This window comes from Prosopis cineraria, unplaced genomic scaffold, assembly GCF_029017545.1.
Source record: "Prosopis cineraria cultivar Desert tree isolate PC_DT_omini unplaced genomic scaffold, ASM2901754v1 PC5, whole genome shotgun sequence".
Taxonomy (NCBI): domain Eukaryota; kingdom Viridiplantae; phylum Streptophyta; class Magnoliopsida; order Fabales; family Fabaceae; genus Prosopis; species Prosopis cineraria.
In genome coordinates, this window is record NW_026555336.1 from 36,711,564 (window position 1) to 36,783,652 (window position 72,089).

General features: G+C 32.1%; 5 protein-coding genes and 1 long non-coding RNA gene across 7 annotated transcripts; 2 read left to right on the forward strand and 4 right to left on the reverse strand.

Annotated features, from left to right (window-relative positions):
- Positions 1–1,547: 1,547 nt before the first annotated feature.
- Positions 1,548–2,649, reverse strand: LOC129312113 (uncharacterized). Its single transcript, XM_054954705.1, has 2 exons — positions 2,228–2,649; positions 1,548–2,044 (listed from the first exon to the last, which is right to left on the reverse strand). Exons 1-2 carry the CDS (start codon positions 2,536–2,538, stop codon positions 2,011–2,013), a joined length of 345 nt encoding a protein of 114 aa, XP_054810680.1. The 5' UTR covers positions 2,539–2,649; the 3' UTR covers positions 1,548–2,010.
- Positions 2,650–6,713: 4,064 nt separating this feature from the next.
- On the reverse strand, positions 6,714–15,247 carry LOC129311567 (nodulation receptor kinase-like). 2 transcript variants are annotated; one of them, XM_054953911.1, is made up of 16 exons: positions 14,815–15,247; positions 14,124–14,649; positions 13,084–13,553; positions 12,834–12,984; positions 12,649–12,720; positions 12,482–12,550; positions 9,896–9,967; positions 9,724–9,792; positions 9,426–9,607; positions 8,786–8,828; positions 8,602–8,686; positions 8,313–8,439; positions 8,170–8,238; positions 7,735–7,924; positions 7,351–7,483; positions 6,714–7,208 (listed from the first exon to the last, which is right to left on the reverse strand). In XM_054953911.1, the coding sequence occupies exons 1-16, from the start codon at positions 14,903–14,905 to the stop codon at positions 6,870–6,872; spliced, it is 2,688 nt and encodes an 895-aa protein (XP_054809886.1). In that variant the 5' UTR covers positions 14,906–15,247; the 3' UTR covers positions 6,714–6,869. The 2 variants fall into 2 exon arrangements, with proteins under 2 accessions (XP_054809886.1, XP_054809885.1); XM_054953910.1 differs by having other exon boundaries at positions 8,602–8,828; positions 14,815–15,246.
- Positions 15,248–25,008: 9,761 nt separating this feature from the next.
- On the forward strand, positions 25,009–32,029 carry LOC129310997 (glycine-rich domain-containing protein 1-like). Its single transcript, XM_054952921.1, has 9 exons — positions 25,009–25,122; positions 25,575–25,751; positions 26,664–26,781; positions 26,867–27,112; positions 27,577–28,029; positions 28,511–29,043; positions 29,707–29,899; positions 30,573–30,728; positions 30,825–32,029. The coding sequence occupies exons 2-9, from the start codon at positions 25,588–25,590 to the stop codon at positions 31,446–31,448; spliced, it is 2,487 nt and encodes an 828-aa protein (XP_054808896.1). The 5' UTR covers positions 25,009–25,122; positions 25,575–25,587; the 3' UTR covers positions 31,449–32,029.
- A 275-nt stretch (positions 32,030–32,304) lies between these two features.
- On the reverse strand, positions 32,305–33,257 carry LOC129310998 (uncharacterized). Its single transcript, XR_008593206.1, has 3 exons — positions 32,974–33,257; positions 32,777–32,870; positions 32,305–32,622 (listed from the first exon to the last, which is right to left on the reverse strand). It is a non-coding gene; the product is annotated as an uncharacterized LOC129310998 (long non-coding RNA).
- A 3,828-nt stretch (positions 33,258–37,085) lies between these two features.
- On the reverse strand, positions 37,086–40,785 carry LOC129311883 (probable beta-D-xylosidase 6). Its single transcript, XM_054954364.1, is given in 6 exon segments — positions 37,086–37,752; positions 37,899–38,315; positions 38,820–39,167; positions 39,289–39,386; positions 39,490–39,656; positions 39,744–40,785. Coding segments are annotated over 6 exon segments (2,439 nt in total). The 5' UTR covers positions 40,545–40,785; the 3' UTR covers positions 37,086–37,144.
- Positions 40,786–69,374: 28,589 nt separating this feature from the next.
- LOC129311872 (transcription factor bHLH93-like) lies at positions 69,375–70,952 on the forward strand. The gene is given in 5 exon segments (XM_054954341.1): positions 69,375–69,614; positions 69,617–69,942; positions 70,033–70,206; positions 70,287–70,454; positions 70,537–70,952. Coding segments are annotated over 5 exon segments (972 nt in total). The 5' UTR covers positions 69,375–69,397; the 3' UTR covers positions 70,624–70,952.
- Positions 70,953–72,089: the final 1,137 nt, after the last annotated feature.

The following is a 72,089-nucleotide window of genomic DNA, read 5'->3' on the forward strand; positions in this document are numbered from 1 at the left end:
TCCTTCTATTCAAAGAAATTCTGATGCTTAGATCAACAGGTGGTATCCTATTGAGAAAGCCAGTAAAGAATTGGTCCACTAGGCTAATATGGGCTTTAATAAATTTCAAGCCCCATCATCCCAACATGGTTGTTGAACTATTAAGCATCTTAAAAAGAATCAAACTTTGTTGGGATACTAAACTAACCAAAGTGAACATTTATTTGAACTCTCTTAAAGCTTTGTCCTTGATTCAATACAACTTCTTCAAAAACCATTCTTATTTAAATTATATCGAGAAGATCAAGGAATTTATTGTAAGAGATTGGACAATTACTTTCGACCATGTGCCAAGAGAAGTAAATAGATATATCGATTTTCTTGCTCACCAAGCATCCAACAATAATTTTGAGTTAATGATCTTTCATGAACAAAATTCTAGGTATAGAAATATAATGCATTTTGATATGATTGAATAGTTTTTTTTCTTCTTGCACAGGTTTTTCCTATGGCCATGTATTAAAAAAAATTGAGCCCCTTAGGAGATCACTATTTTCATTGAGAGAACCCTTCAGAAAAGAAAATCAATGGATTTTGAGTCTAGTAAAAAAAGTTAATCTTTTATAATATGGCCAACTAAAGTTTAAATATCTATTGAGAAAGGTACTCACATTTAATACTTAACAGTACCTCAAATATGATTGCTTTCAATAATAGAATACATGTGAGTAACTAAAAAAAAGGAAAAAAGTGTACATTATTGATTAATAATTTTAAAGTTAAATTACTTTCTCTTCTTTTAAAACTTGGCTTCATTTGTCTTCTGTTTTGAAAAATTGTGCTCTCTTCTTTAGAACTCAAACGTGAACTGTATTTGCCAATATTGATGAGGATATCCTCAAATATTTAAAATATAACTTAATTTAAAAAAAATGCAACATAACGTACCCACTTTCGTGAGGAAGAAACAGAGTCATTTTTCCTTTTTCTTTTTCGTCAAAAAGGTGAGTTACCGAACTAAATCATTTTGTCCAAAGACGATGCTTCTAAAGACATCTACTTGTGTCGCCCTCTGGCGGGAATCCACCGTCATTTAATTTCTGATCTTTTCATTTATTTTAGTTTAGTTAGCTTTTTGTATTATTTCATTCACTTTAGTACTCCATGATGATGTGATATGAATTGTTGACTTTAAGAAACAAAGTTATGAGAAGGATGCTATTAAACCAAAATTTATTTGAAAATGAACTTTTTTTGAAGCTAAATATTACAGCATTTATTGTGGCAAAAAATAATAATAGTACATCATTTGTATTTGACTTGAATTTTTCTTCTAGTTCGCAGGGGTCATTGTTCTAATTGTAAATAAACTGCGATAGCATCAGTAGTTGCAAATAATTTAACCATTGATTAATTTAAAATTTTATTTAATTTTTACAAGGGTCTATAACTCTTTATTTTTTTTTAACTGGTTGGCAGTGTCAGTTTCTTCTGGCTGACTCGGTCTGCCTTATTGTAGTTATGAAAAAGATATATTGTAGGTGAAATAATAATTAGTAAGCACAATATTGTGAATTTTGAAAATACAAGAATACCTCAAAATTGAACATTTACATGGATTGCTTCCAATTTGATGCAACAGAATCTGATTCATGAAATGGCTGTTGCTTTGCAGGAAGGGAATTCATATAGCACACACATGAACAAATTTTCCTTATTTATGTATGAACCATAACACACACACACAACATGAACACAATTTTCCTCATTTATGTATGAACCATAAACACACACACACACACACAACACAGACAGTTACAGACCATTCTTCAGAATTCAGACCACCTTCATTGCCAGATTCTGCATTCCTCGTTGTCATCAACGGTTATTTCCAATACATGTATATAGCTTGAAAAAGCATGCAGCTCTTTTCTGCTCCATTTTCTGGGAATCTGGGAAAAAGCCAGAGCAGCTCTCAGTCTCCTAGCTTACGGTCCCTCACATATGAGCATTACGGAGACGATCCCATATTCATACTTTGAGCCGACAATCAAGCGCAGCATCCCTGTTTACGCAGTAACTAGGAATCAAAGCATATATATCTATATGTGCACGTATGAAAACGAACAAAGATAGCAATCTTAGATCTATGCAGTTTATCTGCAAATGAAGTATATAGATATGCTTGCAGTGACACTCATCAAACAGTCAAGAATGAAGGCAATAGCTAGGAATTATATATGCATACCGAAAATCGTGAAAGACGAAGGAAAGGCGTTGTGGTTGATCATCGAGATGAGAGCCGTCGTCGAAATTCTGGGAGTAGCTAACAGGATCGTATTGAAAGGAAGGAGGCTTGGATCCGTGGGAAGGCCTGGTTTCTCTGATGAACTTTCTGAGGAGATTTCTCCAGCCGCGGTTCCTCTTGGCGGCGCAATTCTGGGGGATGCGAGAGTACTCAAATTCATCGTGGACCACCGGCAAGCACGACGGCGACGCCATGCAGCCGCCGCCGGAGAAGTAGGAAGATCGATGCCCTGCCCTCAGATTTTTATCCATTGGAACTGGGATGGATGGGATGGGAATGTGTGTGCGATATGGAGGGCTGTTCTGTGCTTAAGCTCCTGATTGATGAAAGATATGATGAGTCGGATGAGGTCACAGTTGTTATTGTCCATAGCTAGCTCCAGTAGTGGTAGTAGATTTCATACCAGCCTAGCATTTAATTTACTTTTACATCTTCTCTTTTTGAGATCTCCATGCTACATAATCTATTTTTATTTTTTATATGTCTATTTTAACTGAAAATATAATTCTGATTACAATCCAATAAAATTACATTATAATATATATTACTATTGCAATTATACATACACATATGCCCTTGTTAAATAAAAAAAAAAAAATTTCACATTTAGTTATCCTAATAATAGTGCCATCTTCTTATTTGAAAAAAGGCCTATGATTGAATTTAACGTTGACAAGTTGGTGTTTTTCTTATGAGAAAAATGCTAGGTTATGAATAAAAATTAAAAATAAAAATTTCATTTTTTGAATATGTTTTTGTTTTTACTATTTATCAGCTAAATTATACTCGTAGTCCTCTAATTTTATATAAAATTTTAATTTAATTTTTTAATTTTATAAAATATTTTTTTAGTCCTTCAACCTTAATACTATTAGTTTTTAAATGACTATTTTTTGTGTCAATTATTATTATTTTTAAAAAAATTAAATTTAATATGTTAAAATTTGAGAGGTATTTTCAATATTTAAAAGTTTAATATAAAAATTTATTAAGACTAAAAATAAGTTAAGGAACTAAAGTGAAACCCTATCTAAAACTAAAAGACTAAATGTATATTTTAATCTTTTTTATCTGATAGTCCGATAAATATGATAGCTTAAAATTAAAATATTGATGATTTTATATTGATCAGTGTTTATTATATTGTCATTAATAATTTTTATTTAGATAGATGTAATTTTAACTTTCTATTATAAAAAAATATCATAAATATTTTAAAAAATATGTATTGTAAAAAAATCATTTAAACGTTTATTCTGTGCTTTCCAAATTTTCTTTATTTATGATGCTATATAAAATTTAAAAAAATTACAAAGATAAAATTTGTTATCATATTCTAATTGAAAATTAATAGAACAAAGAAACACTCATAAAATATGATAAATGATATTCCCTCCATTAAAAATATAATATATTTGTATATCAAACTCATGGCTTGTTGGTTATAAAGCCATTCATGTTGGCTTCACTTTGCAAGTCATGATTCAATTCTACATTTTTCACTAAAAAATGTAAAACATTTTTAAATAAACCTCACTTCTAATAAAGTAATTATTTTTTTAAACTAATATCATCTTTTCATATTTAACCTTATTTAATAGGTGTTTCAATTTAAAATAAATATAAAATAATTTATTTATTATGGATATTTTAAAAAGTATATTAAATATACCTTAAAATGTTAAAAATGTTGTATATTTTTAAATATTTATTTAAAAAATGTTTTATATTTTTAAATGAAAGATGTTTTATATTTTTAAATGAAAGATGTAAGAAAACATTACTTAATTAAGTAGTGCATAATAAAAGAAGCAGGACAGCTCCATCAGCCTTCATTCCATAGACCCATATGCAAGAGTACCGTTGGGGAGCTACTGATAGCCTGAACCTCCATAATTCAATTCAAAATCAATATGTATTTTTTTAAATAATTAAAGTTATAAAGACTGAGTTATCAAAGTTAAAGGTTAAAAATTGAGTTATAATTAAATTAAAATTATAAAGATCAAGTTAAAGATTAAGAATTGAGTAACAATTAGGGTATGAAATACAAGGATCAAATCATTAATTTTTCAAAACAAAATCAATATGTATCTGAAAATAAACTGATCATGTTATAATTTTTTATTTATTTTCTCATTAATATATACATGTATGCCTGTTTCATACCATCATATGCCATATGTTAATATATAAATTTACGTTTCTTGGAATTTTTATATTATATATGTTAGATTTTTAATTTACTATAATTAATAAATATCCATTACACAAAGTTAGCTTAAGCCACGTAGCCAGTAGAAATCACCTACAACTTTAATATTATTCATTTAGATTCTAACCATCACATGTACAACTTTGATAAATTGCCTAATAATATAATTAAGGAGTTAAAGCCTTTCTCATAACCGATAGATCATGGCATGATGTTCTTAAGATGAGTAACTTATTTGTTAGGTATTTTAAAATATAAAATTTAAGAGAATTTTTAAATTGAGAATGATAGAAACAAAAGAAATATTTATACAAAAGTTGCGTCTCCGCGGGGTTGAATTATTAATACAATTCTATTTATTGAGTTTTACATTCACAGTGAAATCTGGTAATGGGATTGAAAACATGCATCCACCTCTGTGGTGTACGGCAATAATTGAAAGTAAAAGGACCATAGGAATTATGAACCTATCTAGCACGCCTTTTTTTTTCTTCTCTTACAACCAAGCAATAGCAGTAGCCAGACCCATTATTTCTCACCAATATTCTGAAAAAATAATGACAAAGGAAAAAAAAAACATTCTGAACAACCCGTAAATTGAACGATGTCATCCACTTGAAAGAGCAATAAATTGAATTGGAAAATTGAGGCATGTGATTTTGGTACAAAAACGAAGCTCCGCTGGCCGCTGAAGTCACTCGCTGCGCGCATGTGGGGACTTGAAATCTTGTCGTTTAGCCAAAACTCACGAAGTGGGTAGCACTGTAGCAGATGACAGTGTCGTTTGCATGAACATTTCAGTCCCTAGGTTCTGGTGCTGTCTCTATCTTGGATTCCTTTTTATTTTCCAAACATTTTGCTCATATTGCATTCTCCATTCATTGCAACGACTTTATTATCCATAAACTACTCTCTGTTTTTCAATACAAAAGAAATTATTATATTTTATTTTTATTTATAAGTAAAATTATAAATTTTAAAAATATTTATTATTATTTTTCTTAAATTGTTCCTCACACAGTCAATATTTATTTTTACTAAATAAATTTGCTTTATTAATTGTAAGGATAATTTAGTCCAATTTTTTAGTTTTAGATATAATTATTATAGTTAACTAATTTTTTAAAACTGTAAAATTAGTTATTTTTTATATTTAAAAAAGGAGGGAATATGACTCAATTTTTCTTCATTTCCAATATCAAGTCCTTTAGTTCAACAAAAGATAAAAAAAATTATCAATTTGCAACGAATTAACAAAATTTCGGTTGCAAAATCCATCATAAAAGTTTCTTATATATATATATATATATATATATGTATATTTGAATTTGAGTGGGAAAATGTAACTTGTAGACTGGGGATTGCATATATAGTTGATTATGGGGAAGTGTATGTAGTTTGTCGTGAATGAGATGGACAACGCAAGAGCTATCTATCATAAGGGCACAAGAATCTTAGGCACATGTTGGGTTTTCAAGAAAGGATCAGAATGAGTCTTCGGCCACATGCATCACCAACCTTTGTCTTCGTATTTTTTTTTTTCTTAATTTGATCAAACTAGCTTTACATTTAGAGCTGAATCCCTCATTAATTCTTACAGATTTTAATCTCTGTTCCATCATTTGATTATTTTTTTTCTGCCCCTTGCTGGGATTGAAGAATTCATTACAAATGATTATGATTATTAACAAGGACATGCAACAAAATTACATTTATGGACTGAATTTTTTAAAGAAAAATAGAGTTAAATTGTAAGACTTGATAATGTTGGAGCTAGGTTGAAGCCTATGTTGGAGCCATTTGTTTAGTTTACTGACCAGTCATGGAAGAAAGGACTAATCAGGTGACGTGGCTGCCGGGAGATGTGGCAACATTGGAAGCTGATATTGCGAATGATGGCCCTTTCAAGGTTTTGAAAAAGGCAAACATATAGTATATTGAGACTTTTCTTCCAGTAAATTCTCATTCATTTTACAGATAAATTTTAGGTGTCCAAAACGAAATTCATTTCACGTCTCGCTAAGTCTTGCTCGTGTATTCCAATTCCAAATAGTTACTATTTATGAACCATGCGGGGGATATATACTAACTATTTAAGAGTTAAAATCAACTACAACCAAATGTACCAAGTATTTACTAATCGTTTCAGGCATTATAAAGGAGTCTGGCATTCAATTCACTCACACGCACCCCCCATATAATGCATTTGCATTTTGAGGCACAAATGTGCTATTTTCATCCTTCAAAAAGCAGCTTGATCGGAGAGATTGTAGCTCAGGCTATCATTTTCTCGTTCATCATTTAGAATTGTGACAAAACTACAAGACATTATGAGTAAGAAATCAAAAGTGGTCTTTCACCCATATGCTATCTGGGCTGTGGGAAGGACAAGGTTTGGTTTATGATTGTTGATTCTGTTGTAGAGGAAGATGGGGGTACCACCCTTTTCTCTATTACAATGGAGTAGCGATTGGACCCTCCTAGGCTCTCTATGGACCTCATGTATTCCGATGCATTGTTTTCTATAATCAGAGCATCCTCCAATTCTCTTACAACGTCCTCCATCTCAGGTCTAAATCTTGAGAAGGTTTCAACACATGAGTGTGCTACTTCCACCACTCTCCACATTGCCTCTGCATGATATCCTCCTTTTATGCCAGGATCCACAATTTCATCAATTTTTGCTGCTCTTATATATGGTTTAGCCTGCATGCAAAGTTGATATGGAAGAAGTTTATGATGAACCCAGTTCAGATAGGTACAGTGTGGTGAAATCGTTATCCTAATACTAGGTGCTTCATCAGTGCTCAATTTTCTGAAAAAGATTGGGACTTAGATCATATCATACCCATTCGACTAGGCTCCACTCATTGCGTGGCCTGTGGATGTTGAGAGGTTCCCGACCACTCACAATTTCAAGTAGAACCACGCCAAAGCTGAAGACATCACTTTTTGCAGATAACTGCTGGGTAGTATAGTACCTGCATATTCATAAGTATGAGCTCTTGTGGATACTTCTTATTCAGGTTTTAGTTTCACTCTTAGTACATGATACAAATTTGGCTGTTTTGAATTGCTACAGTAGAGTATGAGCAGTCATTTTGGCACATGTTTGTGCAAAATATTTAACTTTCAGGATGAAGACTAATGAACTGGTTTCTCCAAAAAAGTGGAAGAAGAAAGCAATGCAAGAAAGTTTTGAGATGAAATCCTCAAAGTAAAATGTATTTACTCGGGATCCAGATATCCTGCAGTTCCTCTTAGTTCAAGAGAAGCACCGATGTCTCCTTCCTGGGGAGCATATTTTGAGAAACCAAAATCTGCTACTTTAGCTGTCATGCTATGATCCAGAAGTATATTGCTCGATTTTACATCCCTATGTATAATGGAACGCCCCGGGAATGTATGAAGATATGCCAAACCTGCTCAGTTTTTTGAAAATAAAAAGAGTAAAAATTCTGGCTTTGTCTTGTCCTCTGTTCTTGTAAATTAGTTTCATGAATTCCAGCTTTCCATGTGAGTGTATTCTCCTCCCACTGGGATTTCAAATTCATGTCATTTTTTTAACATTACACTATGCTAACTTCATGTCTGAATGAAACATATTCGTTAGTTTTTTTTTTTTTTTTTGTGTGTGGGTGTGGGGGGGGGGGGGATTGTTACTTGCCTCGAGCTGCACCCAGAGCAACAGAAAGTCTGGTTGGCCAGTCTAATACTTTTCTCTTCGCTGGTTCTCCTGTTGTCAAGCTGACTTTCAGAAAACAAAGGGTATCAAAATACATAAGCAGGAAAGATTTTAGGGACACTTACCATAAAGTCTATCCTGTAAAGAGCCATTGGACATAAACGGATATACCAGAATTTGTTGATCATTTTCACTACAGTAACCAAGAAGAGGCACCAGGTTTTCATGCTGTATCTCAGAAAGTAGATTTAGCTGCAAGATGCATATTAAACCAGTCATACAGAATGACTTTTAAATATTACTGACAGCCATCTCATCCTTCCTTCTCATTTGGTAGGTATTGGAAATATCAGTTTTAGCATTATTATCTTGGGATTTTTGATAGCTAAAAAGTAGTAATAAGCCTCTTGTTACCTCATTGTCAAATTCTTTAGTTCCCTGAGTTGATGTGGCTGACCGAACTTTCACTGCCACTTCTTGACCATCATCTAGAATGCCCCTGTAAACACAGCCAAATCCTCCTTCACCTATCAAAGTTTTGTACTTCTCGGTGGCTGCCTCTATATAATCCAGGGTAAACTTTTGTATACATACTGACTTTAAGAAGAAATCGTCTTTACTGGGCAAAGAGAAGATTATATCTGCATTTTTGTTTAGAACTGTTATATACTTGTAATCCAATATATGCATGAAGATTGAACAAACTAGACTGGCTCGTCAAATAATTAAATAAACATATTCCTTTCAAAGAAAGAGGGCTGTTCATGGGCATGAGAAGGACAAGATTTGTTATTTTGGCCAAATGATAGAAAGGCAGAACACAAGCAAAACACCAAGAAAAGAAAGACAAAACCGGTAGAATCACTCTTGCTTTCATTTTGAATACACAAATGCTGACAGCTATGTTCTTCAACTCACTGATGTTCTTGTCAGTAGACAAGAAAAATTGATACGAACCATCTGTACAGAAATTCATACAGGATATTTTAATTTTCCTTTCTCATTTGTTGTTACTAATTATCATCATATATAATCTTGTGTGCAAGGTCCTCACAGAAATGCCATGGTTTTTTGCCTTTATTTGTTGTGTAAGTTGCAAAATGAAGACCTCACAAACAAAAACCTATGAAATGAAACGGGATTTCGTCTAAAGGGCATAAGAGCTAAGTGATCCAGGAAACAAGTATTGCGAAAGAGAATAGAATTAATGCCTAAGATATGAGAAGACATATACTTACTTGTTGCCATTGGGTTCGGGTATTTCTTTTCATCAAATCCTCCCCGGGGAATTAAGGTTTTCTTGCAGTGGCAAACAAAAATAAATCCAAGAGCCAAAGTAAGCAAGACCGACCCACATGTAACGGTTCCAATGATAAGTGGTGCTGAAATTCTTGGTCTTTTATAATTGCATCTTCCATAACTGAAATATCAATTTCAAACAAATAAATTTTTGTTTTCTATTTTCTTAATCCAAGGCTTCTGTTGTTTTTATGGGGAAAAAAAGAATCGCCCATTGTGTCAATGGACATTTCATACTCTGTATCGAGTGAACTGCTGAAGTTTGAAGGAACTTCCTTGCTCATGTCAGGATTGCAGCCGAAATATCTGGATAGAAATAATATTCAAGCTCTGTTTATGGCAGAATTATTTATTTATTTATTTAAATACAGAAACAATCAAAGCTCAATATGCCCCAAAAAAAGCTTACAAGGATTTCAGATGTGCCAGTGAGGCAATTGATCCCTGAAGCGATCCCGTGAGATCATTGTAGCTCAGATCTCTGATCAAAGAATGTAATTGAATACAACATGTAAAGATTAAGCTTTACTTTTATTATACTAGCAACAGAAACAGAGGAGTTGCTAGATGATTTGAATCCGAAGGAGAAAAGAAACATATTAAACAACGCACGTCAAAATCTTTATTAGTATCAGTGTTCCCCATGGAATATTTAGGTGGGTTACTTCTTCCATTTTAGAAACTAATTTTTAGGAGAGGATTTTCTATCCCACTTATATACATGGGAAGTCTTGATAAAATATCTTAAGGATAAAACACTTTCTTACTAGCATGGAAGATTACGACTGTGACCTTGAAACTTTATATATGATGCTATAGGTTGGTTTGTGACATATTGCATTATTTGCATACATTTTAAGATAATATTTTTGTATGACTGCATTCTTGGAGGATCAATTCTTATATATTTAGATATTTTTAGGTATTTAAAATCAATTAGGATTCATTCATAGCCTAGGGGTATTTTTGTTATTTTGACAATTTTGCCAATTTTGAGACATTAGCTTAGTTTGTATTTTTTGTCTTCTTAAGATCAATGAAACAAGTTTGAAATTCAAATACATTCTAGATTACAAAGAGACATCAAAAGATATAAGTTATAAGATGTCCCAAGATAAAAATATTAATTCTAGATTGTTATGTTTTATAACTTAGGAGCTTAAAAAAGGTATTATATCTTGTAATTGGGTTTGAGTTTTGATTTGCAATTTTGTACACATGCTTTGATCCTTCTTGTGTATATAATTGAATATGCAAATAAGGATTTGGATGAAAATTAAATTATTACAAGACAAAGTACAAAGCTAGAAAATCTTAAAGTGACACATACGCAAGAATTGATTTAAGAAGCTTCTTATGACTCTAAGCATGAAGGATTTCGATCAAGTAGCCCTTAATCACCTTTTGATCATCTTTTTAGAAGTTTTTAATAAGTTCTAATAAAGTGTGGAGCATCCTACAGAGGCTACATATGCATTCAATTTAATTTAGTTTGAATAGTGGCCACATTCATTTTTAAACATCCTAATTAGGTTTGTTAAGTAATTTCAGATATTTTATGGCTTTGATCACCTAAAACTCATCCTATTCTACTCATTTCATACCTTCACAAGCTGAATATAGGGTTTTGGGTCGTGCATACACTCATTCATCCAGTTTACGCATTACAATTCATACCTATTCTTTCTCACTTTTTTGAAATTTCCAGCGTCACTTCATTTGAATTTTCTCTTATTTTCCTCCACTTTCTCACACTTTCTTAGCCACAATCCTTAATCTCAAGCAAGTATTAAATCCATGGAAGTCATCTCAAAGAGGATTCAAGCTTAGATTCAAGGAGAATTAACCATGAGAGGCTAGATTCTCAAAGCTTTCCTAGAAAGATGAAGCCATATCTTGAGTTCTCCTAAACATTTTCTCTTACTTTCAATTACTTTGAATTCTTATCTTCTCCTTCTTTAATTCTATAATTCATGCTCTTGATGATTGATTCTAGGTCTTAGATTAATCATCATGGTTGAAATTTATGTTCTAAAAAGGAGAGGATGTGTATTTGATTCTTAAATTAGTTGTACACTCTAAGTGTTTATGTTCATATCTCAAGGTTTTGATGAATAAATACATATTTTCATTTCAATCTCTTGCTGTTTGAATGTGCATTAGCTATTGTTTAAGTCTTAAACTCTAGTTAAAATCATAATTTTGATTGGTTTAAGGTATTAAACGTGATCAAGGCAAGAGTTATGACTAATTTTAAGGATTGAATCACATATTAGTGTATCTATCTTGGGTAGTTTGTGCATTGGATTCTACATGGTTACTAGATTCTAATCACTATCACCTAGTCTTAATGGTCATTAAGACACCTTCACATATCAATTGAAAAAAGCAATTAAATCTGAAACAAGGTGAGAAAGAACAAGGATGGAAGTAGTGGAATTTAACCTTGGGAAGCTATTTTGATACTTGGTTGATTCCTACACATTTTCTTCACATTAAAATCAAATATAAACACTTAATTTCTTTCTTAAACTCTCAACTCTCAACTTGTCATGATCATTGGCTTGATTTGGTTGTAAATTGCTTGCTTCTTGAGGATAGAATGACTTAGGGTGCTCTTACTACATCTTTTTTTTTTTTTTTTGAGAAGTTTGACACAACTTAGGGCTTTTCAATTTGCAAGGGATAAACATCAAAACATGTGAATGCAAAATGATCGCTTGAGTGTTTTATCCACTTATGCATGCACCTTAACATGTCATGACACTCCTAGCATCTATGACTACAACACAGCATGGAGTAAGTGACACAGAAATTTATTGTCATTTATTAGCTCTTGCAATTTAGTTCCAACATTTTAAACTGTATTCCAGACGAACCAAAGTTTATAAATGGTGAGTGTATCAGCATGACATTGGCAGAGATAACAGTATTGTTTAGGCTCAACTTGTATCATCCAAAAAAGTCATAGTCGAACTAGAAAAGATATATTTACAGTGATATCAGTGAAGAGGAAGGTGGAAATGAAGGGACACTGCCATTGAAGTTGTTGTGACTCAGGTTCCTACACAATCAAATATTTATGGCAATGCATCAGAAACGGAGTCCCAAAAAATAAATAAATAAAAAGGTGGTGAACACAAGGAGCTACAAGAGGAATACAGTGTTTCTAAGTTGGTCAACACAGTGATCCCTGAAGGGATTGTTCCTCTGAAGTTACTTGAAGAAAGATCCCTGAAAAGGCAGATTTACGCGCGGAATAGATCACCAGAACAGTCACAGGGAAGCCATTTATTGTGCTTTTAATTAATTAGCAGCATTTGTATAAGAAAAGTGAGAGGACATACAGCTTATTGATAACAGTTGAATCATTCAAAAGATCACATTCTACTCCATTCCAAGGAAAAGGCATGCATGGGTCTCCACTCCAACTCTCTAGCACTTTATTGCCTTGGTTTTGCATCGTCAACTCTTCTGACATCTTCAGCATTCCTTGCACTGGAGGAAGAAGAATAAAAATGATGTTTGTGAGAGAGAAGCGGGCAATGTGAGGAAGAAGAAGATAACACTTGTGCATGACACTTAAAATACACTTACAGTCGGTTTGATTGGTCTCTTTCATCCATGGAAGTACCTCCAGAATTTCATATGCATTACAAAGAGGTCCATACTCAGAACTAGATGCTTTGGCCAAGGTTAAATTGATTGCCCCATTTGATGAAACGTTCAGCATTTTGTGTCTATAGTTGGAGCCTCCAGCCAATATATCAAAACTCTTCTCCTTAAGGTCACCATTAAGATAGATGTCGAACACTCTTTGGCCTGACCTAACAGTGTCATTTAATTCAAGGAAGTAGAGGAGCACGTGGTAGTCGTGGTTCCATGTCTCTGAGACATATTGAATGAACTCCAATCTCTCAGAATGAGTAAGAGCAGTTTGTAAAACTTGAAGAGGAGGAGTCACATTAGCAATTTGGCCAGAAATGCTGGCATTGAATGATGATATGGGAGATGCTGATGAACTTGAAGTTTCTTTCCAGATTCGGTCATTTAGGTCTACTGGGTACCTGAAATCATTAAAAATCCCCAATACTATTAGTTCCCCTTTTCTTTCCTTCTGAATAAGATTCGAAAGCCATAAATGCAGTGGTTTTCTATTAATGACCTGAACTGATCTTTAATATAGCCATAGGAGAAACTGTTTTGGACATGTAATCTGATATCATGAGTTTTGATAGACAATGTTGAGTGATGATGCATCATTCTTGAAAATCATGCCATTCTAGGTTGTCCGGGGACAACAATCTAATAGCAAGATAGACCTGCATTCGAAGTACGAGATTTTGAACCTTAAGAAATAGCTTTTGGGGTGCAGTTCACCCAAATCTATCAATTAGTAGTAGAGTGCTTGTTTGAGGGATTTATATGGAAGTCTCTGAAATTTACTTGATAAAATCTTTGACTTAAAGTTCTTCCAAATAGTCCTAGTAGTATCTTTCATGAAATGGATAGTTTGCTGAATGTGGAAGTTTTTTCACAAGATGCCTGTAGCTATCTTTTCTTTACAAAAATTTTATGCTTAGCTAGAATTAGATGTTAAAAAAGTTACAAAAATAAAGGGGGGAAAGATTACATACCTGATGTCACTTACTGTGCCCCCTGGATTATTTCTACTGACTAGTTTTACAACACTAGAATGTAAATCCTGCAGATACTCTTCATGCACAGGCCTTAACTCGATCTGTGAAATATAAGGATGCCCATTTTCCTGCTTCTCCTTCACTAAGCAAAAGTCTATGGAGTTCTTAGAAGCCCTGAAAATTCCCTCAACTATTTCCAAGTCCCCGGATGGTCTCACTGAACCTAATGATGTTACTGCAATTAACACATTAAAGGAAAAATCCTCAAGTGAATTGTCTGGTGGAAATGAGCCCCTTAACATATAGATTTTGTCCTGAATTGTTGGCAAGCTGTAACATCTCTTTCCCTTATCTGTAATATCAAACATTCTTGCTCTTTCGTTGCCTGTTTGGTTTGCCTTATGATTGATCAAGCTTCTGCAGCTTGTTCTATCTGGAAACCAAGTGTAATCTGATTTGTAACTCAAGTTGGTCTCAGGATCTGTATAACTTGAATCAGCACAACAAGCTATGCTTACAAATCCTGCAATTTCAGCAGCATTTAGGATTCTCTAGATGATACAGTTTCCAACTACTCTTTGTACTTTTCTAGCTAGCATTCTTTGTGGGGGAAAATTAATTTATACAAGACCATTATACATCTTTACAAAAATAAGTGATAATCTTGAAGCATTTACAAGTTACTAACCTTCAGTTGCAGAAGATGATCTGACGAACACAAAAATGCAAAAGGTATATACCAGAACAAGTCTGAATATCCAAATATCCAATATCTCCATCACTAAGTTCAGAAAGAAGGGTTAACCCTTGGGATTTTCAAGCTTGAATCCATGCCAACCAACCTTTCATCTTCCAGTAATCTTGATATGCATACATACATAGAAGCTGTTCTGATTTCTATCAAGATTCTTCTGTATCTCAATGACTCAGATCGAAAAGATGTCCACTTGGCCAACGTCATACCTTTTTATGTAGTTTTCTCATGTAAGATTTTGAAGCTAAGAGCCACGAGTGGATGGATGGTCAAGAGAAAGGAGACTCTGCAATATGTGGGTTTGACTTCAAATGAGAAACTGCAGGAGCCAGGAACAAGATAGAACATGAGTTAGAGCTCAAAGAAAAGTCCAGAATTAATCAAGAACTTTTGTTTTTCTAGGTAAACAATACTTGTTTAGTTTAATTGGATAATTTATATTATAATTAATTTTGGTTTGGTATAGTGGTTGGTTGATTTTGTATATTAATATTAGGTATGGCATAAAATAGTAGAACAAAGACCAATCCTTCGTCTTCTTCCACCTTCATGCCTCCAATTTGAAACCCAAAAAAAAAAAAAAAATAGTCTGTACTTTGTTGTAATAAATGAGAATTACTCTAAGTCTACGTTTCATACGGAAGAATCACTCATAGACATAGTGATTTGCATAATTTAATCCCGACAAGATGGTGAAGTTTTGAATTTTTTAATCATTTTTGTGCTCCGTACAGTGCATAAAAGCTTGAAATTTCTGAGTAAAAAATAATAAGTAGAAACTCAAGAGAATCTCAAAAGAACATATAACCCCTCAAAATCCTGAGTTTAGTTCCTAATCGTTCGACATGAATAGACTGAAAACTACATTTGAGATTAAATTAACCTCCATTTCCAGGAAGACTTTTGCAGAATTTATGGACCATGTAATTTTTTAAATTTAATGTCTACCATAGCATGGTCTATGCCAATTAAAGCTAAATATGGACAAGATCCAATATTCAAAAGGAAGAACATGTTGAAGACTACATTTTTTCAGCCTCACAACACTTACATGCATATCGTCTTCATTTACAATTTTTATTAACATTCTTGATTAAACTAATAGCTTTTAGTAGCATCATCGAACCTGTGATTCATATAACCGCTACTGGGGAAAAATTTAAAGATGAATTCAGTACTCAATTAAATGGAATCACTGAATTACAATTATCAAAGCTGTTTAAAGGAGAATGACAAAGATATCCAAAAAGATAAATTAATTCAAATTAGGTTTTAAGTATCAAATTTTATGAATTTGTAACTCAATCTCTCAATTTTGTAACGCTGTTGCGATGAATTTGTAAATTATATTTTAAATTTTAATAAAAAAATAATTTTTTATTTGAAAAATAAATTATAAATTCATGACAATATAGTTGTAAAATTGAGAAATTAAATCGTAAATTTGTAAAGTTTAATACTTGGGATCTAACTTGAATTAATTAGTCTGGGACATTTTCTCCTGATGTTCAATGCATCTCACTCAATTATAATTTTTAATTTAATAGCAAGTAGCTGATTTAATAGTTGTTGTTAACATTGAGATCATGTTGCGGCAATAATTGTGCTACAATAATTTATTGTGTCACATAAAATAAGTTACAACTTACAACTATGTATATAAGTGCGTGTATGACCGTATGAGTAAACCGAAAATGTCCTTTTTTTATTTCTAGAGTGCACAAGTTAATAAATTATTTAACAAAACTTTATTAGTTAAATGAAAATATGGTTTCAGAATGCTATAAAAATTAGTAGAGAATTTATAACTTATCATTTATGCTTTTTGTACAAGTTTTTCAAAGAGATTTGTTTTCAGACAATAATTCAATTTTAAGGGACCTATCGGAAATTAATTTTTTTATTTGGGACTCCTTTATTATTTTTCTTAGAAAATAAAATAAAAGTATGATAAAAATAATTGGTGATTAAGAAATATCTTTTGCACCTCTAATATTTGTGTAAAAATAAAAGTCCTTATCCTTTTATTTAGGCACTCTTTCGTAAGATGATCAACTGTAGGGTCCATTTCAAATCGGTCAATTAAGGAAAATATCGGGTATTCAATTTCATGGCTATTATATATTAAGAAATTAAGAAATTATCTTCGTTTTTCTCTATAAAAAAAAAAGATGAAAATTACTAATAAAAAACAGTATGAAAAATACATTGTATGTTTTGCGTAATTCTTAAATAAGGTTGGAGTCTATAACTAAAGACTATATACCTCACATTTGAAATACTCAAGTGAATAAATATTACTTCTCTTTCTTGTCTTGTTCATTTCTTTCATCTTGAATTTCTTTTATATTTCTTCTAATTTAATAACATTGTAAAAAGTAAAATATTTTTTCTTTATGAATCCCCTCTTTCTCTCCTTCACTCGTTTATGATGTCAGCCAAACATGATACTTGTTATTTTATCCACCCTCTAATTTTTCTATAAACTCTCCTGTCTTTAAACATAAGTGAAAGGGCGTTTTTTATTATGAATATTATAAAAAAATGTTTATGATAAGATAAAAGATGATTTTATTTCATATTGTATGGTAATTTATATTTAAAAAAGGGAATAATTAAAAAAAATTGACATTGGTGAACTCACCATGCATGACAAAAATGTGGTACTCAACTTTGAGTCTTTGACCGACTCATAATTATTGGCCCTCCCGCATGTATAAATGTACGAGGCGACTATTTAGTTTCTGTGATAATAATAAAGCGAATATGTAGGCATATATTCCCTAAATCCTTGTCACTTAGTAATGAAATGACCAAAACCATTATAGATAATAATAAATATAATTACCCCTCCATTTTTTTAGAACTTAGCTTTAAAACAATATAAAAAAAGAAGCAAAACAAGGCCATTTTATTAAGGGAGAATTGCAAAAGATCATGGATGTGACATAATTATAAAGAAGTTCTATTAAAATTTAAAATTTCATTTCACTTCAAGAGGATTGAAATGAAATTAATTTAAATAATAAAAAGATCAAAATAGCCTCAATTTAAACATTCAAAAATAATGGTTAGATTTATATGTAATGTTGGGAAATTAACAATTAAAATTAGGGAATTAACAACTAAGGTTACTTTATAAATTCAGATAAACCAATTGAACAAGTCTTCTCATTTTTTCAAGGATTAACAAGTCAAGTAAAATAATTTACAAGTGATGTTGGAGAATTAACAAGTAATGTGATATAAGCAACTAATGTAACTTCATAAGTTTAAATAAATTGATTGAACAAATAAAAAATTGTCAAGTCAAGTCAAGTAATTTACAAGTGATGTTGAGGAATTAATAAGTAAAGTTAAAAATTAACAACCGATGTTGCTTCATAAGTTCAAATAAATTGATTGAACAAGTAATTTATGAAACAACTTTAGTTGTTAATTTTCTAGTTTTAATTGTTAATTTTCAAACATTACATGTAAATTTAACAGCTATATTTTTAATGTTTATATAGAGATTATTTTGGTTTTTTCATTATTCAAGTTAATTTCATTTTAGTCCTAAATTGAATTGAAATTTCAAATTTTAATAATTTAGGAACTTAGCTTTTTTTAATATACAAAAGAGGGACTAAGCTTGAGAAAATAGATTAGCTAGCTAGGGATTTAGATCCCAAGTTGTCATTGTGTACTAGGACCCTCAAGTGTTGAGTTCGTATTAAAAACAGAAGTATTATGAATTCCCTATTTTGCTAAAGCATTTGCCACGAGATTATAATTCTTTGATATATAATGGAGTTGCACTTGCCAAGAAAACGTCAACACATTTCTAATCTCCAGCATCACCAAACTCATGTGAGAACTATCAGACTCATCTCCTATACTGTTGATTATGCTCTTAGAGTCTGATTTTAAAATAATTCTTCAAAACCTTAAGCCCCAAGCTATAGTTAGTCCCTTGAGTAGGGTCAATTCCTCTGTTTTATGTATCTTCCTAGTTTATAAGAGAACCCAGCAATCCATGAACCTAAATCACCTCTCAAAACCACACCATAGCCCGCTTGCTCATTAGTTTGACAAATTGCACTATCAACATTTACCTTAACCCATTCCCTAGGAGGCGGGCACCAATTAGTATGGCCCAAATCCTTAAAATTGTCTTGTTTACTAAATAAGGAGTGAACAAGACAAACAAAATTCTCCCGTAACTTTAATATAAGAGAAGCAAGATCAGAAGATTGACTATCACCATCCCTAAAAATATGGTCATTCCTCCAAACCCAAAGTTTCCAAACACCTAGACCCCATATCAAGCTCCATCATTATAATCACTATCAGATAAATTCTTCTTTAAATTTAAAGCAATCCAATTAGTCAAAGACAAAGAGAAAAATTCATAATGACACCTTAGTTTAACAAGACTCAACCACAGGCTCTTAGCATATAAGCAATTATGGACCACATGAATGGCATATACAACTCTATTATTGCACCAATGACACAAGGTAGAATATGACATCCATTTACTTCTTAAAGTATTAGTTGGCAGCCTGTTATGAAATAGCAACCAAATATGAAACATAATCTTTTCTACACCCTTCCATCACCATATAGCTTTATAGGTTGGATTGTAAAGTGCCGCAGGACATTTCTCAAGCATATAATAAGGACTTTTAACAGTAAATAGACCAGTAAAGGTTGCAAACCAAGACATCACATCATTACTAGTATTCTATAATGGAGGCCTTACCTAAATCAAGTGTTGAATTATAGAATTTGAAAGCATATTATTCATTCAAACATAATCTTAAGAGCCACTCAAACTCCAATCTGCAACTTTGCTACTCCTTTCTTCTTGAGTGAGAGGTCTTAAGCAATACTTAAGAAGCTTCTTCCTTAGAATAAACCAACAATCATCAAAAAAATCTATATTCTGGCCGTTCCTAATCTGCCATCTGGTTCCTTTATCAATTAACTCTTCCTGCATATATGTAAACTTCCATAGGTTTGAATCACCACCTTTGGCTACAAGTAGATTCTCCTCATTTCGAAGCATATATTTATTTTGCAGCACATCTTACCAAAGACTCTTCTCCATCGAAAGCAGCTTCCAAGTCAATTTCACTCCACAAGCATCATTCATTGAAGACAACCTCTTAATACCCAAGCCACTGCATTGCTTCAGTTAGGTAATTCTGTCCCAACAAAGTGAATGAAAACACTTCGACCACCACTCCTTTCCTAAATAAAATTCCTCTGTATCCTCTCAATTTCACTGCAAATTGAAGTCAAAATTTTAACATGTATAGGATACAAAGGAATCAAACTTATCACAGACTTCATAAGAGTCACTCGACCAGCAACAGTCAAACAATTTGTTCTTCAATTTGCAAGTTTAGAATTAACTCTTTCCACAAGATATCTAAAACAAACAATTAAATTTTGTTTTCTAGACAATGGGAAACCCAGACAGCAACCTAGGTTGTCAGATATTTTCATGCCTAAAATAGATTTAATTCTTCCTCTCACTACAGCGGGTACATTCTTCGAGAAGAAAGCTGATAATTTTTCCCTATTAACTTTAGCCCCTGATGATGCACAAAATTTATTCAATCAATTAAGAATAACTTTCGCCTGCTCATAAGAAGCTCTCCAAAAAGAAGCAAGTCATTAGCAAACATTAGATAAGATATTAAATGTCCATGATTAGTGACATGAAAAGGTTCCCAGTTATCGTTATTAACTACATCACAAATTATATGCGATAACTGATCCATGCATAAAATGAATAAATATGGAGAGATTGGGTCACCTTGATGCAAACCCCATTGTGAAGTGAAGTATTCAGTCTGAATTCCATTCCATAAGACATTGTAAGATACAATGGTAATACAATTCATCACCAAACTAACAAAAGTAGGTGGAAAACCAGCATCACAGAGAACTTGTTGAAGAAAACCCCATTTAATACTGTCATAGGCCTTCTCAAGATCAATTTTTAAAGCCATAAAATCTAGCCTTATTCATTAAATGCATGATTTCTTGACTAATTATAATATTATCATGTATTTGCCTCCCTGAAATGAAACTTGCTTAAAATAGAGAGATCAGTGCATCTATCAAACTCCTCATCCTCTTACTAATGACTTTCACAATACACTTATAGTGCACAGAATAAAGAGAAATGGTCAAAAGTGACTAACGACCTCTGGGTTATCTCTTTTAGGAATAAGAGAAATTAAAGTTCTATTCGCTTCAATAAGTGCAACTGTACCTTTAAAAACATCTTGCACAAATTCACATAAAGAGGGCCCTAAAATGTCCCAATTTGCTTGAAAAAAGATTAGACAAAATCCATTTACACCAGGAGCTTTGTAAGGCTCGATAGCAAAGAAAGCAGAGTAAATTTCCTCAATAGAAGGTACCCTTACAAGATCACTCCTGAGAGTTGAACTAACTTCAGGAAAATTAGTCCTAGTGGTTAATAAACTACTGACCTCATTCCCAACAGTCTAAAGCCTTTTAAAAAACTCCACTATCATTTTCTGTAACTCTTCTTCCTATTCTATCTATTCTCTTCTATTCTATAAACTTATTGTATGATTCCTTTGCCTTCACATAGAAGTTTTTAAATGATAGTATCTTGTATTCCTGTCACCTTGAGTTATCCATTCTGCTCTAGACTTTTGAAACCATTTAGCTTCTTTAAAACTAAGTATCTCCTCTATCTCTAACTGAAGACTAAATTCCAAATCTTGAAGAAATTTAGAGTAAGTAAATGCTTTTGAACATTTAATACCATTCAACCTTGCCAGAATATTCCTTTTCCTTTATTTTACATAGCTAAAAACCTCCTTATTCCAATCAGAGACCACATATTTAAAATTATCTAAAGATTGATCCAAAGTACCAGACGAAGGCCAATTGAGTTTCAAAAAAAGACTGAAATCTCTCATGCATTAACCATATTGCCTCAAAATGAAAAGGCTTGGAACCAAAATACATATTATTACCCTTAAAAGGAATCAACAACAATAGATTATGATAAAAAAACTTCATACCAAGAAACACTTTCAAGTTGCAATCTGGAAATACTGAGAGAAAATGTTTGTTCTCCAAAGCTCAATCAAGACGCTTATATAAACGTCGATACCCACTAATTAAAGGTCTTTTCTATGTAAAATTTGGCCCTGTCGACCCTAGATTTGTCAAACCACATCCTTCAATTTGGTCCCTAAACCATCTGAGTCCAACTAAGCTCCCCCAAGAACCTCTAATCCTTTTATTCGTGGAGACCACGTCATTAAAGTTGCCACACACTACCCAAGGAATGTTGATTTTCATCGACATAAGTGTCAATCTATGCCAAAGAACCCCTTCACATATTTGAATGAGGAATTGCATATACTACAATTACTAACATCGGAGAAGAACTGTGAGCATAGTAACTAAGGTGAACATATAGCTAATTTTCCTTAAGAACAGTGATATTAACCTCATTACTTTTCTAAGCCACCAATAATCCTCCTGAGAGCCCAATACTAGACACACCCTTAAAACTATTGAAACCCAATACCTTAATGTTTTGAAGACGAGAAGGATCACTGCATTGAGTTTCATAGAGGAATAAAAAATTAGGCTTAGACCCACTATTCAACAATCGAAGATTTTGGATAAGCCCATTACCACAAGCCCCCTACAATTCTAAAAAAACTAATTTATTCATAGACAATAACCCAATAATAACGAACCTAAAGTAAACAAACTAAAACCCATTAAAATTGGGTTTCATGAACATATGACTCACATAAATCCATACTCTTGTGATTTTGTACTTGGATTGGGCTCTCCAAGCTAGGCCTGTAAGTTAAACCCCTTGGATCCACCTCTTCCATTAACTTATCCTTCAGGTTATCCTAAAAGCTAGGAATCACCTCCATATCATGAACCACGTTAATGTGGTCCCCAAGCAGATTATCCTCTATAGCATAATCATGACCTTTTCCCATTATTAGCTTGAGCACATTTCTTTGTCCCTTTATGCCCCTCATCATTTCCCTCTTCTGCTTTTCCACTCTCCTCTTTTGAACCACGTCTTTTCTTGTCTCCTGCTGTACCCGTTATTCCTCGGCTTGCACATCTTCCCTCACAACTTTCTGCAAATTGCCACTCATAATTTTTTTGTCTTCATCTGTTATAGTTGATGATGTTCTCACACAATAATATCCTTCTGCAAGTCAATCTCTATTCCCTCACAATACACAACATGATCCTCCTCTCTCTCCTCTCCCTCCACTTCAGCAAGAACGTCAAATAGTGAACCATTCTGCTTCACCATTCCAGCTTTCTTCTCTAGTGACTTTCGTTTCCTTCTCGGTTTTTTCACCACATTCCATTAGTCCTTCACCACTGGTGAAGGTCCAGCTCCATCCCTACTAATACTCTTATGACCCTAAAGATCAACCGTGCTTTCCTCTACTTCTTTGTACAAATTGGTATGATTATTCGCTAGACATTTATCAGTATGATGACCATAAATACCATAGTTAGAACATAACAAATGAAGGCCTTCATACTCCCGATAATAATCCTCACCATCAAGGGAGAAGCCAGACATCAATTGTTTCCCTAAATCCATAAGAACACAGAGTCACGCGTAATGACCTCTTAGCTGGCATGATGTGTTGATATCTACCTTCATTGTTGTTCTAATTTTGTTCCCAATCATTGTTAGAGCAGTCTCATCATAGTACTCTAAGAAAACCTTGGGCAGTCTAACCTAAACGGCCACCTTATCAATGGTTGCATCTGAGCTTTAAACCTCAATTCTCATAGTCTCACAGTTAGATAATGATCATAGATCATCCAAGGCCCTCCAGTTAGAGCCCACAGATAATCCTCCATGTTAGAGAATTTTACCACATAGTACCCATGACCAATATCAATTAGTCTTATAACTCCCTTTTTAGCCCACAAAGATTGAAGGTGTGACTTAAGAGCTTTGAAACCAATGTGTCTATCTAATAGCTTCATGACGACCATATGCTTCCAGGCCTTATACAGTCTTTTCTAGCCTTGGCTGAGAAAATAAAGGTTAGAAAGTTCGACCTTGACTAGTTCTCAATAGTTTCGAAATCTGGCTCGATACTCTGTTCACCAATATTCTGGGAATTAACCATCTCATCATCCTCAAAATCACCTTCTTTAGCAGTCTCACTATCATCCTCTTCCTATTCCCCTTCCCTTGTAATGCCTTTCAACTTATTAGTGAAAGATAATTTTGCTTTGCTGACATCATCTTATTTAGACCCAAGAATTGGCCAAGGTCCTCCTAAGATACCACCAACAATCGACCCTGTTCTATTTTTAATCTTCTTTGAACAATATGAAACCTGATCATCTTCCTCCCTAGAAGGAGGGTGCGCGGGTAGTAGAGAGAAAATCTTTGATGTAGCCATGCTTGCCATTATCTAAGAACTTTGCTTTAACCTAATAAAATATAAATAGTTTTAGAGAACATTTGCATTGGGCTTAATATCTATAGCGGAAGACTATTAGGATATAAGGGGTTTTTCTTTGCCACTGCATCTTAATTAAGTAGTGGATGTGGGTGACTGGGCGTATTTTCCACTACACAATTATGAAAAATTATGAAATAGATTTTACTTAATTCAACTTTTAATTTAGTCATGTCTCAGTCATATTAAATAATGCTATACAAATTTTATTGTATATATCTTCTTTTTATTACTCCCTTCGTCTTAAATTATAAAAAATTTTTAGATAAAATCTCACATATCACTACATCTCATTAAATATATTTAACAACCTTATCTTTCTAAAATAAAAATATAAACTTTTAAAAATACCCATCATTTAATATATTGAAAAGAGAAGGGATAAGAATTAATTATAAAGAAAGAAAGGATAAAATTAAAATTGATACATTTAATAAAATTTTAATATATTTAAAGTGTTTATATTTTGAGATGAATTTTTTTAAAAAAATATCTTATAATTTAAAATAAAGGGAGTATATTTTTCAATTTCCATTCAAACTGGGTTATGGAAGGTAAAATAGGAAAATTTGAGTCGTGTAGAACTTCAATGATACCAAAATTCCAGAAAATCCGCAAACGATACATACGCCAGATGAACCAGTTTCACTTAAATTCCATGACGATTCATCAGCTCAGCCTCCATGGTGCGCTGCGGGTTTTGTACTACATTTGAGTTGCGAAATTGGTACGTTGTACTTTTCATAGTTTGACGTGCATTGTTGCCTCTATTCCCGATTTACCGGTCCTCCCTATATAAATACCTTATCAAATTCAGGTTCTTCCTCATTCCCTACTCCCTGCAATTCGGTAATCCCCATTCTCTACAGCGTCTTCTTGTTTATGGAATCGTTAATGTGATAGACTTATCGTAGAGTGGAGGATCGTCTTGTTTGTTCTTCTTTTTCGGTCTTTCATGTCCTTAATTTTCTTTCGTTCCTCTTGTTGACTAAAATCTAACAGACTTACTTCTCTGTTTCGACTTTATTTTATGGGTGCTGACAAGATTTTTCTTTTACATTTATTGCTGATGCTGATGAATTGTAATTTTATATTCTGACTGAATAAGAAAGAAAGTTTATAATTGTAAGCGACTGATACTTTACGTCGCCAAGTTTCTGAAAGATGGCTGGTTGTCAGGTTAAATTGAGAGATGGAAGTGGAACCGCAGCAAGAGTTTGAATGGATTGAAGCACAAAAGATTGCAGTGGGCGTGGACCTTGTGGCTGTGGCAAAACAACAGCTTCAGTTCCTGGCAGCTGTTGACAGGAATCGTCACCTCTATGAAGGTCCTGCTCTTGAAAGGGCTATCTCTAGGTGAGCATTCTGGGAATCATCTTATATTATCAGTACTGACTTACAGAACTTAGTTGCTTGGATTTCCCCTTCCATGAATCTGAACATAAACTGTGAATTTCTGCTTTTCTGTCTGAGCTCAGTGTTTGGAAGATTAAGAGAGCTGCCCTCAATTTCTGAATTGTTTACTTTCTGCTTATGGTTTCTGGCTATTAGTTTCTGCTTATGATTTCTGAATTTAGATTCAGGGAGCTAACCTCTGTCTTATGCATCTAATCTATATATCTATATATAATATAAAAAACTATAAAAAGTCGCATCATTTATATGTAATGAATCAGCTATGCAAGAGACGCACAATCTAGTTCTATATATCATTTTCACCCATAGTAAACACTGCTCAATTCCAATACGAATGAATCACTCTATTTTGAATTTTAAGGTTCAATCATGACACAAATTCTCTACTTAAAAGTATTTAAATTAAGCAGGTCTTTAATTTGGTCTCTATCAGTAGATTTCATGAATCAATCGCACTGGACGTTTCTGGTGTTTCTTCTTATGGATGGGAATAGAAAACTAAAATTATCTACTTGAGTCTAATTATCTAAATAAAACGCATGCTTGTGTACAATATGGGATTTGTTACTTCTGTTAACTTAAATGCCAAAAAAAATTGTGGCAACAGAAACCCAAACTCATCTTTCTATTAGCCATGTTTAGTTTCTTCATGTCTGAAGGTATCTCTGAAGTGTCTACTGATGCATTTTGTTCTGACTTTACCCCTCCCAGTGATGAATTTCTCTAATTTTTGCACTTCTTTCTGAGAGCTTTGCCATGTAGTTATTGTGAAGTAGGTTGCTCTTGTATATATTATAGAAGTTCAATCTTTTAATTTCTTTTTCTGAATTTATAATGACAATGCATGTTTAGGTATAATGCTTGTTGGCTTCCGTTGCTTGCCAAACATTCAGAGTCTCGGCTTTTTGAAGGGCGTTTGGTTGTTCCTCTGGATTGCGAATGGGTTTGGCATTGTCACAGACTTAATCCGGTTTGCTTCATTGAGAATGGATTTTTCAATTTCTGTTTGTTTAATGAGTTTAGTTGCTAAGCATGGGCATGGTTCTATGCCACAGGTGAGGTACAAATCTGACTGCGAGGAACTTTATGGACGAATCTTTGACAGCTCTGATGTTGTGTCAACTGTTCAAGGAATTTGTGGGAGGCAAACTGAAGAGATTTGGAATAAAATGTATCCTGATGAGCCCTATCATGCTGATTTAGTGAATATTTCATCAGAGGCTAATACCATAAGACTTGTGAAATACACCAAATATGATCTGGTTTCTGCTGCTAAGAGGCAGAGTCCATTCTTCTACCAGGTAATGGATAATTAATTTTTTTTCCTGTTTCACTTAGCACATCCAATGATTGAGGATTACCTATCTCATCAAATAGCTTTTTGGTTATCCTGATGTACTGGCACAAATTTTAAATAACCTCTGCCTCTTTCGCCAAAATCTAGATATGAATGTTTCTACTCAATCGGACTCCTTCATTTTCAACTAATTGAGGATTAATTATTTCATCAAATAGCTTTTTGTGATTTTCAAAAGAAACTTTTGTTTGAAAAGAATCAAGTTCTGAGACTTTTTTTTTTATTTTTTATTTTTAAGTTAGGAACTTAGTTTTATGACTGCTCCCAAGGCTTCATTAACAATATAACACATGATGATAAATGGTTGATTTTCCTTTAAGCATTGACCTTTTTTTAGAAAGGGGGGGGGAGTTGCATGGTTCTATACCTTCATAGTGGAATTTATACCTCTATTCCTTCATGTCAAAGGTATCAAGACCCCACATGAACAGTGATGTCTTTATCAAGGAAGCTGTGGCCCGATATAAAGGCTTTCTGTATCTAATCAAAAGAAACAAGGAGAATGGTATAAAACAGTTCTGTGTTCCTACATACGACATTGACCTAATATGGCACTCTCACCAGTTATGCCCAGTTTCTTATTGTAAAGACCTCAAAGCAGCACTTGGAAAAGTATTGGAACATGATGACATGGACCCTGATAGAGCAAAAGGAAAGAAGTTAGATGTTGGTTTTTCTGAAACCACCAATCAGTGGGAAGAGACATTTGGTAAAAGATATTGGAAAGCTGGGGCAATGTATAGAGGTAATGCACCATCTCCTGTGACAAGTAACCCTTTATCTAACATGATGTGTGAGAAGGTTCTTTCTTCCAGCCACCATCCTCTGGAAATTCAACTTCAAGAAAGGAAAGTTGTGGAGGTACTTCTTGTTCTCCTCCTCTATACTATATGTTATGTGTTATGAGCTCTACCTTTGAATAATAAGTTCCCTTAACGTACATATAAGAGCCCATGTCACATACTTTGAGGCATATAACTATATAGATCACTACCATATATCAGGAGAAAATTGTTAAAGTGTGCTGTCATCAAATCCATACTAGGGCCATTCAACCTTTAAGAGAGACCTTTAAATAGTTTGGCAGCATGGAAAACTTGTTATCATCACAAGGATATAACCATAATTGCTCTGAATATTATGGAAAATTTGATTCAGAATTTAAAAAGTAGTCACTTGTGAATGATAAATAGAGCAGTTACATTTGTTATAAATTTCAAGAATAATGGTACCACTCTATCTAGTCTTGTCATATGATGCTCTTCTCGATGTATAATTGCCTATGCACTATGAACTAAATGACTATGCTGGATTTTTATTTTCTTCCTGAATCCATTTCCAGGTTCTCTTGGAGTTTGTTGGGGTTAAGAACATACCAGAGGAACAGAAAGGAAGTCTCACTGTTGCATTTTCCAAATCACAGCCAGATATATTCTTTGATGCTAAAAGGAAACTGAGTATTTTGTCAGAGGCTGGAGAGAAACAGGTTGCATCTTTCCAGTGTGAACCTACAGGAGAGCTGCACTTTGAACTCATGTCACATTCTTCTTCCAATTTCTCTAGAAGATCATCAAAGACACTGGGTTCTGCTTCTTTGTCTATGCAGGACTATTTTGATCCAGTTTCAAAACTCTCCACTGAAAAATGGTTGGCATTGATGACTGATTCTGGTACCATGAGCTCAGAGCCAATCTTGTTGCGCGTAGCCATCTCATTTACTCCCCCAGCTCCTGCTCCATATTCACTTGAAATGATTCAATCTCGTCCATTTTCCAAAAATTCTTGTTTCTTCAACTTTCCTGTTAAGCAGCATTCCAAGAGCTGGACTCATGTGACAGATGAAACTGGAACAATAGTCATCAGCCTTCAAATGAGGTACATTCTATGTACTTTGAGGTAGATACTAGTTTAGAAAATATCTGCCAATATCTGCACATCAGATGTAACTTATTTTGAAGTCTGATTTTTTCCTGGAAATATCAATGTGTTTTAATTGTGAATAACCTCCCAAGACTATCAAGCATTTTCTGGCCTGGAACTCCCAGATACCCATGTAGTTTATAATTTTGAAAAACTTGTATATGTATAATCAAGAGCCATTGTTTTCTGCTACTGTAGCTGTTCTTCTCTAGACGTAGATGTCAGTGCCTCACATTATTGATATAATTCATTCATTTATTATTTCTTTCTTTCTTTCTTTCTTTTCTGGGCATTTTCAGGGTTCAATCACATTTATTGAATTATAGTTGTGTTGCCAAAATAAGACAATCCTCTTAAATTTTGGAGACTTACAATAGAAATGAGAAAAATAGAACTCCAATATTTTTATTTAACTTCATGAACTGAATCTTCTGCTTAATCCAAGCTGTTCCATGGGAGATGTGAAACTGGTTTAGTCAAGGAACAGTCTATCCACATTGAGTGATGCCCTGTATGTCATATAAACATTGTGAGTCCTTAGTCTGTGTTCTATATTTTGAACAAGATTTAGGCAATATTATGAATTCTAGATCTTTTCTCTCTCTAATTGCATTTCAGGGATTTGAAGAAGGCAAGGGATACTTGGATATCCGGGAAGGAGGTTATTGGCCTTATGAAGTCTGGCGAAACACGAACTCTTGCAGAGTTTGTGGGGAATGGGTGGTCAGTGATGGACAATTTTTGGTTCTTTCACCTTCCGAACAAGTGCAGAGATGATGGCCATCTCTTTGTAGTTACTGGCACAAGAATGGTATGCATGTTTAATAAAAAAAGTGATTGTTTGCATCTCCATGGGATGTTTATCACAGTGCACCTGATTTACAGCTAGCTCTTCTGCTGTTTTTTTTTTTTTTTAAAGTACAAAGGGGCAAATTGAACAACTTGGAAGTGAGTGGGATCGAAAGCTTGGTGCCACTTGCGTTGGCACTCTTCTGCTTATATTTCATATATGACGTGACATCTTGATTTAGTTTTGTCATTAAGGTAGTGACTGGCGAAAAGGAAAAGGGCATTGATACACCAATCACTTTTGTGTTGTTAAATGTGCCCAGATGGTGAGGAATGGCTATAGACCGGCGGCACTGCTGAGCTGGCATTGTCCGTTAAGCATTGGGCATGACTAGTTTATGTTAACATAGTTCAATTACCACTCAGTTTTTTTTTTTTTTTGGGGGGGGGGGGAGGGGGCTGATGAATTTGATATTTACCAAGGAAATTAACTATGAAATAACTTTTCTTTGTTTGTTTTCTAGATTATTTAGATGCAATAAAATGCACTTGCATTAGTTAAGTATCATCGGTATCTAACAGCAGATTAGATTGTTAAGGATGAATGTATGAGAAATGAGAAAAATGACAAAAGTTTCAAATTGATCACCATCGTGAAAATTATTATATACACACATTTATATGTTTTTCAACAGGTGAAAGTTTTCCCCGCAAGAAAGCTTGACTACGAAACAAGATATTACGGGAAACAGGGAAATGAAATGGACTTTTTGACAGCAGTCGAATTCTCCACAGCAGATCCTTATGGCAAAGCAGTAGCTTTACTGGACTTGAGATCTGGATTTGTCACGGTACCTTACTGCTATAGAAATCAAACTTCTATTACTGAACTTTCTATTTCCCTCCTCTTTATCTTGTTTTAATGTGCACAATTTAAAACTGAATAGGCAAAGGAAAAGTGGATGATCTTCCCTGGAATTATATTGGCTTTTATTGCTTCTAATATATTGAAAAAAGAAGGATATGAAGGCATCATTGCTAAAAGTAAAGATTTGAAGATAGATGCCATAGATGAAAAGATGAATCTCCCACATGAAGAAAGCCGAAGCAGAGACTTGACGCATTCAACAATAGCAAATGGAGCGAAAATGAGCTGCAATGTCACTAATGAAGACAAGGGGACAACAGATGACACTGAATTGCCCGGTGGAGAGTGTGGCGATGGTTGTGATGGCTGTGCAGCCAGTAGTTGTGGAGGAGGCCGTGGAACGATGGTAAAGAGTGGTGGCTGTGCAGCTGGTGGTTGTGGTGGAGGCTGTGGAACAATGGTAAGGAGTGGTGGCTGTGCAGCTGGCAATGGCGGGGCCAGCTGTGGAGTCATGGAGAAAAGTGGGGGATGTGGTAGTTGTGGTGCTGGCGGTTGTGGGGCAGGCTGTGGAACTGAAAGCATCAAGAAGAGTAGTGAGTGTGGTGGAGGATGCGGAGGCTGTGGCGTGCTTTTGGACGGTAAATGTGGCATTGATGAACAGAACGAGAAGCCAAACCTTGTGAATGAAGCAGTAGCTGCCTGATATATAAAGATTACTCCCTCCGGTCCCATTTATAAGTCCAATTTTAGAAGGTATATTTGGTTTCATTTATAAGTCACGGTGCGTCTTTTTAGGTAATATTTAAGAGTATTTTCAAAATTACCCTTCATGAGAGAGAAAAAGTAACAGGACATTACTTTTTAGATTTGTTATATAGGGACATGTTTGGAATTTTACTTACTTTTATTCCTTGTACTTTTATTGTATTGGTATTGATGAGGTTGGTAGAAATGACTTATAAATAGGACCGGAGGGAGTATGTATTTCTGAATGAACCAGAACATATATCAGTAAGGTTATCGATGCCGTACATGTTAGTATATTGTATAGCATAAGGAATAACGGGATGGTAGTCAGTGACGCATCAGTGTTACTCAAAATATGTAATGTTGTAAGATGCATTCTCAAAACACGAAGCTGCGAATATCGTGATGTCATTGTGGACAGATGACATTGGTATGGTATGATGTGATGCGATTGGTGTGTTTTGATGTAATTTGCAATTGCAGCTGACAAGATGGCTATCATGAATAAAAAATGTAATGAAAAAGTATTTTAGTAAATCCCTCCAGCTTGAAACATTTTGCTATATTCTCGACCTTATGCATTCACAGTGCAATGTGTGAGTATTTTACATGATTTCATCCACCCACACAGAAATTAATGAGAAAAAAAACTGCATAAAAGGAGGGTTGGTGTCCCACAACTGGTATTTTGCAAGAAAACTTGAATTCAATATTTCCTGTATTCATATGGTAAGAAGTTGAAAGAAATGTTCTTCTTCAAGAATCAAAAGGGCATCTAAAGATTGGCAATTGGCAAACTGAAGCAAAACCCATAAGAAAATCCTTTGATCTACTCAGTGAAAGCACAAAAAAAGATGGCTGGAGAACAAAGAGATCCGCTCAAAGAGTAAAACTGTCTCCCACATTCCAAAATGTAAATCAAAATACTGAAGAAAGTTTGAGAGAATCAGAACCACACCCACATTACCCAGATCTAGATCAGGATTTCGTAGGCTTATCAAACTTAAACAACCTCCAACCTAATTAAAAGTTATAACAGTTCAGCTTCACATTATTATCAGCTGACAATGACGATGGAAGGGTCACAGCAGCACTCATCTAGTAAGCAACAGCAACACAAAGCTGCAAGACTGAGACAAAACATAACGAGTACAGAGAAAAAAAATAAAAGTAACATTAATATTGGAGGGAGGGGAGAGAGAGAGAGAGAGAGAGAGAGAGAGAGAGAGAGAGAAGAAAAGCATACAAATGAATGTATATTGTGCAGGAAAATTGAGAGCTTACCATCCCTCAAGAAAACCAGGCTCTCTTCTGGGTGGTGGTGGAGGAGCATAAGCATACTGAGGAGGCGCCATCACAGGAGGACCTTGATAATACCCTAGGCACACAGTCACTGAATCAGCCTAGAGACGAAGATTGAAAAGTCTCTTCCAAAAGGAGGCTTAGAAACAAGAAAGAAAGCGAGAGAAGGGAATGTATACCTTGTGTTGGTGGTGGTGGAGGGTAAGGATAAGCATACTTGGGGTCGTTCATTTCTACCAAACAGAGCACAACGAACAGAGATTGTGACCCTGAAATCACAGGTAGTGTGCAATGAAACGGCAAGTTTTTGTGAACTATAATTGGATGCCTCTGCTTCGGTACATTCCCTTACTACTGCGTAGCAGCATTTATTTCGCAATTTGGGAAGGAATTGTTTTTTTTTTTCCCTTTTTGAAGTGATTTGCTTTTCTCGACACTGTGTGAATGAAGCTAAGATATTAAAGCTAACCAGTGCTTGACAGATGTCAGCAACTACTGGCAGTAAGAAAAAATGAAGTGCCCCAGGTCAAATCTGTTTCGGATATCAAATATTCAAATTATCAGCATACTCCCCTAGACTTAAACTTTCATTGCAAATTTTTTTATTTAATTTTTTAATATTAAAAAAAATGTTATTAAAATATATATATTTTTAATAAAAATAAAAAATTAAAATTATTAAATATTTTTATAGAATTAATAAATTTTAAATTTTTTTTAATTTCGGTAAAACATATTAAAAATACTTTATAGTATAGGTGAGTGTATTTTTTCTACATTTATTTTTATTAATAACTTTTTTGTTTCACAAAATAAGAATTGTTTATGAAAATTAATAAAGATTCTTAATCCTAATTTTTCAGAATTAGAAAATTTCTGAAGAATTCTTTACCTTTTTAGTTAGTTGCTCTTATTTTTCTTCTTGTATTAAAAAAGAAAAAGAAAATTTCTGAAGAAGCTAAAGCAGGGTCTTGTTTTGTTTTTTTCCAGGCAACGGTGAAGACTTTCATTCTGGCCGGGTATTCAGGGCGCGGCTATTGATAGTGATTTAACTTTAAATTTCAAATTCATTCGCGAATTGCAGTTTAATCAATTAAATTTATTTAACAATAATGTGAACATGGTTAATATGATCTATATATAATATGAAATCTATAAAAACTTTATATTTTCATAAGTTTTAAATGCGTTAATATTCTTAGGATATTAATATAAAATATATGGTGAGTGAGACTTTTAAAACGTTGTATTGAAAAAGTGTATAATTTACCTCGTGAATGGGACGTGGCTAAAGGTCTCTTTTGTTCTGGCAAAATTCCCATGAAAAGTCTAAGGCTTTGCTGTAAATGTGGCTTTCACTATTTCAGAGCTAAAAAAAAATAAAAAATAAAAAAAGAAAGTGGGGCGAATCTACAAGTCTCACAATTTTCCTTTTTAAGTAAACAATTCTCCGTTTACACAGTGGGACGAAGCAGATTCCAATTTGACTGCATTCGTGCTAGGAACGCCATTAATTAATCAAAATTTCAAGCCTCCGTCTTTATCACTTTGCTTCATTTGGAAAAATATTTACTTGAAACATATACAATTAAACCAAACCAACAATAGATTTCACATTATACTTTGGTGGCCTTCCTCTTCACCAACAATACAAAGTGCCCTGAGAATTTCCAATAGCCAATCTGCGTCATACTCTGTCCCGTGAAGCTCAAACATAATGAAAATGAATATAAAAATGACTAAAATGAACAAATATATATCCATTTAAAAATCATAACAAAAACATTTTGTTTGTGTAAATTGTAAAGATTCTTGTCTCTCAAGCCAGTAGTTGAAAGTGTGATTATCAACTCTCATATATAAAAAAATCTAGTTAAAAAGAATCTACCTTATACCTTCATTGTCTCATAGAAACATATTCTTTGTCCTTGTCAAAGACAAAGCAGAAGCATTGTGAGGTGCTTGATCCAAATGCCACAAATCACTCGGACAGACTGAAACGGATGGCGCAATAAATGTGGAGGCTAAAAATTTATAGCCTGAACTGAGTGGCATCATCGTTTCTCCCTTTTTTTTATTTGAAGAGCATGTTTGAAAGGGGAATCTAACATTTATGTCTAAAATTTATATCTACTGCTTATTTTAGATATGATGTTAGATATCGCAATATACCAACCCTGCAGTTCGGTACTATAATAACAGGATCGTCATCAGCATTGAAGGTATATGATTCACAGAACTAACCAAGAATAAAGTTGTCAGAACTAATTGCTTCCAGACTTGCCTATCTTGATTCTTCAATTTGCCCCTTCAATAGCTATACATAAACAAGTAATTCATTAGTAACTGCGTGATTATTATCCAAGGACCAAATCCATCACCATCACAAACTCAGTATTGCCGCAGAATGAGGTTCTAGTTTTGAGTCACGAGGTCATCCATGCATTAGAGTGTTGACCTTGAGAAGCATGGGCTTTCAGTTTAGATTCTCACTACTCAAGGCAGAAAAATAACTTATTTCAGTAAATCTTTGTTATCTAGTTCATGTTTAGCTTTCTTCTGCTGAAAATTTTATGCACACTCATGCATGCTCGCACATATATATACAACTACAAGGTCGTATCTTTTCTTATTCATCTACAACTGTGAGAAACAGCACGCAAACAGTGGACCAAATGGAAGTCATCAATGCCTGCCTTGAAAAGTTTTGTAAAGCCTCAGGCCACTTAGTGAATAAAAGTAAAACTCGCATGTGTGTCTCCAAGGCAGTTCACTTCTCCAGAGCAATGAATCTGAGTCAGATTATAGGCATTGGGCTTACTAATGATGTCGGGAAATACCTTGGCTTGCACAAGAGAGCCTCGTATAATCATTTCAAGCTTATCTTGGTAAGGGTCCAGAAGAAGTTGTCAAGCTGGAAAGGTAAACTTCTAACTTTTGCGGGCAAGTCTGTCCTTATCAAATTGATGTTGACAGCTCTACCTAATTATGTGCAAACCATGCTCCTCCCTATAGAGCTGTTGATTGATATTGAGAAAGCTAGTAATAAACTTCATGTGGGGTGACTGTGATGACAAAAGGAAAATGCACCTTGTGTCTTGGGAAATTGTGAAACATAAAAGAGAAGGTGGTTTAGGGGTGAAGGACCTTACACATCAAAATCAAGCTTTCATCCTTAAGCTTTGTTCTTTTGCCTATGATTTTCTTTCTGCAGGTACATCACCAAGTAAAGACCAAATCTAGACGAAACTATGGAAATGGAACATACGAGAAAAGATCAAAGCTTTCCTTTGGCTCTTGGGAAAAAATAGGCTTCACACAACAAGCTTGAGGGTCAAAAAGGAAGTAGCTGATTCACACGAATGCCCTTTTTGATGCAGTACCAAGGAGAATGCCATGTATATTGTTCGTGACTGCAGGTTTGCTCAAGAGGCATGGCAGTAGTTAGTCAAACCCAAAAATTGGTCTGACTTCACAAAATTAGACTGTTTAGAGTTGATCAAGTGGAATTCTTCCAACCTATCAAGACGTAGTTCTAATTCAAGTCTACCTTGGACAACAATTTTTTCATACATGTGCTGGGACCTTTGGTGTACATGATGTAAGAATCTTTTTTATACACAAGATCATTTTATTCAACAAGATCCTAACAAATGCCTTGCAAAAGCTATGGCTGATTCTAGATGGCTGGGAAAACTCCACACTTTTCACTCGAGATCACAATGTACAAGAACCTGGCATGCCCCCTCTAATGGTGCCATCGGCTTGATATTGATGGATCTTCTCCCAGTGGAGTTGCTACTTGTAGAGATTGCATTATTGATGATAAGGGAGAATGGTTGGTAGGCTTTAACGATAAATTTGAAAATTATCCATCCACCATTGTTAAATTCTTGAAAATTTATGAAGGCCTTGAACTTTGCTAGGTTAAAGGCTTTACAAACATAGAAGTCTACTCTAACAGCATTGAAGCTATTAATCTCATCACTGGAGGTCATCCAAAAGAACACCTTTACCATGATATCATTCAAAAAACCTATAACCTTTTTTAGAGACTTGACTATTTCTATTAATTTTGTTTTTAAGAACATTATTAGTCATGCTCATTCTCTTACTAGGGAAGCTCATTTTGTGGATAGCGCCTTTTGTATCTTTGATTATGCACCACCTAGTGTTACATTAAGAGGTGACTAATGTTTGAGTTTTGTTCCTTCTAGTTTTATACTAGGCCTTGTACTGTTCCTTTCTTTGCTTTGAATGAATTCCAGTGTTTTGATTCAAAAACAGCACGCAAACAAATTATTCTGATCAATGAATTTAGACAATTGGATCGAGGCATATTACATGCCATCAATCAATTTCAATTGAAACAATGTGATCAATATCCCCTAGCCTTAAAATGTGATTACCCAAGGGGAGCATCCTTTCTCCATGCTCATCCACAACGCTAAAGTGCTCACAAGGATCCACCAAAAAGCTAGTTTCAGTAGACCTGGAAGGAACAGTATGCAGACGATCGAATCCAATAAGCTGTGTTTCTGGTGAGCCTTTTAAACCTTCTGGCCCTCTAGAAAACAACATCACAACATGACTTCCATCCAGCTCTCCAAGGTTCATCACAGAAACTTGCACCGAGAATCTCAATGAGATACAATCTTGCATCTCATCAGCAGGAATGTCATCAACTGAATAAACTTGTTTCCCTTCTTGTCTTAATGTACCCTTTATGGAACCATCCTTGAAGGTTCCTGACAAACCGATCTTACTCGGTGCTGATAAGAACTTGTATGAGAAAGTACTATAACTTAAGCCATGTCCAAATCCATATATTCTACTTCCGGTATAAAATCGGTAGGTCCTTCCCGGATAATCACGAGTGGGATCAGCACGCATCCGCATGTCAGTCATGGGAACCTTGGTGAATGACTCAGGGTACCAAGTCGTTGGAAGCCTTCCAGCTGTATGAAGACAGACTTCTTAGTTCAAAATGGGTCTCGCAAGGTTTTTAATTCAGCATTTTTTTTTCACTTGCAGTTTAGAAACAAGTTTAAAGCAGTCATATTTTTAATTGTAGAACACCATATTAATTTTAAAATCCTCAAACCTGGATTGGCCTCTCCAAAGATAATTTCTGCCAGCGCTTTGCTCCCAGCTTCACCAGGATATCCAACCCAGAGAATACTTGCAATTTGAGGATTTGCTTCAGCAAAGGTAACATCAAGGGGTCCTCCACCAGTAAGTACTAGAATCACAGGACATTTACTAGCAGCAGCGATAGAAGATACAAGAGACATCTGTTTCCCAGGTAAGAGAAGACTAACTCGGTCAAGATCCTCTGCCTCCTGTGTTGTATCGATCCCAGCAATTATAACAACATAATCAGCTTCTTTAGCCACACGAATAGCATCATCAAAAGCAGCCTCAGAAAGGCATGATACATCAATGCAACCAGGAGCATATGATATCTTCTTTACATACTGTTTGGACTCCTCATATAAGGTTTTTGAACTGCAGGGTGTTCCTACATAATTAAGCACGCCATAAATATTTCAGCAGGGTCTTTCGGGAAAAAATGAGACAAAATCAATGGTTTTAAATTAAGATGGTTTCCAAAATGTGGCCATATGTGATTGGGATTGCGAGATCTCATCAGTGAGAGTAGCCACTCAACCAAAAGCCTATTAGCTAAGAGATGGACAAATGCTCCCTAGGTACTTCTATAATGAACTAGCACATATGAACAGTTGGTTTTCCTGACGCACTTCCTATTGTTCAAATACCTCCACTATAATACCATGAAGAATGCTAGGTATCACACAGTTCAACCCTTCACGCTTAACAATAGGTTCACAAATTTGATTGTCTCATATTTAAATTCCATGGGAGTCACTAAAAGGAATAGCCTGTTTTTTTTTTTTTTCTTTTTTTGGCCTGAAAAGGAATCGCCAGTTACAATTGAGCAGTGAAGCTGAAATGTAAGGGAAACAATGGAAGATGAGGGGAAAAAATACCATTCTTCTAATACCTGAGTAGGTACCACCTAGCTCGTTTGTAGAGGCCATTGGCCCAATAACTGCCATGGTTTCAACAACATTCTTATTTAAAGGAAGGAATTTCTTATCATTCTTCAGAAGTACAATCCCCTGCCTTACTGCTTCAAGCGCCAGTGTTTTGTGTTCTGGGGTACAAACATCCAGTGGACCAAGGCTCCCTAACAGGCCCCTTCTGGGATCTCCATCAAACAGTCCAAGACGCAATTGAACAGAAAAAAGGTTGAAAAGGGCTCTGTCTATCTCTTTTTCTTTCACCTTTCCTTGTTTGATAGCTGATCCAGTTTTTCGAACCATATATGTCCCACAATTGATATCAACGCCTAAAAATCAAGTTAAGAATTGCAAATCATCGGAAACTTTCCAACACATGTAAGGTCTTTACGATGATATCAGTAAGAGCAAAATAAAAATAAAAATAAAAATAATAAAATACAAAAGCACCTGCTCTGAGAACATCAGCAACCGCATCTTCCGCGGATTTTGTGTAATTCTGGTATTCAAAAACCGTAGCCACAGCATCACAGTCTGAAGTGATATATCTAAACCCAAAACCACCAAGGAAATAGAGTCATTTTCCCCAGCCTGATAAGCAATTAGTTCATTTCTTTAATCATGTTAGTCAGAGTTCCTTTCATTTTTTACCCCTCAAAGCCCCAGTCCTTTCTAACTATTCTTAAGAGATCCTCACTAGCACAAGCAGGAACACCATTAACCGCATTGTAGGAACACATTAAGCAGCTTGCTTTCCCTTTTTGGATACAACTACGAAATGGGGGTTGATAAGTGTCCTCCAAATCTTGCTGCGAAACCTACAATAGAAGGGTTGAGATCATCACATCAATCATGACCCTTTTGGCTAACATTGTAATATGAGAATTAGATTTGGTTAATCTTACCACAGCATTGAAATTGTACCTAGCAAATCATGCCACATTTTCCAAGTCATAAGCAGTATAATGCTTGCAGCAAGCAGACACCATAAGTTTATCATGACTCCCACCATTCTCACTCATCACCCTTTGCACTCCAAATCCATTTCTAATCCCCCCTCTTGTCTCCCAATTCCCAACTTGAAGGCCCCTCACGTACTCAATCGCAAAAGCCGAAGTCAGCATCGGGTCCTCTCCAGGTGTTTCCTGTCCTCTCCCCCATCTAGGGTCTCTGAAAATGTTAATATTCGGCGCCCAGAAAGTCAAGCCAGCCTGACCAACATTGTACATAGCTCTAGCTTCGATCGCAATAGCTGATGCGATGGAAGACCAGAGGGTCCTATTGAAAGAGGCTGCTTGAACAATGATTTGCGGGAAGCTCGTAGCTGAGGGAATAGTGCCGTTGAAGGAGACGCCGGGACCATTGGAGGCAATCCCGTGAAGCGATTCGGACCACCACTGGTAAGGGGGAATACCGAGTCGGGGAATGCCAGAAGCGTTGTTGGAGAGCAGACTAATTTTTTCAGGGAGAGTAAGGAGGGAGACGAGGGAGCGAGCTCGGGTTGAAGTAGGAAGGGAAGTGTCGCAGAAAGGGAAGGGAGTTTGATAGGGTTGTTTACAGGGGAAATCGGGAAGCTGGTTTGAGGAGAGCGTGACGGCTTTAGAAGCGAGAGCGTGCAATCCCAGGAATGGCGGGAGGTGGAAGAAAGTTGACCAGAAAAACAGGAAGAGGAAGAAGAGGAAAAGGAAAGTCCGAGGACGGGACATCGGAGACTGAGGCTGTAACAGTAAGTGTGAGGAGTGTCACTTTCTTACCTTCTTCTGACTTTAGATTTGCATTTGAAGTTGGATTGGATGGATGCCAAAGCATTTCAAGGCGAATCAAATAGTGAGGTAAATGGGAAGAATCAAGAAACCAACTTTATGAGATCCACTCGGAGAGTCCGAGTCCTTATGTATGGTTGGTGTATATGAATGAGATATGATGCCGTAGCAGTGTAGCTTAGGAAAAAACTAATCTGCACTTCTTTAATTTTCTTCAAATGTTTTTGGTGGCCAGGAAGTGATTCGTGTATAAATTTATGCGATGCATGCATCCACCGTACCTAATTGAAAGATTAATCCAACCCTGCAACATTTATCCTCCCCTTTATGCTTCTGAATTTTTGTGCATATATTCAGTTTCTCACCTTTTTTCACCAGCTTGGTAAAAAAAATGCCAGGTTTGACTTGATGCATGTAAGGCCAGCTTTATGCCGTGACTAGTTTTTTTTCCCAAATTACATTTTTCTTTTAGGCCAACAGTCCAAAAAAATCATGCCGTTGCGATAATTAAATGAAGATTCAGGCTTTCAGCAAGACCAGTGGATGAATTGCTTCTTTCCCCAGAAACGAAGAATTCGTGTACATGATACGTATCCTAGTTTTGATTCCCATTAATATTCATTAGAAAAACAATTAATGCAGTTAAAATCATTAAATTTATCCCAAGTTAGTGGATAGTTAATACTATTTTGTTCAAAAATTCCCTCATAAATAGTAATAGGAGAATATTTATTGAAGGTTTTATTGAAAGAAAAAAAAAATTAATGCTCCAAGATCTGATATTTGGATAGATTACTTTTATGTTAAACCATCCCTATCTTCTTTCTCATGCCTTGCAAGTGAGATGGGAGAGAGCATGTTTGATTATCTATCAGATTTTATATCACGCCTGTTTATTTTATATTTTACCAAATCCACAGCCATTATTTTTTTAAAAAGATCCAAAACAATGATGTCTTCCTTTTTGACTAACAATCCAAAACCATGCCAAGTGAATGTAGTACATACGGTAACGGTTTGAACTCCTTGAATGTTATTTTAAGGTTCAAATTTTAAAAGTTTGTATGGAAAGGATAATCTCTTAAACGGTACCCAAATTTTTTAAAAAATTAATCTCATGACTCTCGACTGCAGAGATACCTTGAGAAAAAAAAATTCCAAAACTGTTGTCTTTTTTTTTTTAATGCAAGTCAAATCAGATAGGCCCGAACCTACGTTTGGGCAATCGATTTGTCGATGTCAATGACAAGTTTAGGCCTTCAAAGTGCAACCTTCAAATTGGGCCAAAATACAATTAAACATAGGCTTACTTCCGGGCATTGAATTTGGGCTTCACACACGAACACAACAACTTTCTCTGAACACGTGAGATTTTGGCCCAAATAAACCAACAAGAGAAGCGACAGGTCAGACCCAAAAGCTCGTAGGACACCAAAAACAAAAATATATAATCCAAAACCTGGGGAAGCTTAATAGGTTTCAGAAGGACGACTAAAAATGAGGTCATGTTTCTAAAAGTTGCGTGTGTATGGATAAGACGAGTGAAGGACCAGTGTTGCTTCATTTGGTTCTAATATTGGCGAGTGAAATTTTAAAATGCTCCTAATTGGTACAACATACAGGCTTATTAGATGGATATGGTATCAAACATTGATGACAACATGGGAATATGCTCATGCTTTCACATTCATTATTTTTATACAACGAACAAACAAAACTCTTATATTAGTATGAAAATAATGAAGACAAATTGAATCGCACAGTCTCCAACTTGCTCACTTGTTATTTTTTATCTACAATGTCAATTAGAAATGGTATATTTTTCTTTTTTTAAAAAAAATTTGGACCACCTGTGTCTATTTTGGATTTTCGGATTCTATTTAATTCATTTTGGAATCTTTCGTATCCGTATGTAGTTTTAGTTCATGCTGCACCGAATCTTGATCTGGTCTTAACAGGAGTCAAAGAGGAATAATGATGTCAATTTTGGTATTGATGGTTTCGCAGATAATAATAATGATTACACTACGAAGAATACTATAGTGATAAGTAAAATACATGTGAAATAACTAGTCACTGAGATGAGAAATGCACGTGCAGGAAAATTTGCAGTTAATAATAAGTATCATCTCGCTTTCTTTTTGCCACAGCATAAATTTCCCTTCCAAACTTTAATATAGATATTTTTGTTGAAATATTATAAAGGAATGTTATAAGTTATTAGAGTTAATTACTGAGTTTGTTGGTGACCTTAAAAGTTTATATAAAGAGCACTATATTGTTAAGTTGTGTAGGAGGTTTCATCCCATCTCTAAGGAGGTTAACAAAGGTCCTTCTTATCCCAAAATGTTTTTGGAATTCATGATTTTTTTTCCAAGCTAAAGCTGTATTGTTAATCATATTGTTTAATCATCAATTCATCATATTCATCATTTTTTTATTCAAGTTTTACATTAGTTAACAATTTTCATTAAGAAAGCAGCAATCACTACTAGAAAAAGTCAAGTTAGAGAGGACTTAATTATTCCTCTCTCTGCATTAGTGAGGAATTTTGTGAGGAAATATTGTTTCATCTCTATAAAAAAATTTAGTGAGGTAATTTAATGAGAAATAATATATTCCTCTCTAATTTGTTTAATTAGCGAAAAAAATAGTGAGAAATAATATAATCATCTCTAAATGATCTAAATAACAAGGAAATTAGTGAGATGATATGATCTTTTCTGATTAGCGAGGAATTGGAGAGGAATGGTTATTCCTCTCTAAAAAGTTAATAGTAAAATAAATAATGAGAATAAGAATCAGAAAGGTTTTAACCTGTATTTATTTATTTTTAAGTACCTATTTTATCAAAAAAATCTATTATTTTATATTGTCTCGTGTATAAAAAATATTTACTAAAAATTTATATCATGTTGTATATAATTTTCTTAAAAATATTATAATGTCTTATATGTAAATAATTGTTTTTACTTCATAATGTTTTTTATATAAAAATATTTTCTAAAAAATTATATTCCCTCCATAATTTCATTGACCCATCCCACTCCCTCTAATTTTATTTTTTCCATACAAACTCTAACCCAATATCAAGTGTCAACTCAAAACACCCTTGCCTATTGCCTAAGTCCACCCGCCTCCTTATTCTCTCTTGCCTCACATTCATGACCTTGCCAGCATCGCTGTCTTCCATTGATGTCTAATATAGATTAGAAGCCAGCCTTCTCATTCTCATCTTCTCAAATTTCACCTCGTGTTCATGTCCTTAGGAGTGCTATTGTCATCCATCAAGCTTTGCCTCCTCCTTCTCGGCTTCTTGAATCTCACCTCACACTCATGACTTTATGAGTGCGAGTAATGAGAGTGCCTCTTATTAAGCAACTAAGCTTTGTCCTCCCCCAAGTTCAACTACCTCCATTGTCCCTGCCTCTCTTCTCCCTTGGTAGTTTGAACTCTGAATCAATTTCAGATCTATATAGCTCACTCCCTTTTGTCTTTGAGACTTCGACTAATGTCTACTCTGCTCCTCACAAGTATGTCACTTCTCTCTCTCTCTCTCTCTCTTTTTAGTTTGTCTTCAATACTTGACTAGCAAAAACATATCAATTTCTAATTTGTGGACTCATGCTAAAACTCAATTACTATTTATTAGGATATGGAATTCTAGATTATTTGAGAAATATTATTGGACCATATTTCCATATTTCAATGAATTTATAATGCCTTTTGTATATAAAGTTGTAGGTTGGATACATGTTGTGGACTCAAGTTTGTTTATTCTATGGTTAATTTAACTATTTGTATTGGTAGTTCTTGCTAGATAGACTCATTGATGTAGCCACAATCAATTCGATAATGAATTTGGAAGGCATTGAAACCCTTCCACCACAATAGAGAAACTTGGCCAATATAAAGGGATAATGATATTGAGTTAATTTAATGCAAGAATCCACTTAATAGAGCAATGAGCCTTAACTTTAAGATTGGTGTAGCTAGCTTATTACTTGTGGGAGCGGGTTTCATTTGTAACAAATGGACTAGTGTGGGTAGGAGGGGTGTTTTTGCAACACGAGAAGAGATTTTTGCTTTGATATCTTTATTTTTTTCAAAAAAAAATTGTATATACAGGTTTTAAAAGTTTATGCATGATAGGACGCTGTAAAAGAGTTGGCTTTGCACTTGGAAATTATATTAAAGCATATAACTGCCTTTGGGAAATATCAGGTCATTTATGACCTCTAGCATTTAATTACAATGACAGTACAAAATTTTATAGATGTTTCTTATAGAATTTGCCATATCTAGATGAGTGCTAATGCTTAATTGTTAACTTGTCATTACCTTGTGTATCATTTCCCAAATCAATCACAACTATGTCTAGACATCTCTGATTGTAGTTTCTTGTTCCAGAAATCTCAGATTTTTATATGATGCTATTGGAACTCTAGCTAAAGTTGTTGGACGATAGATAAATAAGGTATTTTTATTTTTGATAATGATCTGATGTAGATCAACCCCCTTCCCCTACTAAAACTGATATTTTTTCTCCCAAGTTATTTGTTGGAATTTATAATCAATCCTTCAATTTGTTGCAAAGATGATTCTGTAACAAATGGATCCCTTCTATAAGAAATAGAGAAGTGAGTTTCTATTTCAATGTCAGCATTATTTGTATGCTTTTAACATATGCTCATAACCTAATTTGTATGTTTAAAGTTCTGCATCTTGAGCTGGGTTCTCTTTTGATATTTTTATTTATTGGAAAATAACTACCTTTCACACATTATATCCCCCCCACTGTAGAGGACCTAAACGCAACTGTACTTGTGCTAAGGAAAGATTATAATTCCAAATAGGCAATTGTAATAATTGTAATTTCTAGTTATTTTAATTTGATGGAGCTACAAAAGGTAATTTTTTTCTTGGCGGATACTCTACTCAACTCAACTTAGTCGTGTGAATTGCTAGAATATAAATGATTCACAACAACCATAGCATGTACAAACATTTGAAGAATAGAAATATGTTTTCCTCATAGGTTGTGGCATCTGGGGACTGGGGTAGATGAGCGCACACTCAAGCATGAAGGTGTTTGTGTTGCATCTTTACCCACCACTATGGTAAAGTGTATTTTTCCATAGCTTCCATTTGACACTCTTCTTCTTGACAACTTAATTAGTTTATTTGTAATGATTCCTCTCTTGACTATAAGGAATCTGATAGCTTGTAGACATTAACAAATAAAGCTTATCTTTGATTAATCGTTATTACTCAATTTGTTTTTCCATAAAGGTGTATAAATTCTTATACCATTTTTACCATTTGATGCCTTTTCAAATTTTATTTTTTTTATCATGTAATACATTTTAATTTTTTACTTGTTGCTTGAACTTGTTCTCATGGTTGGCAATACCTTAGTAACACATAGCTTAGTAATACCTTCCATGGATATAAGTGTGTTGTATTATTTGTTTCTTTTTAGTATTTATAGATCCTTTATGTCATTGCTTACTAAATTGTTATCCAAGCATCATCTTAACTAACCAAGTCTACCCATGGTAATGTCTCAGGGGGCAACTAGTAATGCATTAGACACAGTAATACTAATTAAACTGTTGCCATCAATACCAATACATCTCTTTTAGGCTTTGATATCAACCAAGCATTTAAAGTAAGAGGTGAAAAGGAGCTTCCTAATGGACAAATCTTAGATGTGGCAAACTTGATAGATTTCACTTTTAAAGAACTGCAGGTAGCAATCATAAATTTCAAAGCTAAATCTATATTAGGAGAGGGAGGCTTTAGCAAGGTGCGCAAGGGATGGCTTAAAGGGATTATATTGTGTACTTTAAATTTGGCGAGGATTATAATGTGGCAAATTTATATTATATTGTGTGATTTAAATTTCTTATATAGTTATTGTTTATAGATTGAATTATTTACTAATAAAAATTTCATTTGCTAGTCAATTGCTTAATTGAATTGGATTTATTTACAACAAAAATTTTGATTCTTAAAAAATCAATGTGCAATTCAATGGAAAAATTATTCCTCTCCAATTAAACCAATTTGTGATGAAATAGCAAGGAATTAGTTCCTCACTAATTTTTTTGCTGGGAAAAAGGCCTCACTGTTTTGTCACTAATAATAAAATAATTTGATTTATTAGCAAGGAAATTGTGATGACAAAATTCCTCGCTAATTTTAGCGAGGATAGCATTCCTCACAATGGCTTTGATAAATATAAGATTAGTAAGGAAATTATGGCCTCGCTATTATTAGCGAGAAAATTAGGTCCTCGCTAATCCCTTGCTAAATTAGCGAGGAAAATATTATTCTTAGTTAATTATTAGTGACCTATTATTTAGCTATAAATTTAGCAAGAAAATTATTTTTTCAATAAAGTGTGATTAGCGAGGAATATGGTTCTCGCTAAATCCTAATTTTCTTGTGGTGAATATCATCAATTTTTTCATTTCAGAGGTACAAGACATTTAAAGATTATTTGGACTATTTGAAATTCAATTTTTTTAATCATTGAATTTAATTTGTCAATTAGCTCCTCTCGCCAAAACAAATTAGTTTGTTAGCTAGGCTCTCAATTAAAAGACTAATTTTCACTAATGATGGGTCATGGCATGGGTGTATTGAATTCATTATTCACATACTCCCTCCAAACCATAATATAAGTTGTATTTTAATTAAAAAAATTCTTTAATCTAAAATATAGAGCATTTGGTAGGTGTTATATATATATATATATATATATATTCTAATTATACAATTACTTTATTAAGTAATCGATGAGGATACTTTGAATAAGATGAATGTTATTTCTATTATACTTAATGGCATGATTGAAAAGATAAATTTAAAAAAAATCAATATTTTAACTAATTTTGTTTAAAAATATAAATTAATTAACAATAACTTGTATCATGGTTTGGAGGAAGTAAATCATAAACCCATAGTTCTAAAAAAATATTTTGTATTGAATTTTTTATATAAAAAAATTATTACAAACTACCCTTTTTACTAGTACGGTAATAGAATAACTCATTTAAAAAAAAAAAAAGGAACATCTGGTATTCAAATCTATGTAAATCGTTGACTTCCTCCCCCTCAACACGAGTTGAGGAACTTCGTAGTTTGTACACTCGAACAATAAATATCTGAGATTATCAAAATCACAGAAACAGTGGACCAATAAACTCTAGCCACAATGCTCAAACATTCAACCAATAAGTTGCAATTTGAGGTTGCAATTATGATGAATGTCGCTGTTACTAGCCCATCTACCACGATTGCATTATAAACTAATGATTCGCTTAATTAATCAAACCAATAATCGTTAATTAATAATTACTGTCTCACCGCAAATGCAAGTAATTAAGCAGCGGGAATCTAATAATGACCTCATCTCGAACTATTGGAATGCAATAATCCCACTTATATCATATTTTAGTGAGAACCATATGGCTTGCATGTGAATTTTGAAAAAAAGTTCATATTAACAATGATTAGGAATTAATCTGACAGGTGAAAGCACACATAAAAGGACATGGAAGTTTCAGATATTAATTTAGATTATTGATTGATAATATAATTATAAAGTGAATGATTATGAGAACAGTGAGAGGTCGGCCTTGCACATCAATCTAGGTTTAACAGCTAGACTAGAAGTCTATAAAGGTTCTAACAATGATTATCAATATTCGACAATGACAATGGCAGAGAGATTTCTTCAAGTTTTAGTCTCACCATTGGTTCAGAAGAAACAAGTGAAAATGATAAGTAAATACAAAAACTAGGTACGTATTTAGCAAACCTAGTCACGTGGCAATTGATAGGTGATTAAGAAAGGGTTTTGGATCAGCATTGAAGTCCCAACTAAATCCAAACAAGCTGGGAGAAAGCATCAGGACGTGATGATTGCCCCGTTTTAGGGCCACCCTCGAGGGGTTAAGTGGCCGGTTGTTTTTATTAACAGGTGAAAAGAACAGTACTTTAACAACCATTTCTGAACCCCCCCCCCAAAAAAAAAAAAAGACAATCATTTCTGAAAAAGTATTCCTTTATCAATATATTTTAAAGATAAAACCCATATCCAAGTTTATATAGTTTTACTTAATATTAAATTTAGTAGTAATTTTTAAAATATTTTGTAACTTCAAGAAATTTGATTTATGTATCCCTCCATAAAAAAATGTAATATTTTTTAGGAAATTAAATGTTTAAAATATAACGTATTTTAAATCTTTTAAGGTATAATTATTATTTTTTAAAAAAATACTTTTATTAAATAAATTACTTTATATTTATTTTAAGATGAAATATCTTATTAAATGAAAATAAATATGAAAATATAGAGTTAGTTTAAAGATAAGTAATTACTTTATTAAAAATAAGATTTAATTAAAAATGTTTTATATTTTTTAAAAGAGCGAGTAATTCTTTAATACTATAAAAGTGGAGAAATAATGTGACAAGAAACATAAAAGGTTAAATGAGTAAATTATTCTTTAAGTTTTAAGTTCAATAGTATCATAATTTCCAAACCCGTTTAATTGCACTAATTGTTTCTTCAATTTTGTAAAATGATATTTCTACGGTCATCTTTATGCGTGTTTGGATACAAATTTTAATCAATTATTTGAGTTAAAAATCAATTTTTCAATCACATTACCCAAACACCAATTAAATCAAAAAATCGATTTGTTTCAAAAAAGCAATCTTTTCTCTAAGCTACAGCACTTAGCTTCTGCGTTGGAATTATAAAGGAATATAAAGAAATTATAAGAAAGGCTCAAAAAAATTATAAAAAAAGTATAAAATTTAATAAAAATAAAATCAAATTTTCTTATCTTTTATTTTTTTCTTAATAAAATTTAAATTTTGAATCCTCAAAAAAGTGACTAACATAAGTTTCTATCAACCACCACCTTCCACACAACAGTTATTATAAAACTAATTTAAATAAAATATTGATTGATAGAGAAAAATTAATTTAATTTAATTTTAAATTAAAGGTCATTATAAAAATTGTTACAAAGTTCAGAGAGAAAGAGAGAGATTTTGCATTACATTTTTTATGTTGTCAAAATTTCTAGACCATGTTTAAATCTTTGTTAGATATGGCTTATATTCGTAATATCATTGAAGATCAACTTGTATATTATCATCTTCATTAGTTATTATAAAATTAATATTTAGTATTTAATAATTAAATATTTCTCTTTTATTAAATTTATTTAAACTAAGATATGTTGAGCTATTTATTTACATAAATTAAAATTATTAATATTAATATAATTTAAATTTTTATAATTAATAAAATATATATTTTAAATAACATTACCTTTTAAATAAAATTTAACATATTTAATAATATTAGATATAAATTTATCAATAATTTAATTTTTAAAAGTAATGTACTTTATGGTAATTTATATAACTAGAATTGATTCTAAATAAATTATCCAAACATCTTCAATTCTATTAAAGTTAATTTTTTTAAAAATAGTATCCAAACATATTGTGTTATAATATAATCAATTATGATTAAAATTAATTATTTAATCAATTATTTTCATAATCAACTATACCCAACTAAAATTCAAACAAGCCCTTTATAAGTTATTTTTACCAAACTCATTAATACCAATGCCAAAAAGTAAAAGGGATAAAAGTGTGTAAAATTTTAAATATGTCTCTATATAACAAATCTAAACAATAATATATTATTTTTTCTCTCTTATAAAGGATAAATTTAAAAATATTTTTTAAATATTACTTAAAAATCTACAACATGGCTTATAAATGAAACCAAATTGACCTTTTATAACATGCCTTATAAGTGGAACCAAAGGAAGAACAACCTAACACCTGCTATTAATAAAAGTTAATTTTAATTGTTAGTTGACTAAAAAATAATAAAAATAATCTCAAAAATTATTAAAAAGTTGCAATAAAGGACCCAGTAATTACAAACAAAGACCCAACAAAATACAAATTGCTATCATTTTTTTGTTAACTAATAGTCAAAACTAATTTTTGTTAATAATAAGAATTAGATTACACCATTTTTAAAAATTACAAAAATAATTTGCATAATAAATTAGTTTAAGATATATGATGTTATTATATTTATAGTTCGAGAAATAATATACTTATTTAACTAACATGAAACCAGAAGGATAATTTTGATTTTAAAGATTTTTTTCCTATAAATTATCAAGTTTTGAATCTTCGAATGTAATTTTTCATAATTACAATGAGCTATCTAGTTTGCTATATTGTTCGCCTATATCAAAGGGTCATCTTTTCTTCTCTGCCTTTTGGTTCGTCAGTCACCTCAACGATGCTGTATACAATGCCAGTCACATATTTTTCAAAGCACGCTCGATGTGGCGAGTCTTTTCATATAATAACAATATTTTAATGAGAGATTCATAGCCATTTCATCAAAAATTTGGGTTGGCTGCTATCAAGACCCACCAACTTCGCATATATCACCAACCCGTTAATTTTCTTTTCCTTGTCTCTTTAATTCCTTCTTAATTCATATGCAGGTGCCATCACTTCGAGAGCTTGCCATACCCAGAAAAGGGTTAGGCCGATCTAACGGCTGGTTGAAGCTAATTAGCTTCCATAAACAATAATAAGAATACAATTAACCTGATAAGCGTTAAAATGATCGCGAAGTCCCTATAGATCTTTTTCACATTGGTAAAACTTGGCTTGAAAGTGCAATTTTATTATCTCCAGGAGTTGTCAGTGTGTGTGTGTGTGTGTATCACATGGACGTTTGTCAGCTGAAAGGCTACAAATATGGTTGTCCTTATACAGTCATCATGCATTCTCACTTGCAGACCGACCAAGCAAAGATATCTGAACATGTTTCAGCCCGCAAATTCAGCTAACGAAATTTTCAAATAGACGTAAACTTGTCTCCTTCTGTTTGTTCTTAGTTTGGTTTTGAACATCCATTATTGACCCAGAGATATATAATCATATATAGATATTTATATATGGCTACGTGTATATCTCTATATACATTATTTAACACTGCCTTATCCAAAAAATGTTGCTGTATATCCCACAGTATCGTGACAAAGAAATGGTCAAGAATCATGATGCAAGGCCAAGGGCTACTTCTAACAGTACATATATCAGAAAGGTTATAGAGGAACTCAGAATCACATGACGTGTTGTTTAACTGAGAGAGAGGCGGGTGGCCGGAATTGCTGTGGTTCGGAGGTGAAGCTGTAGTTGTTAACCATGATGATGAAAAAGAACGTGAAGGTGCAGGTAGGGTTGTACAAGAGGGGAGATAAAAGAAGCAAGAAATTGAGTCTTTTGATGAAACTTTTCTTCTGGCGATTATTGTTTTTTTGTGGGAGAGAGTGTCCTCGTTTTCGTGTGCTGAAAAGACCATCCAGAGTCATCTATGCCTTAACCAACCAATTTTATTTTTTTCCCTGATATCGTCAGCCGTAGGGTGGGTCAGATCTCCAACAGCAACGTACTGCTTCAGTGACGTTTATGGCAGACCATCACCAGCAACACCCCCTTGGCTCCCACCTTACACAAATGAAATGAAAAAGAAGAAAACTCTTCTATTCCTCCGTGATTCAGTGACATGCTCTTTAACCCTACGGGTTTTTTGGCCTGGGGGACCATTTTTTTATCTCGTCTAGTCATATGTAGCCAGAAATAGAACTTTTTAATCTTTTCTTGCGGTGAATTATATTTTCTATTACTCTCTCATGTCTCTTTGATAATGCACTTTTAATTACTTTATTAAAAATAATAAAAAAATTAAATTATTAACCATGTTTGAAGATATAATAAACTTTTGATTTTATTCCTATTTAAATATTTTTTAATTTTATATTATAATCTCTCTCATAATTAATAAGTTTAAATAAAAATAATATAAAAATGTAATTAATATTTTATCAAAGAAAAAATATATATTTTAATCCTTGCACTTTGTTTATATTTTATTATAAGTCCTTGTAACTTTTTTGATATTTTAAGTCTTTATACTTTTATTTTTTAATATTTTATATCTTTAAATGAATAAAATAAACAAGATATAAGAACTTTAAATGAATATAAAATATTAAAATATAAAAATATAAAACTCAAAATATTAAAAAAATATAAAAATTTATAATAAAATACGGGTAAAATATATAAATTAAAATAAATGTTTGCTCTTTATTAAATATATTATATTAAAGACTAAACAAATGTTTCAGAAGGTGTCATGTAATAACGTGACACCTGACAGAGTATATCATTACGAGGTTTTTTGAACGGCCTTTCCAATTTTCATCGTCCAAGAAATAGTATACTTAAGAAACATAGGATCATCAGGTATGTTAAATAAAAACTGTTTTACACAGCACGGTAGTGTGTGTAACAGGGGCGGAGATAGGGAAGGATCAAGAGGAGCCATGACCCTTCTTAACTTCAATTTTTTTTTATAAAATTTCAAGTTATATATTTCTTCTCCATTTTTAAATTGACACATTATAAAAATTTTAAAACATTAGATGATATTTATATTTTAATTTATATTTAGTCTTTTACACAAGTATTATGAATAATTCAACTATTCTAGTAATTTGAATATATAATTGTTACAAGATCTATTCATTTTTAACAAGATAATACTGTGCTTGCTTTTGAAGCATTAATACTAATAAACTATGCCAAGTATTGCAATAAAAATTCAAATATATTTTAAATTATATGTGCTTGATATCTATCATAAAACTATTTATTCAAAAGTTAAGAGGTTATGCTTAAGACATGCTATTCTAAAAAAAATATATATTTTTTGTTATAGTCAAGCTATTAAAATTTATTATATGAATGGTTTTTATCAAAATATAATTAGATCTCATCGACATAAAGAATTAGTGACAATTAAGTATTATTACTATGTTGATGTGTTTGTTTACTATAATCTTCAATTGAAAGAATTAAACGATAAATTTAATAAGCAAGCAATTAAGCTCATAAATTGAATAGAATTTTAGATCCCAATGATGTATTTAATTTAGAGGCTTTTGCATATATAACTCATGTTGCAAGACTAAGCCAAATAAATAGCCCAACATTTACTCCCTCCGTTCAAAATTATAAGGTATTTTTTGAGGAGTTCATGTTCAAAAATATAAAATATTTTTAATCTTTTAAAATGTAATCATTGCCATTTTTTTTAAGTGCCTTATTGATAATGATATTATATTTATTGTAGGGTATTTGATAGAAGTAAACATGAAAAGATAGAGTTAGTTTGAAAGTAGGTATCTAATTTATTGAGGGTGAAATTCAGTTAAAAATACCTTATATTTTTTATCAGAGAAAATCTTATATTTTATATTATGGTCAATTTATTATAGTTGTCAATAATACACCATTATATATTAATGATAAATCACTTCTAAATTTTTACTGATAAACCACTTATATAAAAATGATAAATCCTTTGTATATGTTAATGTGAACCAACTATATTTTCAAATTTTCAAAAATTTAATCCATATTTTCTAAATGCAAGATTGTTTTCAACTAATGGGCTAATTTATCCTTTAAATTACTTAATGCACATGGAAAAAATAAAATTTTTACCAATTTAATAATAATTTATATTGAGAAGAAAATTGTTGGAAGTTTATCATAAACATGATAATTAATTATTCTTATACTATAAAAAAACCTATAAGTAAAACTTAAAAAATAAAAGTATATATTTATAAAATTAAATATAAATATATATTAAAATATTCATGTTATGTTAATAATATATAAAAATTTAACTTTCCTTCAATTAATATATATGCTTTGTTATCTCAACCTTTTTAATAAATTTTTTTAGCCATACCCCTGCGTGTAACTTTTATTTAGAGCCCTGGATGAGATCGTGAGCAAAGTGGATTAAATTGCAGTACAAATCTACTAAAAGTCTAATACATTAATATTTAATCATTACATTTAAAAAAATTAATTATTTAGTTCATATAGATTAATTTGGACTTATGAGCAATCTAAATATTACTCCCTCGTGTCCTAATTGTAGGTTACAGCCAACAAGCTTCACAGCTTTTAAGAGATGATAATTAATATTTTTAAACTTATAAAAAATATTTGACTTTTTAACTATGCTCTTTATGAATAATATTACTGAAAAATTTATCAAAAAATAATATTGATGGAAAACATGAATATGAATTACAGCTTAGGAAAATAATAGAAAAAACTCTCTGAAATATATATTCCCTCCGTTTAAAAATATAAAATATTTTTAATCGAATCTCACTCTCTAATAAAATAGTTACCTACTTTTTAACTAACATTATCTTTTTATATTTATTCCTATTAAATATCCTATAATAAATATAAAATCATTATCAATGGAGATAATTTTAAAAAAAAGCAATAATTACGCTTTAAAAGACTAAAAATGCCTTACCTTTTTAAATATCTAACTTCTTAAAAAATACCTTATATTTTTTAAAAAAGGAGTAAATGATAGTGAGATTTCGTGAAATATGATAATTATAAATATTTTGAGATCTTTTTGATGTTAAATATTTTCTAAAATTATTATAATATTTCCAAATGTTGTAAATAGAAGAAACTACTGTAATTTAAATACACAATGATTTTTTTTTTAGAAATGATAAAAATAGGAGAGCAAATTATAAGTTCTACTTTGCAAATTTTTTAATTACTAAAGTTCAAGTGTTGTGGTTGTAGTGATTACTTTGGTTCAGATAATGATTAATTTTTTTTAGTAACAACTAAAATGAGATAATTAAGTAATTACAACTTCTTCTTTATAAAATTTTAAATTCAAGTGTTGTACATATCACTGGTTACTTTTCATTAAGCAATGACTATTTTTCATTTGATATATTTTTCATTTGGTATAATGACTAAAGGTATAACAAATAACAAGTTTTGCTCTATTAACTTCTTATTTTTTTATCGTCATTTTATAAAACATATTAATATCAAGAAAGTTTCAAAAAAACTTAAGAACAATTATCACATTTTATAGACCTAATTATTATTTGTGTCCTTCAGGCGTTTTTCTGTCATTCTCCTTTGCAACTTGATAAAATTAAAGAAATGCAATATTGGGGGAATATAACCGCTACATTCTTACCCTACATGTAGTACTAGAGATTGACATAGTATAATTCAATTTCTCAAGTTGCAGCTGTTTAATTTCTTATGATCTATCACTTCAGAACAGCCAAATTGTACAAAAGATTCTTGACTCATTTCTTTTTTAATTTTTCCTTGCGATGGGAAACTTTACTTAACTGAATACTGAACGCGTAGTGCAATTAACAAATAATAGTAATAATATAATGATAATGATAAGATTTAGTGTGTGTTTGGATTTGCTTGATAATCGATTTTTTCAGTGAAAAAATCAATTTTTCAAAAACATACCGAAACACCAATTAAATTGATAATCAATTATAAAGAGGAAAATTGATTAAATCCTTAAGATGTGTCGGCGCGCTTCTGGCATTTAATCAGAAGGGAGGAGAAATTTAAAAAAAAAAAAAACTGTTCAAAGAGCACATGAAAAAATTACAAAAAAGTCTAAGAAAAAGTTTTAAGAAAAGCACAAAATTTAACAAAAATAAAACTGAACTCTTTTATCTTCTTTTTTTTATCTTAGAAAAATTTAAATTTTGGATACTCAAAAAAGTTGCTAATATAAATTTTTGTCAACCACCACCCTCTACTTAACACTTACTATAAAATTAATTTATATAAAATATTAATTATTTTTAATTTAAAATTTATGGTCATTGTAAAGATTGTTGCAAAGGTTAGAGCTGGTAATTTGGGCCAAGTCTGATGGGCCAACTCGAACCTGCCTGAAAATTTTAGGGCCAATCTCAAATAAAAAAATATTTTTTTTTAATGTTCGGGCTTATTTAGGCAGTCCGAATGGGTTTCGGGCTTAGCCTAAATACCCACATTAATTTTTTTTTAGTTTCTTACTTTCTTAATAATGCTGACCGCCTCTGCTCAGTGCTCATGCCTTACTACCTCAGTCTCACAGAGTCACAGTCACTGACTTAGCCTCACCGCCCTCACAGCTCACACGCACACGAGAAAAGTCAAAAAGAGAAGAACACTCTAATCTCTCAAGCACTCACTCACTGCTACTCAGCCGCTTAGCATACTGCTGCACTCACATCACCGGTCGCCTTGTCGTCAGTCGCACATACTGCACACACACAACCAGAATCAGGTAAAGCAGACACAGAGCACTCGAACGAGAGACCACACCAGACTCTCAGAGAAGACGTAGATGAGAGAAGATGTATACAGTCGGAGAAGACGCAAATCCACCAAGATCTCCTTCTTTCCATTAAGTCTGCTCATCTGATTGTCCTCCTCTGGCCTCAGACAACTCATCTCATCCTTCAGTAAGTCTACTCTTCTCTCAGCGTGTCCAGATCTCCTTCTCCTCGTCTCGCAGTCTCGTAGATCAACTCACCTTGCCGTTGCCCTCCTTTCCATCTCGTTCTAGTTCTGCTCTCTGCAAAAATATTTCACCCTTATCACTGGCAACTATCCCTGGGAGCAGAGGTGAGCTTTCATCCTCTGATTTTCCAAGTTTTCCTATTTTGTTTCTTCCTATTTATGTCATATATTCAACTCATTTGGATAGGAAAGTAGATGCTGTGGCTGTCTGGCTAAATGAGTTATCTCTGTGTGTGTGAATGATTTAGATTGAGTTTACTCTGACCCGTGAGGTGATTTAGACTGAGTACAAGTGGTTTTCTATTCTGTTTTTATAAATGTCCAGACAATTTAAATTTGCATGAAGCTATTTAGGAACAAATCTTGTATTGAAAGAAAATCTTGTTATGTATTATTTGGTGATCATTATACTCACTTAGCTAAGTAGTCACAGTTGAGAGGGACATGGGTTTCTTTTTTTCTTTTTAGTGGTGGTTAATTGATTTTATTTAATTATCTTTTATGTCTCATTATTTGCAATAAATAATGTCTTCTAGTCAAAAAAAATATATTAAAATTGGTGGTTTTGCTAGTAATAAAAATGTGGGTGCTAATGGTAGTAAGGTGAATGATAATTTGCATGCTAGTAAGGTGGGTAATGCTGCTGAACAAGGAGAAAAATCTGTTTGTTCTGGTAAAAGAACAGTTTCTGAACAAGGAGGGAAGCTTTTTGGAAGTAAAAGAGTCAAAACTTGCACGTCTGATATTTGGAAATCTTTTTCTAAAGTTATAATTGATGGAAAAATAAAGGCTAGATGTAATGGTTGTAATAAAGATCTAGCAGGATCTGGAGTTGATGGCACATCTCATCTAGCACAGCATGCTAAGAATTGTCCACAACTAGCTAAGTATCATGATGTTGGGTTAATGTTAATGGATAACGAAGGAAAATTAAGGTTTAGGAAACTTGATGAAAAGGAGGCACGGCACTCTTTGTCTATGATGATAATTAAACATAATTTGCCTTATTCTATTATTGAATATAAATGTTTAAGGTATTATTCTACTGTCTTGAATCCTAGCGTAAAGTGCATTACTAGAAAAATAGCAGTAAGTGATGTCATGAAAGTATATCATGGGCACAAAGAAACTTTGAAACAAAAATTGTTAAATAGTGTTGGAAGAATTTTTTTGACCTCTGATTGTTGAACAGCTGTAACCTCTCAATGTTATTTATATTTGACTGCTCATTTTGTTGATGAAAATTGAATGTTGAATAGTAAAATACTTTCTTTTTATCACATGAAACTTTCACATTCTGAAGTAGAATTGGCTAGAAAAGTATACGATTGTTTGGAGGAGTGGGGGATAAATAAGAAAGTATTTTCTATTACTTTAGACAATACCTCTGCAAATGATAATTGTTGCTAACCGCAAGTGTACGGATCGTAGCAAGTAATATAATGAAAGTAAAGTATTGTTCCCTTAAGGATTTGTTCAAAAACAATGATCAAGCAAAGGACTAAGTAAATTTGATCAAGTTGAGCTACACAAAGTTAGGTGAAAATAATTTTGCAAATAAAATTAACTCTAGAAAATAAAGAAAAGTGAGTGATTCATAAACTTCCAACACAATTTGAGACTTAGGATTATTTATCCCCCTTACATTTCATAACACCAAAATTACCTCCTCTCATAAATGCTTTTAATGAAAATAAGTGTTAACCTAGAGTTCTAAAAATACTTGGACAAGCTCTCTCAAGTCATGAACAAGTGTTTAGTTAAATTAATTGCCTAATATCTTGTTACAATTAATAAAATTCAATTTTAAACACCAACCCTAATGTGGCTATGCAAGGCTAGCAAGTATATCTCTATCTTACTAGCAAAACCATCCATTCAACATGCAAATATCAAGTTCTTGCATAATATTACCCAAGTTCTACACTCAACTTAGCCTTCTCAAGCATCAATTAAGTGAACCCAACATCTAAATAGTGGCCAATCATGTAGAAGCATTAAGGAAAGAGTAAAATAAACACATATATATCATTAATCACAAAAAGAGCGGAGAAATATAGTGTTAATCCATACAGGGTTCCAAATAATCCTAGAGCAAAGGGTTTAGCTACTCATAATTATCCACAAGCTACAAATATATAAAATAAGTGAACCCATTTCATATTACAAGAGAGGAAAGGGAAGAGGAATAGAAAAACCAAAGAAAATGAGCTCTAAATGTCTTCAAAGCTTCAATCTCTCGATCCCAACTCTTCCAATGCCCAAACCCTAGCACAACCAAGCTCCAAAAGTGTCTAAAAGTCTGAAGAATGCGTTCTGGGTCGAGCTCTCAGCATATATATGTCTTAGCTAACCAATTTCTGATAAATAAAATGCAGTGTTTTTTTTACAGCGGTGAAAGTCGCGAACGAAAGTCATGACTTTGGGACGACTTTGGTAGTTTTGCACTGTTTTTACAGCTAACAAAAATAATTCATTTTGCTCTTGATTTTTTCACCCAAAAGCCTTCTAAAAATATTCCTAAAGCTCCAGAAATGCTTTTAATCAAAACTTCAATCAAATAACATGAAATTAGGCTAAAAATATTAAATTAAAGCCAAGAACACAAGCCGAAAACAAAATGTACATTTTCCTAATTTGGTCAATAAAAACATATAAAATTAAACCAAAATGGATTAGAATCTAAGAAAAATGTAATGAAATAACATGAACTTCTAGATGTTAACAATAATATACAGAAGAAATTGAAAGAGATGCTAGCTTTGCAAGATAGTGCAAGCTTAATTTGTGAAGGGGAGTTTTTTCATATAAGGTGCTGTGCCCATATCTTAAACCTAATAGTTCAAGAGGGTTTGAAAGTAACAAGTACCGCTTTAAACAAGATTAGGGACAGTATTAAGTATGTAAGAGGATCAGAGGCAAGAATGATTGCTTTCAAGCAATGTATTGAAGAAGTTAGTGGAATTGATTGTTCAATGGGCTTGCGAATAAACATGCCCATTAGATGAAATTCAACTTTTACAATGTTTGAAAGTGCATTAAAATATCGCCATGCTTTTACCAGCTTATCTTGCCATGATACAAGTTTCACATCTTACCCAACATATGAAGAGTAGAGGAGAGGAGATGTGTAATTTCTTAAGGCCATTTAATGTCATGACAAGGTTGATGTCTGGGTCATCTTATTCCACTTCAAATTTGTATTTCTCTCAACTGTCAAAAATTTGACTCTTGTTGGATGAAAATATGTTCAATGGTGACCTTGTGATTTGTAAAATGGCTAAAAGAATGAAAGACAAGTTTGGTAAGTATTGAAATGATTATAGCACTATCCTTGAATTGTAGCTGTGCTTGATCCACGAATGAAGCTTCAAATGATACAGTATATGTATGCCAAAATTGATCCTATAAGTTGCCACGCGAGGATTGGGAATATTCAAAGCAAATTGAAATATACTTTTAATCAGTATAAAGAGATGATTTCTATTTCTGATGTTGGGCTGGATCAAGTTCAACAATGCCAACACATGGGTATCAAGCTCAATCCTCCATTACTTCTAATGCTTCAACAAAAACAAGCAATATTTAAGGGATTTTAGATGTAAGTTTTTTTATATATATTTTTAATCTTATTTTAATTTTTAAGGCATACGTTACTTCAAATGTTTGTATAATGCACGATTGGATTAGTTATACAAGTATGGATTTTATATCTGTTGGCAAGTATGAGCTTGAATTTTATCTGGATGAAGCTTATGTATATCAAGAGTTGGATGTCCTTAATTGGTGGAATACTAATAAAGGTAGGTTTTCAATTCTTTCGAAGATGGCAGTTGATATACTTAGCATTCCAATCACTACAGTGGCAAGTGAGTCTGCATTCAGCATTGGTTCACGTGTTCTTATGAAATACCAGAGCACTCTTCTTCCTAATAATTTTCAGGCTCTCATTTGCACCCGTAACTGGTTGCGTGGCTTTCAAGATGATGATAATATGTGATTATTTTTATATATTTTTTCTTTCTTGATTAGAAGCAAATTTCATTAAATTATATTACAAAACTTGTTCATTTATTGCAGATAATGAAACAGTGATTGAAAATGAGAGGAAATCATCTGAAGAAATTTCACCAATTGATATGCTCACTGAGAATTCAAATGTAGCTTCGGATGATAATGACAATTCAATCAAGAGAGTCAAGAGGAATAGGAAATTAGAGAAAATTGGCAGCATGATGTTTTGACGTTTGAGCATGATGTTTTGAACTTTATTGTGAAATTTTCATCTTTTTTTATGAAGGAATTATGCAATTATGTATTATTAAACTCTTATTTTTAAGTTATTTGAACCTTTACAAGCTTTATCGATACTTGATAGCATGCCTTTGTTGTTCAATTAAGCAATTAACTTTTCAAAATTATTATTATTATTATTATTATTATTATTATTATTATTATTATTATTAATGTATTCTTAATGATTTCTTTCATGTATTTTACTAATCTAGAATGTGTTGTTATGTTTATATTATTTGAGAAAAAATGGCTTTTAAATTACAAATTAAAATCAGTTCAAAAAAGGCAAAAAAAAATTTTAAAAAAGTTTCAGATATTCAGGCCAACCCGAATAAACTCGAAGCCCGAAGACGTTAGGGGCGGGCTTGACTACATGATTTTTTTAAATGATACGATACTTAAAGCCTGATCCAAATAATCTCAACCTGAATTGAGCTCGACTTGCCCGAATTACCGGCTCTAGCAAAGGTCTAGAAAGAAAGATATTTTACTTCATTTGTTACATTGCTATATTTTTTATGTTGCCAAATTTCAAAACAATGCTTAACATCTTTATTAGATATGGCTCATATTCGTGATACCATTAGATATTAATTTATATATTATCATTTTCATTAATTATTGTAAAATTAATGTTTGGTATTTAACAATTAAATCTTTGTCTTTTATTAAATTTATCTGAACTAAGACATATTGAGTTATTTATTTACGTAAATTAAAATATTAATATTAATATAATTTATTTTTTAATTAATCAGACATGTAATTTAAATAATATATTTTATTTCTTAGATAAAATTTAAAAAAATTTAATAATACTAGATACAAATTTATTAATAATTTAATTCTAAAAAGAATTTTTTTATGATAATTTATATAGTTAAAATTAATTTTGATTAAATTATTCAAACATCTTTAATTCTATTAAAATTAATTTTAAAAAAACAGTATCCAAACAGATTATGTTATAGTATAATTAATTATGATTAAAATAAAATATTTAATTAATTATTTTTATAATTAATTATACTTAACTGAAATTTAAATGCGCATCTAAAATGTGGAAACAGCCATGAATCTGATGAACAATAATTGAGAAGAATAGTTCTTTCATCCTGCACATCAATTGAAGGGAAACGTGGCGTTCTCCAATAATATATAGAATTAATAAATAACATCCGTATTAATGGACACGATAATTATGCGATTAATATATCAATTGACAGGCACTCCCTCAGGCCCTATTTGTCGAACAAAGGGAGAAGATTTTTATTAAATTTTCATTACATATTTTTTATTTTTATTTTATTAAATATTAAAAAGATAAAATATATTGTTAACGTACGTATATTTCATAAGAATAAAGTTAAAAAATATTAAATTTTTAGATAAAATTAATTAATTTAAAATTTTTTTTAATTTTGATAAATTATGTTAAAAGTAACTTATAAATAAAATTAAATGAGCAAGCATGAGCATGGTTGTTAGAGTTGTGAGTTTAAGTAAACTCATGCAGAAATGTAAACTTAAATTGTAAACTCATAAAAATTTATCTCTACTAATAAATAATTTTTTAAAAATATATAATTAAATAATTAAATTAAAATATAAAATATGATCATAATTTAATTTAAATATTTTTAATTTATATCATTGAAATTAAGTTCATCTGTACTTATAGATTATTATACTCAACATTAAAATTTTAAAATAGGTCAACTTATTTTTTATATTTTTATTTTATTTTTTATTAATATTATTTTTTATTTTTTAGTTTTACTTTTTATTGAATTGGGTCCTACTGTTTTTATAAACTAAGTTCTATATAGTATATACTAAAAATACGAGTAGGTTGGCATAATTTTATAAACTAAAAAAATAAAAATAGTATATTTAAAAAGTCAGCTAACAAGTTTGACAAAGTTTTATTTAATTTAAATTTATAGACGAGTGAACGTGATTTTATAAGCTAAACATATAAAAAGGATAAATTTAAAAAATTAATTCAAGAGCTTAATAATAATGGGTGTATGCTCATAGATCCTATGAAAGAGCACAAAGCATAAATTCACATTAACCTGTGTAATGATAAGTCATTAGCTTGTCCTCCTTTGAGAAACTTGGCTTATTGGGGAGATTATTAATTATTAATTAAAATATGTGTCGATACATTTATTTTTGTCAGTTTGTGTGTGTGTGTTGTATTTTTATTTATTTCTAAATTCTGGAAACAGCCACGTCCAATTGGGCCTGGTCGACGCTTGTCTCTTTCTTATTCAGGACACGTGTAATTTACTACTTTTCAGATTTTGAAAGCGAAACCAACTCATTTTCGTACTCTTTTTTCCCATAAAATGATAAAATAATACCAATAATTTGGGGACGAATGAAAAGCAAATGTAATAATTTTTTAGGATCTAAGAAATCTCCTTTATGGAGTTTTGTCTCACAAATCCGCCCCAAAAGTCAAATTGCAATATATATAAAATTTCTAGAGAGATGCTTTAACAATAATGCCATATTTCGTCATTGATGTTTATCTGAGTGTGCACAACAAGAAATCATGTTCATGTATAATTCGTTTCATCATAGCTTAGGGTTGGTATTATTATCGATAGGTCATCACATGAGCGTTAACGTAAAATATATATCTTTTTTACTTTTTCCATGACTAAAAATTGATTGAACCATATAAAAAACACAGGAGGGACATTTTGTTCAAAACACTTATCGTTGATGTTAATGTATTGCCAATTAAATTAAATATTTATCATAACATGTGGTAATTTCTAGGTAGTACTTTTTAACTTAACGGCACTGCTTATCATTTTAGTTACTGGTTGTTCAAGATGTGGCCAGCTATATAAAGGAGGGAAAAACAACTTACATACTTAATATATTTTTACCCAATCAAACTCATAGTAAGTGAATTTTAAAATGTTAATTATACTGATAGTGAGAGTTAAGAAATAAAAAATTAATGTAAGAGTTTGTTACAAGATAAATAATGTATAAAAAATTCATGTGTATTGATTTGATGGCGTATATATATAAGAAACTTAAACATATTAAATTAAGTATGTAAATATAAAAATCTAGATGTCTGTTTATTTTTTTTTGATCTATCATTCATGCAACTAATAATCATCTCTTACACTGTGTGTGTATTTGGTTTTATATTGAAAATCGTTAAAATTCACGATGAAAACAATTTTCAGCATGAAACCAACACACTCCAATGCTTGGTCAATGTTGAGAGAAGAATAAGGAGAAATCAGGGAGGGAGAAAGAATTATGATTTTTTAAAAAAATATTATGATTTTTTCACTATTTTTTTTTTTTTTTTATAGTTTTCTATCTTTTCTATTTTTTTTTCGGGTCCAAATCAAAAGGCAGGTGCAGTAACATGGTTTTGAAGTTTGTTTCAAGTGATGCATGTCCTTGGATTGTACTCATGCATGCCTGCCATAGTTTATAAAATCCCTGTTTTATTATAACGTTGTTGCTGGGGTTATTGTCCTGTCAGTTGTTTGGCTAGATATTATTATAGCTCTTTTATTGCTTCCTTTATCCTGTAAATGTCTGTATTCACATAAGGAGAATGTCCTGTGTTGGATTTGTAAATAAATTTGTTAGTTTGATGATATATTTTACAGTGTACTTAAAAAAAAAAAGAAAGAAATCAAATGGCACCAAGCAAATTTAATACTCCCCCTTTTCAATTATGAAACACTTTTAGACAAAATCTCATATATTAATAAAATTTTATTAAATACACTCTACAATCTTATTTTTTTAAAAAAAATACAAATTTTTAAAAATACTATTCATTTAATAGTTCATTTGTTAAAAAACACTCTCTTTATCTCAAATTATAAGATGTTTTTTTAAAAAATTTAGTGTTAGAAGTAGGAAACAGGTAGGTGAGACCATATGGGCTCATGTACATGAGACTGGTTACTTCAAAATCAATCATTTCATGAAGCTTGATGCTTATTTAAAAGCCGAGCTTGTAAGCTCATTTTTAATTTTTTTAAGTTTTGTTTGAATTTTTAAATTTAAAAATTTCAATTAAATATTTTATATCTTTAAAGTAAAAAATTAATTATTTGGTCTATATAGTCTTGACCCATTTATAACTCAGTTTTTAAATTTTGACTCATTATAACTCGATTTTTAAAATTTTCACTCAATTATAACTCAGTCCTTAAATGTTGATTCTTGTGATTTAGTCCTCATAGTTTCAATTACTTAAATATTGATACCTATATATTAAAAAAATAAAATTATGAAAATTAAAATTGTGTTAAAATTTATTACTAAAATTTTAAATTACTAAATCCTTTTAATCTTTATAAATATTAAAATTTTAAAATATTTTTAACCTTTATGATTTTTTTTAAAAATATAAGGATTAATATTTAAATGGTAAAAACTATAGTGACTGAATTACAAAAGGCAAAGTTCAAGGATAGAGTTAAAACTATAATAATTAAGTTATAAAGAGTTAAAATTTAGGGATTAAATTATAATTGGGTTAAAATTACAAGGATTAAATGATAATTTTTTTTAAAACAAATTATAGTGTTCAAAATTTAAAACAAATAATAAAACTTCTAATTTTAAAGTATAAATATATATTATATAGTTTAAATTCAAGTAAAAATTTGAAAATATTTTTATTTTTGAGGGGTAAAATAAAAATGAGCCTAAAAAATCACTTGAGCGTAAACCTCTCTTTATTAGGGCTTTGAAATCCAGTTTCTTTAAAAAAATGTCATTTTTTAAATTCATATCCTAATAAAAAGTGCTTTAAAGGAGCGATAGGTCAAGCCTTGGCCTTGTTTAGAGTTGAGAATACAGGTTGAGTCCTAAAGCTTGATTTTTTATTTTGAGCCCCATTTTTTAAACCTGGCCCTCATGTAAAACGCTCAGGACCTGGCCCGCAAGCTCTTTTTTAAAAAATAAAAAAATTAAAATAAAATTAAATATTATAAATTAATTAAAAATAAAATATTTTAAAATTTAAAAAATTAAAATCCTTGTAATTTTTTAAAAATTAAACAACACACATTTAAAAGTCTAGTAATAAAATTTAAATCTTGGTTAAAAAACAGTTCATTTTTTATAAATACACAAACATAATAATTGTAGAAAAATAAAAAATATCATAAATTTTATACTATACACTGATATTTATTAAATTATATTAAATTAATTTTAAAATAAATTAAAATTAATAATAATATAAATGTTGTAGGATCAGGTAAATAGGTCATCGGCTTCAAACACATGTTTTACCAAAGAAAATAATAATAATAATAATAATATAATAAAGCTTAAAGGGCCGCCCGAGTCTGAGCCTTTTTTTACAGAGCTTATCAGGGCCAAATTCTTAAACCCGATTACTTTAAAAAAATTATTTTTAAAATTTAAATTTTTATTCAAACAAGATCTCCAAATCTAACCCTCCAAACTCAATTCTTATTTTTAACTCTAGCCTTGTTCCTGGTTTGCAAGTGTCTAATAAACATTCCAGATGGCAACATGAGTTAGCGGGGGGAGTGAGTCATATAAAAATGAGGGAATGCAAATTCCAATAGAGGGTGTGACTCACAGGAGCTCCTCGAATTTAACTGCGTCGTCATTTCATCACGCATGCATATGCTCTTCCTTGTCCCTTTCTCTGTACTCTTTACTCTCTTCTCACTTTTCACCTTCGCCTCGAGACTCTCTATGTCATCTCATGCAACTAATTAATTTAGTTATTAATCACCTCTAACTCCAAGTTTACGCCATGCTCTCTCTTATCTTACTTATAATATAAAAAGAAGAATTTTTTTAATTTTATTTATAAATTATGTCATTAAATTTTTATCATAAATTTTTTTACCTTCCATTAAATATTAGAGAGAGAAAATATATTATTAAAATATATTTATTTTATAGGGGTAAAGTTAAAAACTTATTAAATTTTAATATAGAGTTAATGAATTTTAATATTTTTTTAATATTAATAAAATATGTTAAAAATAACTTATAAATAAAATCAGAGGAGTGTAAAACAACATTAATGCTGTCTTTTATTGGCTTCCAGGGAATTATGTGACGCTCCTGTGTTCCTCTCCCAGGCTGTGATGCTCGCTCAGGGTCAAGCCGCCTTGAAGGCCGTGGCCATCGTCATTTCTTATTCTTAATTGTCTTTTAATTAAGTTACTTTTCATTTTTACCTGGCGGTTCTTTTTAGAATCTGCATTACAATATTTTTATTAGAATTGTGCTTGAAAAAAAGGAGAATGACTTTCATTAAAGATTGAGGTAATTTTCTACAGTGTAACTAATAAATCAGAAAGGGAAGAGTATATGAATATGATATCCACACTGATTTCATGCAAATAAATCCAATTATGAAGAAAGGGAAATGGAGGAAGGGCTACTCCCTATGGCAAAAAATATAACTATTCCTCCCAATTAATTTTAGTTCAAAATTTAAACAATCTAGCATGTGTAAATATTTTCTTTCAATTTTATTTATTATATTTTTTTAATTTATATAATTATATCTCTCACTTATCATAAAATATATTGATAATTAAAATAAAAAATAATATATATTTTTATTGAAATGAGAACAACATACATATTCCTTCCGTTCAAAAACATAAAGCATTTTTAATCAAATCTCACTTTTCAATAAAGTAGTTACTTATCTTCAAACTAACTCTATCTTTTATCTTTTCATATTTATTCTTATTAAATACTCTTAAAAAATATAGAGTGATTCATTTAATATGGGTAATTTTTTTAAAAAATTAATGATTATATTTTAAAAGATTAAAAATATTTTTTAAATATTTAATTTTTATATTTTTTAACAAAAGGAATGCATGTACTGATTTTACAAAGTGTTTATATCTTGGAGAAGGAATATTACGTACGTTTATTATTGTACAGTTTTAGGTGAAAAGGGGATTAATAATGGGGAAGCGGACTTAGGAGCGAGAGAAGATGAGACAGAAGACAAAGGCATAAAGTAGATCCCATTTTAATCCCACGTCTAGATCTCGAGGTTCTATTCCCACTTTACCTTTTTACTGTAAATATATACGTCCTGTGATCATCTTAGCCTTTTTCATCAACATCAACAATAGAATAATGCACCTTATCATTGTCTTCTATCATTATTTACAAACCTTTTTTCTCCCCATTTGCTGCCACTTTATTTTGTTCAGGAGTAAATGTTGAACTTCATTTTTTGCTCTTTGAAAATACATTCCTCACCACAGGTGACTGTTGTCAGTTTCACATTCCATGATTCAACTTTTCTGATTAATTTAAATATTCTTAAAAGTTATTTATTACGAGTCGTTGGTTTTATTTTTTAAAAAAAAAACTAGATGTGAATGCGATAGTATCTTGCATGAAGCCTAAAATTATAATAAAAATTATAGTGTTCTTCACTTTTAAACAATACTTCCCAGTCCTAGTCTCTAAAACTTCCAAGATTGATACTAATCTTTTTTTTTTTGTTGAGATTAGATTTATGCTAATCTTATTTTGTCATCACCTCACATGGCTGTGCTACACCTAGCAATAGCATTCTATTTTAACTAGACTTTTATACAGGAAAAAAAAAGAGCATATTTGAATATTTTTAGTCAAATACTTGTCAAGTAGTTTTAATTAATAATAATTTATTCTGTAACATAATTAAGGAAACACAACATATTGACTTATGTGATCATGATATTCCATTACATAAACAGTACTTTTTTTCTAAAAAAAAAAGTTATGCGTTATTTAGTTCGATAAAGTTCTTCATTGTGATAATGGTCACATAAACATTTAATGATGAAGCAGATAAAACTTAAAAAAAAAAAAAAACTGTGATGTCCCTCTCCTATTAAAGCCGCCTCTGCTTTTTGTATCACCTGGTAGAGGAAGAAGCACAGAAAAAGCGGAGAGAAATGGACCTTTCACAAGTTGGCTTTCTGGAAGAGTTACTTGCTCCAAGAAGAGGAGATTCATGGAACACAATGTCCTCTGGCTTCAATGATCTATTCTCTTGTACCTCTTGGACCTTTGACCCTTTTGATGACAACCCTTCTGCCTTCTCTACCTTCAATCCGCCATTTTCTGCTCTACCGGCACCTCTCATAGACCAGAGACTTGAATATTCCTACCCATTCTTGATGGCTTTACAGGGAATACTGTTGACTCTGCACCACCACTTCAAGCTCATGAAGATGAAGACCTCGCCTTTCTGGGTTTTGAGAATCAGAGTTCTGAAGAAGGAAACGCCAATAATAATGCCAGTAATTGCTGCAAAATCGAAGAACGAGCCCTGGAAACTCCGGTGTTCAACATGGGTGTGTATTGTGGGGAGAAGAAACCCAAATCGAAGAAGCTACAAGGGCAGCCTTCAAAGAATCTCATGGCAGAAAGAAGAAGAAGAAAGCGCCTCAATGATCGCTTGTCCATGCTGAGATCTATCGTCCCCAAGATCAGCAAGGTGATTCCTAAAACATGTCCTTTTAAACCCATAATCTTTTGATTCACGGGCATATCTTTTAGAGTGACATGGGAACATGAACATTGACAGATGGACAGGACATCTATTCTTGGAGACACCATAGATTACATGAAGGAGCTTCTGGAAAAGATAAGCAATTTGCAGGAAGAAATGGAGAGGGAGGGTGAAAACAATCAGTTAAACTTCATAGGCATTTCCAAGGAAGTGAAGCCAAATGAAGTAACGGTGAGAAATTCCCCTAAGGTATATACCCCAAAGATTAACGGATTATAATGTACCCAGTTCCTGAATTTACATATATTACCACCTTAATATTTTCGCAGTTTGAGGTTGAGAGGAAGGACCAAGACACTAGGATCAATATCTGCTGTGCCACAAAGCCTGGGTTACTACTCTCAACTGTGAATACCTTAGAAGCATTGGGTCTTGAGATCGAACAATGCGTCATAAGTGGCTTCAATGATTTCACAATGCAAGCATCTTGCTCGGAGGTTTGTTCATACTTACTCTTTTTACACAATGTTGAAACAGGATGAATTTTGTACTCACAACGTGGTCTTCTCATGGTGTAAGGTGGCTGAGCAAAGAGCTTGTATTGACTCTGAAGAGATTAAGGAAGCACTGTTCAGAAATGCAGGTTATGGTGGGAGATGCCTTTAGGGAGAAGTAGCTGTGACAATTTGCAAGTTGTGTAAAAGAAGCAATTTTTTTCCTCTTGGTTTGTTTCTTCCAAGCTTTGGATTCAACGAATTAGGGAGGTACAAGTTTCAATATAATCTTTCTGCAGAATAAAGTCGACTTGATTACTGCATTCTGGATCTGGATTGCCTCAAAGCAACTAAAACGTATTGCCGAACATTCTGCTCTGAAACAGGGATTTTAGCCTGAAGGGGTTGGGTTCACTTTCCTTCACCATATAATAGGTTCAACAAAATGAAGTCTCTGCATAAAGTGTTTCCCATAAATATAAATGGAATGCTCAACATTCATTTTGACTGTGTCATTGAAGTGTTTCGGCTTCTTTTTCTGATCTGAGCGCAAAATTATGATTATCATCATTGTCATCATCGAACTACAAAAGGTTGAAATACAGGGATTAAACTACACATGCAGCTTCACAAATCATTAAATCAAAGCCCAGCTTTTGGCTCTTTATCTCCTAGAACTCCAACTCTACTTCTGTGATTTGACCCTTCAACTGCCAATCATTCACGAATTATTAATCAAGTGAATGAAGAAATGTATGAAGCTGTGACAATCATTTGTTAAAATGAAACTTGGCTCTTGAAACCCTTGACTGATATAGGTCTAGTTTTACAGAGGACCATGAGGGTAAAATCTGATTTTGAACTACTTGTTATGATGTTTAAGGATAAAAATAATTGTCATCTTCACCAACACTGTAACTAGAGACGGCGGATTAGTTTGGCTGGGAATTTGAAGGGGGAACCCAGAAATTGAAACCTAAGTAAACTAAAACATAAAAATAGAGGTTATTAGGCTTATATGCGTTGGGCTAAGAAATGGTCTCAAGGAAGCCGAGCAGTACAGCAAGGATCCGGATTCGGTGCTCATCTTTCTCAACATTAGTGTTAATTTTTTTTCTTTTTTAAATGACAAAATTATTACAATAATAATACATAAATATTATAAAATTATTATTTTATTATTTAATAAATAAATAAATTTAAATTGTTAAAATTTAGCCTGAACAGTTAATATATAAATTTTAGTCTAAACAGTTGAGAAATTGTAGTTAAAAAATTAGAACTGTAACTAATATATTTTATAAAATATTTTTATTTTATTGATTTTGCATAATTGTCCATTCATGAGAAGTAATATCATTCAAGGCATGATAAAGTATTAAATATAGGCATTTCTTTTTAACAGTAATTTAAATATTATTTTATTATATAATAAGAAAACTAGCTTATTTTGCTAAATTCAACTTTTATTTTAAACTTTTCAAGTGATTTTTTTTTTACTTTTTTAGTACAGTTCTGAATTGTTTAGACTAAAATTTTTATATGAACTATTCAAATCAAATTTTAACAAGTTAAATTTATTTATTTATTAAATATTAAAAAATAATGTATAATATTTATTTATTATTATTATAATAA

Bases quoted from the DNA above. Each gene is read 5' to 3' on its own strand.
- LOC129312113 (XM_054954705.1), bottom strand. From the start codon at position 2,538: ATGGATAAAAATCTGAGGGCAGGGCATCGATCTTCCTACTTCTCCGGC. The intron at 2,045-2,227 runs GTATGCATATAT...CTGCGTAAACAG, and splicing joins TTCGTCTTTCACGATTTTCG to GGATGCTGCGCTTGATTGTC.
- LOC129311567 (XM_054953910.1), bottom strand. From the start codon at position 14,905: ATGGAGATATTGGATATTTGGATATTCAGACTTGTTCTGGTATATACC. The intron at 12,721-12,833 runs GTATGTCCTCTC...CTGCCTTTTCAG, and splicing joins TCAACTGTTATCAATAAGCT to GGATCTTTCTTCAAGTAACT. The intron at 9,793-9,895 runs GTAAGCTTTTTT...ATTTCTATCCAG, and splicing joins CTGGCACATCTGAAATCCTT to ATATTTCGGCTGCAATCCTG.
- LOC129310997 (XM_054952921.1), top strand. From the start codon at position 25,588: ATGGAAGTGGAACCGCAGCAAGAGTTTGAATGGATTGAAGCACAAAAG. The intron at 27,113-27,576 runs GTAATGGATAAT...TTCATGTCAAAG, and splicing joins AGAGTCCATTCTTCTACCAG to GTATCAAGACCCCACATGAA. The intron at 29,044-29,706 runs GTACATTCTATG...ATTGCATTTCAG, and splicing joins GTCATCAGCCTTCAAATGAG to GGATTTGAAGAAGGCAAGGG.